General features: G+C 43.2%; 1 protein-coding gene across 1 annotated transcript; it reads right to left on the reverse strand.

Moving 5' to 3' along the window:
• Positions 1-19747: 19747 nt before the first annotated feature.
• On the reverse strand, positions 19748-48907 carry LOC115208021 (transcription factor SOX-4). Its single transcript, XM_029775727.1, has 4 exons — positions 48869-48907; positions 43922-44116; positions 26025-26167; positions 19748-25560 (listed from the first exon to the last, which is right to left on the reverse strand). Exon 4 carries the CDS (start codon positions 25510-25512, stop codon positions 24319-24321), a length of 1194 nt encoding a protein of 397 aa, XP_029631587.1. The 5' UTR covers positions 25513-25560; positions 26025-26167; positions 43922-44116; positions 48869-48907; the 3' UTR covers positions 19748-24318.
• Between the last annotated feature and the right edge of the window lie 23182 nt (positions 48908-72089).

Here is a 72089-nt window from a genome sequence, read left to right on the forward strand (position 1 = left end):
AGAAGGACAACCATCGCTGCAGCACTCCACCAACTAGGCCTTTATGGTAGAGTGGCCAGACGGAAGCCACTCCTCAGTAAAAGGCACATGACAGCCCGCTTGGAGTTTGCCAAAAGGCACCTAAAGACTCTCAGACCATGAGAAACAAGATTCTTGCCAAGCGTCTCGTCTGGAGGAAACCTGGCACCATCCCGACTGTGAAGCATGGTGGTGGCCGCATCATGCTGTGGGGATGTTTTTCAGCGGCAGGGACTGGGAGACTAGTCAGGATGAATGATGAACAGAGGAAAGTACAAAGAAATCCTTGATGAAAACCTGCTCCATAGCGCTCAGGACCTCAGACTGGGGCGAAGGTTCACCTTCCAACAGGACAATGACCCTATGCACACAGCCAAGACAACACAGGAGTAGCTTCGGGACAAGTCTCTGAATGTTCTTGAGTGGCCCAGGCAGAGCCCGGACTTGAAACTGATCGAACATCTCTGGAGAGACCTGAAAATAGCTGTACAGTGACCCCCCCCCCCCCATCCTGACAGAGCTTGAGAGGATCTGCAGAGAAGAATGGGAGAAACTCTCCAAATATAGGTGTGCCAAGCTTGTAGCGTCATACCCAAGAAGACTCAAGGCTGTAATCGTTGCCAAAGATGCTTCAACAAAGTACTGAGTAAAGGGTCTGAATACTTATGTAAATGTGATATTTCATCTTTTAAATCAGTTTGTTATACATTTGCTAACATTTCTAAAAACCTGTTTTTGCTTTGTCATTATAGGTTATTGTGTGTGGATTGAGAATTATATATTTTTTTTTTATCCATTTTACAATAAGGCTGTAACGTAAAAAAAATTTGGAAAAAGTGAAAGGGTCTGAATACTTTCCGAATGCACTGTACATTCCCTCCTCAGCATGAACAGAACTCTATCTTCTACCTTGTTAAGTGTGTTCCGGTGTCTTGGCCAAGCCTACAAATTGGCCACAACATAATGAGTGCTTGTTTCCTTTGAAATGGGGTCTGTTTGAATAGACTAAAATGGCAGCTTAGTATGCGACCATCCTGGCCGTGCAGTGGATGAATTGCATGGATAGAGAACAGAAGATTATAGGTTTGAATCTCACTGATGCCGTAATTAATGCCTAAGGAAATTAATTTCCATGTGTCCAATCTGTGCTTGGAGAAAAAAGTTAACCTAAAATAAGCTAGCAGTGTTATTAAAAGTATTTTTGAAACATTCAGTGAAATTTTTGTTAAGGAAGTTATTCAAAAACCTCCAAATAACCTATAAAAATCAATAAAACCGCCCATGAAAAATTTAAAGGAACCAAAGTGAAACATTCTCAGAAGCTCCCCAAACTGAAAATAAATGCTCCCAAAACAGGCGAAATGTTCACATCTATTCTAAGAATGTAAAAAAAAATCAGTTTTACCGGTCAGGAAACGCATGTGACCAATGTGACACCAAAAACATACGTTCCCACAACTTCCAAGGAACCAAATGTGCTACCTGGGATTGGCACCAGAGGGGAATCACTAAGGAGGCCAATGGATGTGATCTTGTACTGTAGGAAGCCAAGACCTATCTTCATCAGGGGTGGTTATTGCAGGTAGGCAAGGGAGAAACAGCAGAGGGAGCACCCCCCAATCCACATCAACGGGACAGTAGTGGAGGAGGTGGAAAGTTTTACGTTTCTCGGCGTACACATCACGGACAAACTGAAATGGTACACCCACGCAGACAGTGTGGTGAATAAGGTGCAACAGCACCTCTTCAACCTCAGGAGGCTGAATAAATTTGTCTTGTCACCTAAAACCCTCACAAACTTTTACAGATGCACAATTGAGAGCGTGCTGTCGGGCTGTATCACCACCTGGTATGGCAACTGCACCGCCCTCAACCGCAAGGCTCTCCAGGAGGTGGTGCGGTCTGCACATCGCATAACCGGGGGCAAACTAACTGCCCTCCAGGACACCTACAGCACCCGATGTCACGGGAATGCCAAAAAGATCATCAAGGAGAACAACCACACGAGCCATTGCCTGTTCACTCCGCTACCATCCAGAAGACGAGGTCAGTACTGGTGCATCAAAGCTGGGACCGAGAGACTGAAAAACAGATTCTATCTCAAGGCCATCAGACTGTTAAACAGCCATCACTAACACAGAGAGGCTGCTGCCTACATACAGACTCAAATCATTGGCGACTTTAATAAATGGATCGTGAGTCACTTTAAAAAATGCCAATTTAATAATGTTTACATATCTTACATTACTCATCTCATATGTATATACTGTATTTTATACATCTATTGCATCTTGCCTCTGCCGCTCGGCCATCGCTCATCCATATACACTGCTCAAAAAAATAAAGGGAACACTTAAACAACACAATGTAACTCCAAGTCAATCACACTTCTGTGAAATCAAACTGTCCACTTAGGAAGCAACACTGATTGACAATAAATTTCACATGCTGTTGTGCAAATGGAATAGACAACAGGTGGAAATTATAGGCAATTAGCAAGACACCCCCAATAAAGGAGTGGTTCTGCAGGTGGGAACCACAGACCACTTCTCAGTTCCTATGGTTCCTGGCTGATGTTTTGGTCACTTTTGAATGCTGGCGGTGCTTTCACTCTAGTGGTAGCATGAGACGGAGTGGCTCAGGTAGTGCAGCTCATCCAGGATGGCACATCAATGCGAGCTGTGGCAAGAAGGTTTGCTGTGTCTGTCAGCGTAGTGTCCAGAGCATGGAGGCGCTACCAGGAGACAGGCCAGTACATCAGGAGACATGGAGGAGGCCGTAGGAGGGCAACAACCCAGCAGCAGGACCACTACCTCCGCCTTTGTGCAAGGAGGAGCAGGAGAAGCACTGCCAGAGCCCTGCAAAATGACCTCCAGCAGGCCACAAATGTGCATGTGTCTGCTCAAACGGTCAGAAACAGACTCCATGAGGGTGGTATGAGGGCCCGACGTCCACAGGTGGGGATTGTGCTTACAGCCCAACACCGTGCAGGACGTTTGGCATTTGCCAGAGAACACCAAGATTGGCAAATTCGCCACTGGCGCCCTGTGCTCTTCACAGATGAAAGCAGGTTCACACTGAGCACGTGACAGACGTGACAGAGTCTGGAGACGCCGTGGAGAACGTTCTGCTGCCTGCAACATCCTCCAGTATGACCGGTTTGGCGGTGGGTCAGTCATGGTGTGGGGTGGCATTTCTTTGGGGGGCCGCACAGCCCTCCATGTGCTCGCCAGAGGTAGCCTGACTGCCATTAGGTACCGAGATGAGATCCTCAGACCCCTTGTGAGACCATATGCTGGTGCGGTTGGCCCTGGGTTCCTCCTAATGCAAGACAATGCTAGACCTCATGTGGCTGGAGTGTGTCAGCAGTTCCTGCAAGAGGAAGGCATTGATGCTATGGACTGGCCCGCCCGTTCCCCAGACCTGAATCCAATTGAGCACATCTGGGACATCATGTCTCGCTCCATCCACCAACGCCACGTTGCACCACAGACTGTCCAGGAGTTGGCGGATGCTTTAGTCCAGGTCTGGGAGGAGATCCCTCAGGAGACCATCCGCCACCTCATCAGGAGCATTCCCAGGCGTTGTAGGGAGGTCATACAGGCACGTGGAGGCCACACACACTACTGAGCCTCATTTTGACTTGTTTTAAGGACATTACATCAAAGTTGGATCAGCCTGTAGTGTGGTTTTCCACTTTAATTTTGAGTGTGACTCCAAATCCAGACCTCCATGGGTTGATAAATTGGATTTCCATTGATTATTTTTGTGTGATTTTGTTGTCAGCACATTCAACTATGTAAAGAAAAAAGTATTTAATAAGATTATTTCTTTCATTCAGATCTAGGATATGTTGTTTAAGTGTTCCCTTTATTTTTTTGAGCAGTATATTTATATGTACATATTCTTATTCCATCCCTTTACATTTGTGTGTATTGGGTAGTTGTTGTGAAATTGTTAGATTACTTGTTAGATGTTACTGCACTGTCGGAACTAGAAGCACAAGCATTTCGCTACACTCGCATTAACATCTTCTAACCATGTGTATGTGACCAATAAAATGTGATTTTATTTGATTTGAGAATGGACCTCCCTGGATGTAAACTTAGATGTATAATAATATAAAGACAAATCATTATTATTAATATCACTGAAATACCAAATACCACAAACCATATAGATTTAACTCTGTAAAGTACTATCATATCGCATCATTATCCGTTTCCAGAGAAACGACTGTGACTGGCTGTTCCGTGCTCAAACATTTAACATTTTCCTCGCCAGCCTTCTCCATAAATAAAACATGCCCCCATCCCTGCCTCCACGTATTCCCAGTCTACCCCAGACTACCTCCTCCTCCTCCTTGCCGCCCAACCACCCACCCATCCTCAGCCAGTGATGCACACAGATTGCAGCCTAAGCCTGGTGAGGCCGTGCAGGCAGGAACATGAAGCCTTGCGGCTCGCGTGTCTGGTTGTTATGGCAACCCCTAGTGACCTTGACCAATTCCTTCTGTCAGCCTGCACATTCTGGGGGACGGGGGCAAAGCCTAATCAAAGAGAATCAGGCTGTGATCGTAGCCCGAAGATGCAGAGAGAGGGAGGTTTATAGAGTAGCAGACAGGGGGGCTGTCCCTACAAAGAGGGAATAAGCTAGAGAGAACAGCAGACAAGGAACGAGCGAGAGCGAGAGAGAGGGATGAGAGAGAGAGACGGTAGAGTGCGTCTGATCACTGGTGACATAAGATAAGGCCTGAGGAGCGCAGACGTCTCGCTGCTGTCAGCTTCAGCTCAAGGCCGACCATAGGAGGAAACACGGCACACAGGATTAGTCCTCATTCGTTGTCATTGTCACGGCTGGAATCATTAGTTAGGAATCCATACATTCAGTTTGTATTAATTCAGAGCCATTGTTTTTGCAGTGGTTGCTGGTGCAAGCTATACATTATAATTCAGTGTTTTAGTTGTGTTTGCTGGTGTAAGCTAATAGCAATAGAAGTAGGCCTAATTGTAACCCTAATTGTTTGCATGTTCAACTCATTGGCAACTGTGAAGCAATGTTGGACTGTATGCTGACCATCAAATGAACACTAAACTAACGTCAAACCCTAAAGCAACCCTAAACCAGCTTCACAATATTGATCAAATTAAAACGTTTAAAAAAAGTTTGGCAGACATAAAATGCCACCCGGGCTATATGTACCATCTGTAAAAATCTCATTTGACAGAAACCATCGCTATGCTAACTGACTGAGGCCTAGTGAGGCATTTATTTCTCAGTAAGTGCGTCACCCCGTCTCCATTCTGCAGGGAGGTCACTGGGGTGTTGTGACAGCTCAAGATTCAGCGTGCGTTCCAAATGGCAACCACAGCGTTCAAGCTACGGGCTACTCCGCAGTCTCCACACAGCACTGGCTACTAATTCTCTGAATCTGTCGTCTAAAAGTCTATTAAAACACATCTTGCCATGAGTGAATTAGCAATAGCAAGGACTAAGTTGAGATACAGTACAGGAACTTGTAGTTCTGGTTTGGTAGATAAGAGGAGTGTTTTTGTTGGCGTATTCCAAGAGTCTAGATAAAGAGAACTCGTCTGAGGAATTGCCCAGTGCTTTGTGGGTGCATAGTTATAATCCTCCAGGATTACATCAGCAGCTACAGAAGTCCTAAAAGAAATGCTGCATTTCCATATAATAAAATACAATATTCCCTTCGTTCTAGCTTATTAACATCAGTAGATTTAATACATTGTTTCAGCGTTCCAATAGTAGCAGATAAAGCCTATCCAACGCAGCAGATGACGGATTAGGACAAACACATAGGACAAACACACATAGCAGCGAAACATGGTATTTATACACCACGGGACGCCAAAGCCATCTCGGTGCCATCAGTAGATGACGTAGCCATTTAACAGAATGACCTTAAACAATGCCACCAAGACTCTGTGAAGGTGTCATATTGCCCCGTTCGACAATTATAAAACTATCAAAAAGGTGGAAAGCACTACAGATCCTTGTCCATTATGGCAGCAGATACAGGGCCAACATAACCAGAACTGAGCAATCTGTTCCACATAAGAGAACCTATTAGGGGGCTCAATGGAGGGGCAGGGATGAAATTGCCATGGCACTGAACTGGGAGATATATTGATAGTAGATGGACAAGCTCCTAAAGCTTAAACAAAGGGAGAAGGCGATGGGAGTCAAGCTGGAAATTAATTAGTCAAGACATTTCACATTAACCTTTGACGGCGCCAGTGTAAATGCTGATGAGGGTTCACCCTCCCACCTGAACATGGGGTCGGCAAATATTATTATGGCATGATGAAATATCACACCCAGGACAGGGAATTGGGTTTAAGCGTTTATTCAACAGGATTTGTTTTCAAGTTTTAGTTACAGACCCATTGTATATACAGCTTGGATGATCCATTTCTTGGTTAGATGTAGCTTTTTGTTGTCATTATATATTTGATATTATTTTTAACATTGTTTTTATCAAAATTGGCTTCCGTTGTTATTCAAATGACCAAATGCTAACATTATTATGATGGTAACATTCTAGATACATCAGAAGGGCATAGTATAGGCTTCTCATATACTTATTTGCAGATTTGTAACATTTTTATTGCAAACGGATAGACATTTTCAACACCCTTTAGTACCAAAATGGGATAGTATTCAGCTTAATGTAGCGTTAAAATATCTTACAATGTTGCATCCCAAATGGCCCACTATTCCCTACATAGTGCCCTGGTCAAAAGTAGTGGACTGTACAGTATAGTCCCCCTTAGATTCCCTGTGCCATGCCGTGTAAAATGTTACTTTCTGCATTAATCACCATCTAGCTACTATCAGTTCCAGGATGTGATGGAGTCAGCCCAGGAGTCTGATAAGATGGAGTCAAACCCCTTTCAGCATCTTCCTCTCATTTTCTTCCTCTCATCTCCCTTCTGTGCTTGGAGCTGCTGTATGCTGTGATTACAAACCGACTCAGGGTTTTAGTGTGAATGTGTTCTCCATACACACCAGCCGTAATGATTATAATTATCACCCTTTCAGGTAGGTACCTTCCATAAAGACTTTATGAAGGTTTATTGTCAACTGGGAACATTTTGTTCATCAATAATTTATAAAGCTTTGTAATTATGGTATTGTTTCTATAAACCAATAAAGAAGTTTTGACAACTTACTTCAGTGTAGTGCGATGACATGTTTGTTTGAATATCTCTGGGATATGCTCTCTTCCTCTCCTATTGGTTGAACTATCTGTTCCAACCTTTAGAGGATGCTGTTGTCATTGGTAGAGGGAAGAGAGGCGAGCTGTGGCTGGGACAGTCTTTCCCTCTACACTTATTTTCCTCTCTCTACGCTCCCTCTCTTTTTAGTCACTTTAAATCCATTGGTTAAATCACATCCACTAGTGTGAATGATATCAGTTGCAGAGGACAGAAAGAGGGAATAAAATCCAAGGCATAGCCACATGGGTGACTATTTCATTTTACGCTCTCCCTCTCTCTCCCTCTATTTTCCTCTCTCCCTCTCCATCTGTCCCTCCCTTTCTTTCTCTCCCTTTCTTTCTTTCTCTCGCTCTCTCTCTCTCTCGCTCTGTCTTTCTCATTCGCACACACACATGCACGCACGCACGCACACGCATGCACACACAGTGAGTCCCAGTGATAACGATTACAGGGGAGAGCGAGAGCGATGGAGTGAGTGAGTGAGAGCATATTTATCCAGCTACAGCGAGCTGGTTTCCTGCCTGACACACTGAGGTGTGACTGTGAAAATGGATTACTTTGCAGATTTCAGGCCCGACCCAGTTAAGTGTGTTGCCGCGGCGATACCCACATTAAGCAGCTCACCGGCACAACCCAAATTCATCACCGCCACCACCTGAATTGATCCAATTTCCCCTTCCTTCCAAGATTTTCTCCTCCCTGCCTTAAATGTCATTCCTACTTCACTTCAGAGTTTAGTTTCAGTGCCTGGCTGGCTGGGAGGAGGAGAAGAAGAGGAGGAGAATGTGTCCCTTCATTTGTCTCTCAGGGGGTCCTCCTCCAGGATGTTATATTGAAGAGCCTTTCTGGTTTAAAAAGATGACTGAACAGGAGTAATTCAAACTAATTGGCAAATTTGAAAATACACTATATATACAAACGTTTGTGGATTAGGCTATTTCAGCCATGCCCTTTGCTAACAGGTGTATAGAATCGAGCACACAGCCATGCAATCTCCATAGACAAACATTGGCAGTAGAATGATCTTACTGAAGAATTCAGTGACTTTCAAAGTGGCACCGTCATAGGATGACACTTTTTCAACAAGTCAGTTCATCAAATTTCTGCCCTGCTAGAGCTGCCTCGGTCAACTGCAAGTGCTGTTATTGTGAAGTGGAAACGTCTGGAAGCAACAACAGCTCAGCCGTGAAGTGGTAGGCCAAACAAGCGCACAAGATCTGTTCGTTGGGAGCTTCATGAAATGGGTTTCTATGGCCGAGCAACCACACCGAAGCCTTAGATCACCATGCACAATGTTAAGTGTCGGCTGGAGTGGTGTAAAGCTCGCCGCCATTGGACTCTGGAGCAGTGGAAACGTGTTCTCTGGAGTGATGAATCACGCTTCATAATTTGGCAGTCCGACGAACTAATCTAGGTTTGGCGGATGCCAGGAGAACGCTATCTGCCTGAATGCATCGTGCCAACTGTAAAGTTTGGTGGAGGAGGAATAATGGTCTGGAGCTCTTTTTCATGGTTTGGGCTATGCCCCTTAGTTCCAGTGAAGGGAAATCTTAATGCTACAGCATACAGTTACATTTTAGACTGTGAGCCAGGCCTAATCGCCCAACATCAGTGCTCGACCTCACTAATGCTCTTGCGGCTGAATGGAAGCAAGTCCCCGTTGTAATATTCCAACATCTAGTGGCAAGCCTTCCCAGAAGAGTGGAGGCTATTATAGCAGCAAAGGGGTGGGGGGGGGGGACCAACTCAATATTAACCTCTTTGGGCTAGGTGTGCACCAACTCCATATTAATGCCCATTATTTTGTAATGAGATGTTCAAGGAGGAAGTGTCCACATACTTTGGTCATGTAGTGTACATGCTCCAAGTTGGAAATACCACCCTAGAAATGAGTGTTTGAACTCAATTGGTGGCTTAGATTTGGGCTCGAACTTCAACTCTGTCTACTTATGTTTTTCAAACTCATTTAGGCCCCAAATCCTATTTTCCTAAATCAGCTCATCTGTTATTACAATTAATTGTACTGACAAACATTAAAAAGACAATTGATAAGCGTAGCTGTATGGTCAAATGTGGGCCAATGTGGCTGTGTTTCTGCAGTAATGTGCACTAAAACCCATTCAGACTAAGCGACTCCCCTCAATGTAACTATGAAGCGGCCATTTTAACCCTCTGCCCCCATGGCCTCCACAATGTCCCCAAGTTCATGAATCAAATTAGCCACTCGCACGTGGCAGGTTTAGGGGGGTTAAAATGGGGGCTCTTGTTGTAATTCATTTCCTGCCATTACACGGTAGCAGGCCTGACCCGCTTGATTAAGTGGAGGGGGATTTCAAGGGGAACACTTTGGCACCCGCTCCTGTCTGCCTTAATTGCAGGCTTGTTAAGGTGTAGGATGTGTGTGGGGCGTGTTTTCCAGCCCCCTGTGGGCCAGCTCCGTTTGGTAGGAACCGGGACTGGACTGGCCTTTAATAAAATGCTTTCACCTTCACTGCTGGCGCAGAGGGATGTACAAAGCTGGAGGACAGCTCTATACAGTGCTGCGATGTTGAACGACTGTAGAATAGATTGAAGAACTGATTGTGTGGAGAGAAACTGTGGTGGAAGCTCACAGTGAAATCTAGTGACGTTTGGAAGACATTTCTTGAATTGCCACTGGGATTGGACGGTCTTGTTCGTGTCTTTGTGTTTCTGTGACGCGCAGTGGGAGTAGTGTGTGCATCGGTGCTCTTGAGGGTGCAGTTGTGTGTGTGTGTGTGTTTGTGTGGAGCAGATTGCCTGTGGGCTCCCTGCTGTGTGGGTTCAGCTGTTGTGTATGAAGTGTTTGGCCCAGACTGTTCTCATCAGTGAAGTGGCGAGGTGTGTGTGTGTGTGTGTGTGTTTGTGTGCCCGTCCATGTCTTTGTGTGTATCCTTTATCCTTCCCAGCATAAGGCATGACAGACAGCTGCCCAACACTAACAAATAAACAACAACAACACACAAACAATAACACTGTCCAACACTGTAACCACCACATGGGTGTTCATGAACTGAACCTGTCCACAGTGGCCTACTGCCTTAGTGAGTTTAAGACAGAAAACCAATGCAGGAACATGTGTTTACATTACAATGTCTGGCAGTGATGGTTGAAACCAGGAAATGGGGTTTGTTGTGCTCCTTTGAGCACTGGTTTAATGTGAGTATTGAGAAATAGTACGATTGTTGTCATTCTGGGCTTCATAATTACAAAACAACACATTTTCTATGGTTCATGTATCATTACATATGAAGTATGAAGTCATCACAGATTGAACGACTATGCACGTTCTTTATTTTATTGGATGAAAATGTCATGACCGGGTTTTATTTTAGCACCATAATCAGTTAACATGGCCATGTTATACAGTATAATTGAAACTCCTCACATGTATTCAGCAGGTGTGGATTTGCATGTGCTGCTACTCCATATCATATTCCCCTCACCCCTTCACAGCACAGTATGCCTTACACGTTCTGTAAGCGCAGGGCAGCTGTAGCTACCTCACACACACAGGCTCCCATCTACCACAGAGGAAATTGTGCATGAAATTGGTTCAGAAAACATGAACTGGAACGATCCCATCTTCAATTCCATTTTCCTTGCTCTGCAAAAATGCTGTCGGAAGTTTAATTACAAAGTATCAATGTAGTGGTGTTGCGATATGGGTAAATCAGGTCCAATCAGCTCAGGCCATGCATAACCACCGCTGTTTTCCTATAGGTTGACTAATGCTATGAGCCCAATCAAGATTGAAGGATTACATACAGGTCTAGGTTATGGGAAATGTCAGTTGGTCTCCCCGTATGACTGCAGTAATAGAAAGACTGTGGCTCTCTGTGTCTTTAGCACTGCTGTAATAAGATACTGTGTATTGCGGAATATGATATGTGTTATGTCACGACATATTAGCTGATCTTTTCAGTCTTGTGATGTGAATCAGGTAAGTTGCGCATACAAAATCATTCTGAAACATGGTTTATGTAACTGTTTATGTCGGAAGAGCTATGCCATGTTATTTTTTCAGACTTGACTTCTTCAGTAATCCCTGTCAAGGCGCTGCCGATACACAGGGTGTCTTGACTTCATTTATTTTTAACGACCAAGGTGCAACACCTTTAAGCGGTTATGGACAAAAACCAGGGCATTGTATTCTATTCAGATGTAAAATGGAGGTCACAGTTCATACAGATGTAGGATCTTAATTTGATCACCCTGTTGTTGCAGGAAATGTCCTGCATAGCATGTAGTGTAGTCGAGGCATGAATCACTTGTAGTGTATTTAAGGTTTAAAAAGGTGTCTAAAGTTTGTAATTTCCACTTTAAAATACTTGATTTGCCCCAACTAAAAATGTTTCAAACCCTACAAAAATGTCCATTAATTATAATCCACACAATAATTCACATTTCCTGTTGCTGCAGGATTATTTTGCTTCTGTGAGAAACTGGTCAAATTAACATCCTATATCTGTACCTTCTTCAGATTAATTTCCCTCCCAGCCAGGTCACAGTGGTTAAACGCCACTGGCTTAGGTGTCTGTCATCGTGGTCGTCACGGCTACACTGACTAAAACTAGACCGACATTATATTATAGCTCCTTAATCCCCCAGACTAAATGTACATTATGAACTATGACCTGGATTCAAGTATAAGAGGCTTATGTTCTTATGCTTATTTATTCACACTTTGGAGGCCTTGCTGCATGTTGTGTCTTCAGATTGTTATTGATTGAAATGGGAGCGTAACCCCATTGAAATTCTGCTGAGGACATTGGTAGGCTGGGGTTTCTTGAGCATGGCGCTTTTTGTCATACGTGCTGCGGCGAAGTTATTGGGGTGGCATTTCTGTGATTGATGTGGACTCGGCCTGCCATCCGTGAGGCGAATCATAATATCATAATGTGGTGGGTTTAAGCTTCCCTATGCTATAGGTTGTGTGCCTGTGGCTCTGTGCTCCTAGGCCAATATGACATATTGAACCTATAGGATGATTTGACCTTACAGGAAGGTCAGGAAAGCAGAGCATCAGTATTACAACATTACCACACTTGTTCAGATGACTTATGTGTTTTATAATAACACAACTGGCAACAAGACTTAGTAAAATCAACAAATGAGAGAAAAAATATTATAGAATTTGTATTGGAACAGACAGATTAGACTAGACCACCCAATCAAAAGACAGTCAGGGTCATCGAAAGACAGTCAGGGTCCCTCAGAGCCAATTGACACCCTCATGAGACTGAATGGTTCAGTCGTAGCGAAAATAATCTATGCTACATGTAAAGGTCAGATCTCTGTTTGTAAGATAGCTTTCATACCAGCCATTTTGATAAGACGATTATGTAACTCCAAAGTGAGGCACTGGTATGTAAAAAGCAGTAGATATGACAGATTTGTATAGACAATGTGGTGGCCTAAGCAGATTCCCTTAGCTTTCATTGGGTCTTGTCACTGGGCCGCAACAGCAGTGTTCCAACCATATACTCTTAGAAAAAAGGGTTCCAAAATGGTTCTTTGGCTGTCCCAATAGGAGAACCGTTTCTGGTTCCAGGTAGAACCCTTTTAGGTTCCATGTAAAACCCTCTGTGAAAAGGGTTCTTTCTACCTGCAACCAAAATGGGTTCTCCAAATGGTTATCCTATGGGGACAGCCAAATAACTTTTTTAGGTTCTTGATAGCACCTTTTTTTCTAAGAGTGTAGAAATAGAATCTGGTTCTGGTTCTGTGCTTCCAACCCTGCTACAGTGACATAACTGTGTTCTAACCCTTTGCTGGTGGAATTCTTCAGCACTGGTATGAATTCTCATAGAACATAACAATAGAGCAATACAGTAGGAGCTGGCAATATTCCCCACACATCTATCTCGTTATGAAAGGCCCAGTGCAGTCAAAATTCAGTTTTATACCATATTGTACTACAGCTGATGAAACGGACACTATAAAAGTGTGAAAACATTTGATCAGTATTATTTCCTGATAGTTGCTGCTTGAAAATACAGTCTACAATGGACCCAATCAGCAGGTTTGCATGGGCGGGAGTTTTGGCTTTCAATGGTGACATCACCATGTGGTAAATTGGTTAATAGACCAATAACAAAGAGAGTTCCAAACCTCTCTGCTAATAACAGCTCGTTTTCAGTTTTTCCCCTCCCCACTCACACCACTAACAGACAAGCACAATTCTTGCTTGAGAAATCGTTTTTTTTGCAAAAAAACATTTTTTTCCCCATTTGAATGGAAATCTGTTACAGTAAGGTACTTAATTGTTACCCAGAAATTATTATATATTCATATAAAAACGTCTGCATTGGGCCTTCAAGCACATGAAGGGTCAGGATAAAACAGCATGTGGTATTGTAAATCCCAATAAACATTCCCTGTGAAACCACCAAAAAACACAATCAACATGTGACCTTTTCATCCCCTGATCCCTGGAAATTGGAAACATTATCAATCGTGGATCCTATATTCCCTGCATGCAAATTCACTTTTACCGTGTTTACAATTGATTAGAAAAAGAAAAGCGTATCTAGCTACATTGCGGTGGTAATACGTGGTATAACTCATGGATGTAACAGTGATTATTTTAAAGGCTTTAATGTGTTGGGGATGTATTGAGGTTAATCTGTCTTTCCCCACTAAATCTATAGAAACCCTGCTGGTAGATCCACACAAAGTCTATACAAGACGGGAAATGATGGAAGCAGGTTATACAGCATAACCCGATTTCCACTTCCTTCTCTCTATATTGTTTTTTCTTTCTGTGAGATGAAATCCTGTGGCTTGCACTTCCTGTGATGAGCAGCATACAAGTCCATGATTTTATATAATAAGCCACTCCACAGCCTCTGAATCAGAAGGCAGAGACAGAGCATGCAGAGAGTGGCCAGAGAGAGAGAGAGCATTGCGTTTTACTACGGTCCAAAACTCCAGCATCCTTTTTAAAGGGCTTAGACTTGGCTTAAGGGGATCCAGGCCTCACATTTAACTGTAAACCCAGGGAGAAGTGGGTAAATCCACCGGCGTACACAGGATTAAAGGGGAATCCATTTGGGCCAAGCGTAAACAACATCCACAGGAGGCGTGGTGGAGGATGATGAGGCCTGCTAAAACTACTGCGGTGTCCTTCCTCTGACTTCTCCCAGACTTATGTGCAAATAAGAACTAAAATGAAGTTTTGAACTTCATTTGACAAAATGGCAGACATTGTACAAGAAAATGTACAGTAAGGAGGTCTAACACTGTATTAGTATCTGACCTCTTTGTCTTGCAATGTCATTTTTGATGAGAGAATTGACATCTAGGGCAGGCTCTGAACCCCAGGATGATTGTAATGAGACAAAGGACATCTCCATCTTGATTTGACGTGAGTTCAGAGATAAGCAGTGGCCTACAAACCCATGAGCCTTTGCAACGTGTGTATGCGTAGCTCGCTGCAGATGCATCCAGGTGGGGAGGATGTGTGTGGGTGTGTGTGCTTGTGTGCTTGTGTGTGTGTGTGTGTCTGTGTCTGTGTGTGTGAGTCATGTGTCTGAGAATGCACCCACGCTGTCTACTCATCTGCACTCATCTGCCAGAGATCTCTTCACATGAGAGTTCACATCACATGCACAGAACAGTGGGAAATGTGTATTAATGTTTTACATTGCTATACATTGGTTAAACAATACTTCTGAATGGTAATGCAGTTAATCATTTACAACCAACTTCAATTCCATATCATATATGGGGCGTATAATTGCTTATTTATCCAGCATTTTTAAAAGACTCATATGCATTTACTATCGTGTGTGTCTGTATACACTATGCATGTGTGTATGTGGGGGCGTGTAGGTGTCAGTGTGTATCATGTTTGTTTGCCTGTCTGTGTGTCTGAAGAATGTCCTCCACCACTGAAGGTCAGTGTGCAGAGAAGTGGGTCATAGCCAGAAGCAGGTTGCCAGATTGGTTGTGCCTATCCTGTTGATGCAAGACTTGTCCAGACGTGTAGGCTACCGCTACACTGCCTCCATGGAAATGCTAATGTAAACGGTGTCCCAAATGGCACCCTATTCCCTATATGGTGCACTACTTTTGACTAGGGCCCATAGCGCTCTGGTCAAAAGTAGTGCTCTATGTAGAGATAAGGGTGCCATTTGGGACGTGCCTAAGAATGATTGCTTGTCCTGGGGTCTATACGTCTGTGCTTGAGCTTACCATCATTGACATACAACTGGAAAGGTATGCAGAGTCCTACAAGGCTTCCTCAGATGTAGCCGAAGCATTGATCTCACCCATTCAAAACTATTCCAACTAATACCATGACACGTTCTGAGGATCAAATCATTTTATTCAAACAAGTCGATGACGTGATCTATATTTTTCAGTGTTCAATTGAATGTGACTTCAGCAATCACCTCAGGCAGAGGAAATGTCACCAAATGTTGTTGCCCTTTATATAACAAGTCAATGATGTGGGTAGTAAGCTACTAGCACTGCAGAGATTGCAATGCATGAGGTGTAGAAGCCATTAAAGGTTAGGCAGGACAGGTTGATGTTTATTGTCATGAATCGTACCCTGGAGGCAGAACTAAGGGATTTCCGCTAGGATGGCCAGCTGCAAAGTCAAAATTGTCTGTATTGTAAAAATTCATGAAAACAAAAATGTGGTTTTTGGTCTTAATTTAAGGTTAGGGTTAGCAATGTGGTTAAGCTTAGGGTTAAGGTTAGGGTTAGGTTTAAAATAATATTTTATGACTTTGTGGCCGTGTCAGCTGGTGACCACTCTGCAGAGCTTCCTCCAGAACAAGATCCATGACGAAAAACGCTAACCTGCGCATGGCAGACGGGACTGTTTTGGTTAGTCGTAAATTTGTGGGTGAAGTGGTGTGTTTCTGCATCTATCACTATAAAGTTGGGCTCAGGCCAGCTGAGGTTGAAGTGGTACAATAGCTTTTACGGAAATTTACAGGACTGCAATGAATGATGCTTTTATAGCATGCACAAAAATAATACAAACTAGAACATGGAAGGACACACACACACACACACACACACACACACACACACACACACACACACACACACACACACACACACACACACACACACACACACACACACACACACACACACACACACACACACACACACACACGTGTGCACGCGTGATCAGATAAGACTTATGAAAGTGTCAGTGCTCAAATGACTTTCCCAGGAAATGAGAACTGGTGCAGTTCATGACAATATAACATCTACAGACGTCTCTGTGATACATGGTGTGTATATTGCCAGCCCTTTAAATATACTGCAGTTGTCACTATTTTGAACACCTACAACTCAGGGGAACTAGGCTCAAGACAAGAGGTGTCAACTACTGACAAATGCAATGTGTTGTTGTGACTGTCATGTATGTGCATGCCATACTGAATCTAACTAGCTATATCTAATTGGAGCATGTCGAAAGAATGAACTTGAATGAATGCACATAAACAGAGTCTGCACTTTCCAATCTGCACTTATCTGGAGTGGCCTATAAGTTGTCCACTGTCTATACTGACTGAGGGGGACTGTTCCATAGACTTCTAGGCTCCAGTAGCTCTGCTTCCCAAATGGCACCATATTCCCTATGAAGTGAACTACCTTTGACCACAGCCCTATGGACCCTGGTCAAAAGTAGTGCAATACATGGGGAATAGGGTGCCATTTGGGACATACCCTTGGTCTTGCTGTGTGTCTGTATTGGCTTTCAGGACGGTCCTCTTGTGCAGCCCTGGCTGCCTGGACACTGAGCATGGTGCCAGCTGTTGGCCCGCTCCGCTCCTTACAGCCTCCGTACTGTCCCCTTCTGGCAGTGCGTGGCCTCCTTTGGCCCCCTTCACACCGTAACACAGCCTGTCTGGAGACGCTACTAGACTGGCCCAAAGGGGACAGCCAGTCCAAATCTGTCCACACCAATGTCTCCTACCTCACTCAAATCCTGTAGTCTATCTCAGCTTTCTCCAGTGGGCAAACACATGGTGACGGTTGTTTTTCATTATGTGTGTTTGTGTATGTGAGGGGATCCAGAGAATAACTAGATTTATAGGAAGCCCACTCATGTAGCCTGGTCTCCTTAAGCATCTTGTGTGTCTACCCCGTGTTTTTCCAAAAGGCCAAACATGAAACTCCACTTGTGGTCTTCCTATGGAGGGAGGAGTGAGAGTGAGAGTGAGAGAGTGAGAGTGTGAGTGTGTGAAAGTGTGAGAGTGTGACAGTGAGAGCGTGAGAGAGTGAGTGTGAGAGAGTGAGAGTGTGAGAGAGTGAGAGTGTGAGAGACTGAGAGAGAGAGGAGCTGCAGTGTTTTACTCTGAGCGCTGTTTCATCCCAGACAGAGCTCTCTTAATCTAGAAACACTTAGTCACTGGCTGTGTCCCAAATGGCAGCCTATTCCCTATATAGCGCACTTCTTTTGACCAGAGCTCTATGGGGGGAATAGGGTGCCATTTGGGACACAGCCACTGACTGACTGTGTACTGCAGTCTGAATCTCCAGCGGCACTCGCAGTCAGACCCAGGTCAGGGGAGACGAATGCTGCTTCTGCAGCCTCATCTGAGAGATCACACCATGGCACAGACAGGACCCTAATTGTCCTTCTGGTACATTGGACTGGCTGTTTTGCTGCTTAGAAGCACCACACACACACTGGACGCACGCACCCACACACAAGCGCACACACGCTAGCACACACACATACACGCGCTCTCAAAAACTCCCACAAATACACCCATGCGTTCCCTGTCGATCCTTGCCTCCTCACTCACCAGGCTATGTAGGAGGACTCTCCTTTAGTCCTCCGGAGCTCCCTAGCAATAACCATGTCTCTCTGCTTATGACTGTGTAATTGGAAGAACAGCAATTAGGTCTCGCTAATTGATCCTGGTATGGACCTGAGTGGACTGATGCAGCAGTTTACAAGGACATCATTCCTTCCCTATCAGGACTCTGTATCCCTGGGGAAGATATATAAATCAGGAGGGACAGAGCAGTACTTTTAACTTTCTCTGACCAGGGAGAAAAGTGGTGCAAAAATGCTCCTTTATTGGCAAATTCCGTCGGAGCCATTGGTATTTGGTCCCAGTGAAATATAAGCGTCTAATGAATCAGCCAGTTAAACAGCTATGTGCTTACCTAAGCTCCCCGTAACTCAATAAGCTGTTCCACAGATGAGGCTGTTTTCACCAGGCAGACACACTTTTGGAGGCATTTATCACTGTGGGCTGCTCTAAAGAGGGCTGGAAGGGTCAAAAGGTCCAGGTATTAAAACAAAATGGATGCCAGTTGCCCTGTACCCCCTTGGTGGGCCATGATGAGAGAGGTCACACGCAACCTTCATAACATCAGTAGAACCGATGTAGCACCTTACACTGGGAGTTCATTTCCATATAGTTAGCCTTGTGCATTTGTGTATTCAGGGCATGAGGGAAGTGCTATTTGTCAGACATTATGGTGTGACTCCAGGGTAAACTAGTGTATGCTGTGGAGAGTAGTAGGGGGTGGTAGTAAGTGACAAGCATCCAATCTAACGTGAGCGCTGCTACTGCCTATTATCCTTTGAGTAATCCTCTCAGGTGTTTCTCACCAAATCAGCTTATTAGAATCAGGGAATCAAAAGTATGACACACATCAAACCTTCACCCAACCAACCACATCTACTCTGTCTGCATGCTGCCCGCTCGCTCCGACAATACACTGTCTCTCACTCTCACAATGCACAAAGTGTCAGTCACCCCTGAAATGAGCTTAATTCCTAGTGCGGCCCCTATTTCAGCAGCAGTTAATACCATTTGCTGTTTTGTTTAACCCACATTTGAGTTTGGAGCTGACATGACTGTGCAGAGCACACTGCATGTCTGCTTGATTCACCACACCGCTTCGTGTGTAAGTCTCTGAAGTGACAGAAAAGAGATAAATGTCACCCCCATCAGCATAAGCAGTCAAACATGGCCTTTGGCTATAGGAGCCCGGCTGACCCAGGTTAGAATTCTGAATGGGAATCCAGAAGGGCACACATTATTTAGTCAACCAAACAACTCCCCTTCAGAAACATTTTTGTCACTCAGTTGGATTCGGGATTAATCCCTAGCTCAATAATTGTTTTCTCGTATTTTCTTCACGGTGCTGAAAAAACAGTAATGCTACAGTTTAAGTGTTAAAAAATGCTTCTGAGAATGTGTTGTGGTGGGTTTTCAGTCAGCGTGTGACACGGGTTTCAGTGTGCGCCTCACATATATCTCGTGTACACGTACTGTGGATGACATCACGAGTGCGTGTGTTCAAGTTTCTTAAGTTGACCACAAGAACATCTGCATCCTGACAAACACAGAGGGAAGCAACCGCCACGTAACGTTGTCACAGTGGAAGCCAACTGTTAAAACCCCATAAGGAAGGCAGTTTCGAATATTCCACACTCCACCGTTTGATACAGAGACAGAGACACAGACGACATCCCATGTTGACTGCAACAGTTTATTCAGTGATGGAGTGTCACTACACTGATAACTCTATCCAAAATGAAAATGGCATCTCTCAGATCTACGTACATATTTACAACAAAGTGCTTTGATTTCTATCCACATACTCACTGTCAGAACAGCTGAATGTACCACACTACAAAAAGCATACACATACATGATAAAGCAATGCTAATTATTGGTCAAACGCGATACTAAGATGAACGAGATGGTTAGCTGTTGAACCATTTTGCACACAGATTAAATGAGCTTTATCGAATTGCAATACAGCAAATGACTGATTGATAGAAATACATCATGTTTGTTATGCACCAATCCATAAAGAATAGTGCAGGAATGACAGTCTACACAGCAGAGGGGGTTTCCAATATGACAATATTAGCAATAAGTTTTGTTAGCATAGTGATGCATATTTCTAAATGACCTTTTCCACCATTTTCCCCTGGTTTTCAATACAAGTGTTGCATGGGAGGCTATACACAGTGCAGTTACTCCCATTTTAGAGACATTTACTATTTGTACATGCATACCTATTATCAATGCAATGTCAAGAATTTTTGTTCTTCTTATCGACCAATTACATTTATCAACACAGATCTTAAAATGTATGTCAATGTATATCTATATACTGATGAATAGGGGTGAGCCTTATTGATTTGATTAGACAGTTTGTTCAGACTAGTACACTCTGGAGTGTACTGCTGGATGCAATGCATTTGTAACACATGAAAATATATTTAAACACCCCCATTATCCCCTGTTTTACAATAACGTTGAGGAATCAAAGTTCAACACAAGCATATTTTCAGCTTAAACAAAATTCAGTTTGTTTCATGTCGCAGAAATAGGTTTTGTTACAATTTGCCATAACTAAGACCAAAAACGTGCTGGTGAATAGACTACAAATCATATTTGACATTGTAAACAAATCAAAATAACCCTTGCTGCGAGGATGAAAACGGAGGAAACATTCTGTATTCAGCTCAGACTATAATTCTGTAAAACCTTGTAAACAATATGTACTTGTATGTGAGGCATCATGGTCATATTTTGGCTACTTCTGTGTGCAGCAGGGCGGGTCTCCCAGTGCTGCTGTTGTGTTGTCAGGTCGGTGTGGTTTAAAGGAATGGTAAGTTAAGTCCTACTAGGACCCTGAGGTTGAGAGTGGCCCCTGTGGACCCCTATAGCCCTGGACTGGTCCTGCTGGGGGCCCCTGGTCACCATGGTGGCAGCCACATGCAAGACGCTGTAGCTGGAGACAGACAGTCAGACAGACAGTCAGACAGTCAAGCTCAGTATGGCGGGGGCTGCTATACCCCACTTGTGATGTGAGGGGGAAAGGGTGGGGTAGGGGTGGTGGTGGGGGGTGGTGGTAGGAGAGGGAGGCCGACGGCTCGATGAAATTTGCATTGTCCTTGTATTTCTGTCTCAGGGAATGCTATTCATCAAAGGCCGGCCCAGAGTAGGAGGTGCACACCAGATGGATGTTTTTACCCAGCTTAATTTCTCCACAGCTTTTTGCATTTATCACTCTTGACACTAATTTGCCGGAGCCCATCTGTGAGTTGTCTAGGCCGGTTTCTAGCTCTCTTTCTAAAATATGAAATAAATAAATAAAATGAGCCTAGAAATATTCTAATAAAAAACACAAGTATTAAATAAATAATCGGAAATGCTGGTTAGGTTTCTGTCAAGGGTGTCCCTTTCCAACCTTTTGCTTTTTTAAAAACATTTTTATGTAATTAAATAAATATTTTATTTACACTTAAATGCATCTGAATGATTGATACATACTGTACTTTCAAACATTACATCTTTGAAAAGGTATAACTCAGCAGTATCAATTTTTTTGCTGGTACATATTTTTTTCAGATGCATGATCTAATATACAGCACAATAGAATGACTAAAACTCATAGGAGCAGTTCCACAGTGAGCTGTTACCTTAGTCCTGAGTCCAGTTTTAGACTGCTGGTGTTGAATTCAGTATTGGTTCCATTACACTGTACGGTACCGTAGGTTTGTTGAGTGATAATATTATAACCAGACAGAACATGGAATATTTTGTACTGTATCATGTACATAATCAAGAGTTGAAATACCCATTCAACTGGTAAGCCAAGACATTTTTGATGAATCTGTATTTGTAATTTCCCCTGTTTCATCCCTGAATACTGATTTGTTCAGGAATGGTTTGCCTTACTTTGTCTATGTAAACCAATAGTGGTGTGTATTAACAGTACAGAATACTGGCGATCACTTTTTTAATACCAGGACACATGCAGTATGTCTAAAACCTCGATTGCAGTTCACTTTTAGATGGAGGTTGGATGTTGTTCTTTCCCTTTCAAATGGTATCCTTCCAATATTTTTAAAGGAACTCCTACTTATATGTAACAGAAAAAATGAATCAGTGTTGTTGTATGGATTCTTAAAGGCCTCTGGTCGTAGTGGAACCAACTGTTTTTTTTTCTTTTTCTTTTTCTTTAACCTTCATCTATCTTCTCCTACCATTGATATCTATGAAGGAAGCCACCTTCCAGTTCAGAAACAAGTTACCTGATTTTATTTTCGTTCGTTTTTTTGCTAATGAAGACATTGTACTGTAAAGGTTATGGTGCAGTTCTCTCATCACAAGGAACTGAAAACACTGTCGCTCATAAACAAGCAATGGTTCCTTCAGGCGTTTCCTGGGGGGAGGGACTGAGGAGGAACACAACATAAAAACCAATCCTGTTCTCGTCATGATCCCTATACCACACAGTCATTAAGACACAACCCTAAACAGTGCATCTTGGTCTGAAAACAAACTCCCAGTGTATCCCCCATGGTCCCATCACATATCCCTCGTCTCCTGCCTCTCCACGGCCTGCTCCAGAGACACACTGCAACGCGTGGGGCAGCCTCTGTTAAAGGATGCTGACTGGCTCTGACAAGGTCGGTCTGACGAGGGATTAGCATCAGTTTATATAAAATAAGAACTGCAGGAAGGGTTTTGGTGCTGCTTTCTGGCTGGCTCTTCGGCAGCTGCTGGTGGAGAGTAAGTAAATAACACTGGTCCTTTTCACCACAGTGCCAAAGCCAGGCGATGTAATTAATGAGGATAGAGGGATGAAAAGAAGAAAGGTCACATGTTGGGATGGAGAGAGAAGGGGGGGGTCCGTCTCAGTCTCTCATTCTGTCACCTCGTTCCCCCGACGGTTGTTTGAAAGAGAGATAGAAGAGGAGAGGAGAGGTGGCGTGCATCTCATCCCCAGATCAGGGCAGATGAATGAGGCAGGGGCAGAAGGACCTCTAGACAAAACGATCCCTGAGAGAGTCAATGGAGGGACAGCTGGCAGACAGATTCTCCTCCATTCACCGCTGAATCGGCCCTGATCAGGCAGCTGCAGCCAGACTGCAGACATGACATGCATTTTACTGAGCTGGTGGGTGTGTGGATGGCCGTGTCCTCATCTCCCCCTGAATACACTAACCCCCTCTCCACTCCCCCGGCTGGCAGACGCTTGCTCAATAGAGCTCAAACACACACACACACACTCACTCACTCACACATACACACTCACTCCGACCCCGGCACAAAGGCTGCTGCCTGCACGGACAGATGTACAGCTCCCTGAAAGAAAAGCTTCTCCTCACCCCAATCACCGACCCCCTGGCCCCTCTTTCACTTCCCCTCTCTCCCTTTCTGTTCCCCCTCCACTACTCAGCCCCACACTCTAACCACCATACCACCGCTACGGTCAGTCTCAACTGTCTGGAATGAATCAGGCACACACACAAGGCTTGTGTTTACGTAATACTCCATGTCTTGGAGTCTGCAGTATTAGTGAGGCGATGAAAGTGCTGTTATCTAATTACAGATTATGAAATAAATTATGGCCGGCTCCTTGGCACTTGTCTGCAGCAGATTTCTCTCTTGGCGAGAGCCTCGACTTTAACTGATGCTACTGTAAAAGCCTGATGACAAGTGCTGCAGATTCCTATTAGCTGAAACATAAGGACTATGCCTCACATGATCTCCCTTTTTACCCTTTGATATTTAGAGATCATTTGTTGATAACATGAATAAATCAGGAATGAGGCTACTTTGTGAATTTGAAAATGTGAATCTGCAGTTGTTGCCTTGATTCTGGTTGATTATGTCAGAACATTGCTGTAATGGTGCTTCGTATACAACAAATGCATGTGAAAGACATGGCAATGCTCCATGCTCCTGTTAATACTGAAAACAATAAATACTGAATAGGTTTACTGTTGAAAGCACTCGTATCCCTCTAGTAGGAACATATCTGTTCAGAGTCTGCTCTGCTGTTTGTACCTGGTCTCCTGTTCGGTGCCTGAATATTTTAACTTTGATAAAAGGCTTGGAGTGAGAAACCTTTCACTATTTGTACACCAGACCATCAGGATGTGGCATACGGGGAAAAGAAAAGCAATAGCACTTACGGACTTGATTGAGAGAACACAAAAAGGAAGTGTCCAAGCTCGGGGTGGGGAAAAATAAATAATATAAGCAAAAAAACCACAGGCTTTTATGAATGAAGCTCAGTAGATCTTGAACACCAGATCAGAGATACTGGGCACCAGCAAGTCCCCGGATATCATCTCATTCACTTCTGGGGTGCAGTAGTCAGGGAAATCGAAGTGGGATCCTGAGTTGGTGTGAAACGCAGCGTCAAAGTCTTTGTCCAGAGTGGCGCAATCCATAGGCATGCTGTCGAAGTTGGCGTTGGAGATGATATGCAAGATCTCCTCGTCCAGCTCCTCGTCGGAGGAGGCCGACGACACGAATGAGGAGGAGCTGGTGGAGGTGGGGGTGGAGGAGCGGCCGGTGGAGGAGAGGGGCGTACGGGACTCCGATGAAGAGGACACCCTGGGAGATGACTCTGGGAGGCTCTGGGGTACAGGAGACCCAGAGGAGAGGCCCACAGGGAGGGTGGAGGTGGGCTGGTGGGAGGTGGTGGTGGGCAATTTGACTCTGAGCTGGGCTGTGAGATGAGGCTGCTGCTCCCCAGGGGTCAAGGCAGCCTGCTGGTGGTGGAAGACGCCCAAGGCTGGCCTCTGCCCTCCTGGCTGGCTTGCTCCCTGACTGGCCATCTCTACATCCACTGTGTCGTCATCGCTGATGCCCTCATCGTAACCTTTGAACTTATTGCCGTGGAAGCTGGCTCTGTGTTTGGAGGAAGGCGTTCGGACCTTGAGCCCTTTGCTGGTGGCTGTGGAGGTTGCGGAAGCAGATGCGCGACCACCTGTGTGGGACTTGCCTGTCTTCAGAGGGACCTTTTCCCCGACCCGCACAGGCATGGAGCTCTTGCTCTTCTTCCGGGGCCGGTACTTGTAGTCGGGGTAGTCGGCCATGTGCTTTAGCCGAAGTCTCTCCGCTTCTTTGATGAAGGGGATCTTCTCGTAGTCGGGGAGGAGTTTCCAGCGCTTGCCTAGGCGTTTGGAGATCTCTGCGTTATGCATATCTGGCCACTGCTCCATGATCTTCCGTCTCTCGATTTGCGACCAGACCATGAATGCATTCATGGGCCGCTTGATGTGACCCGTGGGAGTCTTGCACCAGTTGGGGTCTTTGTTGGAGGGCGACGGTCCAAAAACCTCCTCCCCTTCATCTGCTCCCAGTCCTACGAAAACCTCTTGGCTCAAATCACTGTCCATAACTGCTAAGTATTTGTGTCCCCTTTGCTGTACCATGATGGAGGATGATGCTCTACTCAGAGTGACGGCTGGAGTCATCCATAATCACACAGACACTCTAAGTTGTTACGGCAACGTTTCCTCTTCCTGTACCACCAAAGGAAAAAGACAAGCCATAAGTATCACCATCAAGGGTATCGCTCAGCTGACAGCATGACTGTAAATGTCACATAAATCTACACTTGTGTTTTTCCTTTCATTTTCAATTGTTACATACAGTATGGTCAGTACAATACGTAACGCGAAGGCTGCGTTTAGACAGGAAGCCCAGTTCAGATCTTTTTTCACTAATTGGTCTTTTGACCAATCACATCAGATATTTTTCAGAGCTGATCTGATTGGTCAAAAGTGGGCTGCCTGTCTAACGCAGCCTTAGATTAAAAAAAAAAGATGCCCATAACCCATCTGCTTTTAGAGGTGCAAACTAAGACATCCTATACAAATCCAAGAGCACAAAAAACATCTCTAACATTACTCACAAGTTAATGAATAACACCACTACCATCACTGGCTGGAAATGTGACCACTAGGACAAACACTAAAACACTCACCAGAAATTCTGTAGGACTCTGCTTCAGTACCCTTGCCTCAGGACCTAGATGCTGAGTGTCTGAAAAGAAGCCGGCTCCCTCTCCATATGTAGAGAACTGGCTGGCTCTGATGATGCAGTGTTGAGCTGAACCAGGTGGGCTTGCTGTGGAGCAGAGAGGAAATTAGTGCTAGAGTTGAACGTCTGGCTGTTTCTACAGTACCAAGCTGTCCCAGGCTGGCTGCATGCAGACTCTCTTTGAGTCTCTGTCTCTGTCTCTCTGTTTGTCTCTCTCTCTCTACTCTCGTTCCTTGTCTACTCTTCTCTCTAACCTATTCCCTCTTTGTAGGGACTGGCCCCCCTGTCTGCTACTCTATAAACCTCCCAGTAGACAGCTCAACCTCCTCTGGCATAAACTCCTCCCCCTCCACCCACCACTCCGTGCAGCGGCTCAGTGTGTGTGTGTGTGTGTGTGTGTGTCTGTGTGTGTGTGTGCGCGTGCGCGTGTGCGTGTGCGTAAGAGCAGAACGTCTCCATACAGTGAAGCACAGGCACAGTGAAAGAACAGGGAAACTGAGCGAGGGAGTTGAAATGTTAAACGAGGGGGCGTTAAATGTTTAAAATGTTAAGTGCAGTTTTAAAGAAGCTTGGAGTGTATCCTGCAAGACGGTGTCTTGTCTGCATGTTTAAATCACAGTTACGTAACTGAGAAGTGCTCTGTGTTATGAATCTGTTGACCAGTAAACTGTGCGGGTTAAAGATGTGTGCACGTTGAATCGCGTCTACACACTATCAGCGTTAAAAAGGTAAAAGTTCACTGTTTAAAGTCAAGCTCTGTATATTTGCGGTTTGTTTCCCTGTCAAAATGTATAGTGACTGCAACATGTCTGCAAAATACAATAAATAAATAAATTGTATCATAAATAGATAAGTTGATAAATTGATATGCGATTCAGAAATAGATAAAGGAAGTAATTAATTGATTTATAAAGACAGACCAGACCTTTTCCACAGATACTGATGTAGGTGATATTTTCCTTCTCAGCATTTCTGAGAACCCATACATTTGATGGGCTTTCAGATAAAGCATTTCAATTCATGGGTAGCCTATAGGGGATACGAGAGAAGCCGTGATGCAGAATCTATGGATTTGAATGTCAAGTTTGAAGTGGAACGAAAAAATGAGCACGATGTCCTGGTCTGACATTAGCTATGTCATTATTGCTATCCTGGAAAAGGGTCCATTAAAATGAGCTATCATTATGTGAGTGGGCAGAACCATTAAAGTTCTGTGAGGAGTGTGTCTGGTCATTCTGACAGACAGAGCTAGTGCATCAATACACCAATTGAGAAATCCCCAAACAGTATTTAGTAGACATCCATTCCAACTATGATATATATACAGTCTTGGTGCAATACATACTGTTGGTATAATCAATGCTGGTTAGTAGTCTGACAAGTGAACTGCAACCTTGCACTTTCTTGGATGTTCCAATATTTTTGGGCTTTAATCCAAACCCCTCTCGTGTTATATATATATATATATATATATATATATATATATATATATATGCTGTGTTAAGTATACTTATTATAAAGCGGCAAAATGGAACAAATGCACAGTGGTATGTTCTAAATCGCTCTCTCTCTCTCTGTCTCTATTATTGCTTGTTCATCGTCTGCTTCCACAAGCACATTGCATTAGACTCCGGGCCAGCGCAGTGTCTGGATGTCAGACATATTCACTTTGACAAATACTACTGACGTTAGCCCTGGCACGGCCGCACACAAAATGACAACAACCCAATCAGTGGGCGACCTACTTCAGGCCCTGCCGAAATCCCAGAGCAGACACGTCTGGCGATTATTGCTGTAGTGGAGGCTGGAGGATTGGACGCCCTCTCTCTCTACCCCCCCTCACATGGGGCAGGCCTGGTGGAGCTGTCTGCCAGATAAGGGCTGGGAAAGAAGGGGTCCTGGGGGGCTTGGGGTGCATCAGGGGTGTGTGTTGGCCCCCCCTCACCATTCTACCCACAGATAGATCATTTTTCAGGGATTAGAGGTCTGCTAGAGAACTGCACAGCGAGAGATCCTCTGCTCTCATTTCAGACTAAAGAGGGTCTAACCCCCGAGGGTTAAAAAGTAGAGTAATCTTTGGTCTTTTGCTGCTTTATATAATATGTTTTTTAATGAAAAAATAAATGTCTTATCATATCACATATGGCTATTGGTCACATGCAGTGAGCATTTTGATACCCACCAACCATCATGAAACCACATTTGTAAATAGAAGTCAATATCCACTGGAAATGAATCATAAATGTATGATTATTTGTTGAAATGTGTATTTTCAAAAATATATGACCCTCTAACCTGTGTCCTCATTTTTTTGGACTCCTGAACCATTTAATGTCATTCATGTGTCCTTTTCCTTTTTTGCCAAAGTGGATGTACCTTTTAGATGCTGTTCACTCTCAGCTGTGCATTCATTTGTTGTTGGCATTGCTCTCTCAGTGGTGCAAATGTATGCTACATTTTCTTCATGAGTGGTTTAATGAACACACAGACACTGTGCATTTATGCATCAGCGTGCTTTGGCCATGCCACAAGACACATGTAACCTTTCTCTTATGAATACATTAATTTGCACCTTTTTTCACATTTCCTTTGCAAATGTTTTATTCTTAGCCACTCTTTAAATTAAAGCTTTGGTGAATAGTCAGTTTGGTTAGCTTGGCTTGCCCACTGCTTTCCATTCTCAAAAACACCCGCTGTGCTATTGGCATGTTGCCTGCATTGCCCTTGTAAACCTGGCAGCGTGAATCATATTGTAACAACACCGCTGTCAAAGGAATGTCAGGTCGTGAGCTGCTTATGTGAAGAGCCCTGATTCTTGGCCAAATCTGTTTGGGGTGAGATGGTGTTTTTCCCTTGCGAAAAGGTCAAAGAGCACTCTCTGGCTGGACGTGGAGGGGGACGAGAAGGGGGGCGGATTACCTCCAACATGTGCACAGGCAGACAGCTGAGAGGTTCAAGATTTCGGCCCTTCCCCTCCCCTCTCCCCTCATCCTCTGACCTTTGACCCCACTGTCCAACGGAGCAGAGCGAAGCAGGAGAAACGAATGTGAACCGCCCCATCTCCCAGACTCTGACCCCTGACCTCTTTAAGACAGCTCCCCTCCCCCTCTCTCTGCTCATCCTCCTGTTCATTTATCAGAATAGAAACACAACCCCTACGCTGCATCTGAGATGCTAGAGGTGAAGGAGAGAGAGGACAGCCTATATTAACACATCCTGGTCCAGTCACAAACACTTTTACTGGGCATGCAGTGCCTTGTCTCACTGCTCTCGCTCATCACGCCCAGCCACCATTACCAGCACTCAGCAGCCCATCTAATAAAGGAGGCCGCAAAAACATTTTATTGGCAAGAGATGACAATGCAGTTTATATTCATTTAGCTATATCCATTCTGTTACTGTATTATCAAATGTCTTGCGGTGGCCTCCACAATGGCTTCTGTAGCCTACGAAAGGGCAATTACATCATCTACCAACTCCATGTGAGAGGCTGGGAGGACTGCTAACGGGGAAGCTGAGGAACTCACAACAAGGAGGCCTGTAAGGATGGTCTCTCTACTATTTCAAATTAGGGATTCTTGTTTCAATGCTGTTGTTTACCTTCATTATGTATAGAATGATGTCATAGCTCTATATGTTATGTACTGTAGGCTATAGTGCTGGAAGCGTCACTTCACACAGGAACCTGCAACGCGAGGTCATTTCAACATTTACTCTCTCTCCCCCTACCTTGCGCTTGAACTGGTCCGAGCCGCTGAGTGCTCTCAGGCTCTCCTTGAATGAGGGAGGAGGATTGGACGGGTCAAGTCATTCCTCGGGGGTCAGTGTCTAAGTGGAGGCGATAAAATGAAATAAATAAAATAAAACTCTGGCCATGTGGCATGGCAGTGACAGCTGAGGTTTAAAAGGGGGGCCTCGCTCAAGAGCACTTGAGACAACAGGCTCCTCCCATCCGAAGGCCAAAGTGTTTCCCATCCACCAAACTCCTTTCTTATTCATGAGACAAACACATCGTTAAAGACAAACATTTCACCAACGCTCCCATTAGAGCCACTGAAACCATCCATATCAATGCAGGTCTCTCTTACTCTCGCTACCATAGGCAACTCCATCTCCTGAGATACTGTACGTTCATCGACTTATTAGCCATTCATACGGTTTCAATGCTATTATCCCTTTGAGTTCTCTAACCTCCAGCCCCTGGCGGGGGCGAAAGCACACACACACTCGCACGCACGCACGCACGCAGACAGAGACACACACACTTATGACTCACCTTGGTCAGTTATTTGGCTCAAATGTTGAGCTAAGAAATGGGGGTTGACACTGAGGTGACATCAATATAAATATGTATAGTTTAGGCACCTAGAGTGCATTCAGAAAGTATTCAAATCCCTTGAATGTTTCTGCATTTTGTTATGTTACAGCGTTATTCTAAAATTGATTAAATTGTTTATTTCCCTCATCAATCTACATACAATATCCCATAATGACAAAGCAAATGTTTATTTTTTTAAAAAACATTAAAAAAAAAAAATGAAACATCACATGTACATAAGTATTCAGACCCTTTACTCAGTACTTTGCTGAAGCACCTTTGGCAGCGATTATAGCCTTCTTGGGTATGATGCTACAGGCTTGGTACACCTGTATTTTGGGAGTTTCTCCCATTCTTCTCTGCAGATCCTCTCAAGCTCTGTCAGGTTGGATGGGGAGCATCGCTGCAAAGCTATTTTCAGGTCTCTCCAGAGATGTTCGATCAGGTTCCAGTCTAGGCTCTGGCTTGGCCACTCAAAGACTTGTAACCGAAGCCACTCCTGCGTTGTCTTGGCTGTGTGCTTAGGGTCATTGTCCTGTTGGAAGGGGAATCTTCGCCCCAGTCTGAGTTCATGAGCGCTCTGGAGAAGGTTTTCATCAAGGATCTCTCTGTACTTTGCTCCGTTCATCTTTCCCCACAGCATGATGCTGCCACCACCATGTTTCACCGTGGGGATGGAGCCAGGTTTCCTCCAGATATGACGCTTGGCATTCAGGCCAAAGAGTTCAGTCTTGGTTTCATCAGAACAGAGAATGTTATTTCTCATGGTCTGAGAGTCCTTCAGGTGCCTTTCGGCAAACTCCAAGAAGGCTGTCATGTGTCTTTTACTGAGGAGTGGCTTCCGGCTGGCCACTCTACCATAAAGGCCTGATTGGTGGAGTGCTGCAGAAATGGTTGTCCTTCTGGAAGGTTCTCCCATCTCCAAAGAGGAACTCTGGAGCTCTGTCAGAGTGAGCTTTGGGTTCTTTGTCCCCTCCCTGATCAAGGCCTTTCTCCCCCGATTGCTCTGTTTGGCTGGGTGGCCAGCTCTAGGAAGAGACTTGGTGGTTCCAAACTTCTTCAATTTAAGAATGATGGAGGCCACTGTGTTCTTGGGGACCTTCAATGCAGCAGAAATATTTTCGTACCCTTTACTAGATCTGTGCCTCGACTCAATCCTGTCTCGGAGCTTATGGACAATTTCTTCGACCTCGTGGCTTGATTTTTGTTTTTTGCTCTGACATTCACTGTCAACTATGAGACCTTATACAGACAGGTTTATGCCTTTCCAAATCATGTCCAATCAATTGAATTTACCACAGGTGTACTTCAATCAAGTTGTAGAAACATCTCAAGTATGATCAATGGAAACAGGATGCACCTGAGCTCAATTTCGAGTCTCATAACAAAGGATCTGAATAGTTATGCAAATAAGGTATTTCTGTTTTTTATTTGTAATAAATTTGCTAACATTTTTAAAAACCTGTTTTTGCTTTGTCATTATGGGGTATTATTTGTAGATTTATGAGAATAAAGAAACATTTACTCCATTTTAGAATAAGGCTGTGACGTAACAAAATGTGGAAAAGGGAAGGGGTCTGAATACTTTCCGAATGCACTGTATCCCTTAATAACAAATCACAGTCCTGGCTTTGTCATTGTCACTGGAGGGCAGACTGTATTGCAATGGGATTTGGGAGTGAGGGGTACGACAGTATGCTCTCACCGTGCCAAGCTTGGACTCTAGAAGGCTCACAACTCTACCAGCATTAGATTAACAAATATTAGCATTTATAACATGTTTTTTTGTATTACCTCCCACTATCTAAGTATTTAAGTAAAGGCATCTGTTTGTCATTAAAGTCAATAGAGGCTTTTGTGGGGGATATCAAACCCCTCATAGAGACACAGATCTCAGCATTACGCTTTATTTAAAGGCTGCCTGCTGATTTTGGGGGATCTATGTCCCCTTTGCTGAGGCGGAATAAACAGATAGTTAACATTTAGGCACTCTAATCTAAGCAAAAGTTAGGGATTTGTGGTGGATTATTACGCTAAATACACTCTAGTACTTTCGGTTTGTTTTTGCATGCAATGACCAAGGAACATATGGTTTGGGTGAGGCTCAGACGGCCAATAGAAGTTCATCAAAACAAAGTTCATCCTCTTAAGCGTAATAAACAACTCTGTCTGTCATTATAGAAACATGTTTTCTAGACGTTTTCTGGATATTAGCTAGAGAAGAATCAAGTAACACTCATAAGAACATTGTGTTGAATTCTCCATCTTGCACAATTTGTCACAGAGAGAATAATTCACATTGAATGGAGGAGAATTCATTTGTTGAGAGAGAAATGGTACCCTATTCCATTTTTAGCTTATTACTTTTGACCAGAACCTATTGGCCCTGTCATATCTAGTGCACTACATAGGCAATAGGGTGCCATTTCAGATGCAGCCTCTGACTCACTCTCATGTTCTCTCTCCTCAGAGGCTGCTTCATCATTATTCCCATCACTGTTCAGGTCCCTTAGGAAACTAGCTTCTAGGGGGAAATGAGGCCATCTTTTTCCCAGCCCTGTATTTATAATCTGCCCTCCCAGGTAAAGGACAACAAAGCAGCCAATTACCTCTAATCTAGCATGACTCATGGTAACTAGCATCAGGGGATGGCCAGCCCGAGGAGTCTGTCTAGTCCTGCAGATTAAAAACAGCACAGAAGCCCCACTATACTGGGCGCGCTGCATGCAGATAGAGTAGGAATAGCGTTTTTTGTGTGTGTTTTTTAAAGTAAATATTTTGAAGTATAAAGCACCTCTCATACGACCACTCACATCGATTTGTGTGAGTGAAAACCCATTGGCGAATGAGAGGGAGAAGGAGAGGGAGAACGATGAAGGTGAATGATGTGATTTGATTGACTTTGAACCCCCCCTTCTGAAATGTATGCTCCGTAAGGTCGATTGGTGTTGGAAGTTGTTGTGACGTTTTGTCTCCTCTGCCACTGAGGGGCCTGGTGTGTTTATGGCCAGAGAAGCAGTGATATCACATTGTGTTGACACTCCCACTCACTGGCACTGGATTGTTACGCCGCGCTTACAGTTTCACAAATATGTGTGCGTGTGTATACTGTACAATGTGTGTGCTCATGTGTGCCTGCATGTGTACGTGTCTACTCCCCATCCCCATCTTCACCGCCTCAGTCGGGCGGAACTCAGTTCTGCTCTGCTTTGCTTTGCAGTTCCTGTGCAAGGAGCAGGAGGAGTGGAGAGGAGCCCTGCAAGCGCCGGAGGTCACAATCCTGTACCAATTACTGTCTGCCTGCCAGGCAGCCCCAGCCCAGGGTTTAATATTCCTTCCCCTCCATTTTGATCTTGGCAGTAGGGGTATACCAGCATGATCAACCCCCCCACCCCCCCCATGGTGGGACCTGCCTCCCCTGTATCGCCCTCAGTTTTGATCTCTCTCCAAGGCTGGGCTGAGCCCCAGCTGTGCCCGGCATGCCAACAGGGAGGCCCGTGGATGGAAGCTGCTCTGCTCCCACTCGGTTCGCTCTGCCTGCCTGCCTCTTTCTTCAGCATCTGCCAGTTTAAAGGGCCTCTCCTTCACTAACGAGTTGATAGACTCCCTGTAACCTCTGGCACAGTGAATGCTAATGCACCCTGGCTCATGCTGTTGTGTTCTGGGACCTCTACCGTGTGAGGAGAGGCTGTATTGTTAGTGTTTGGCGCTGGAAGGAAGGGGGAGAGAGAGGAGTGCAGAGTGAATGTGAATTGCTAAGGCCAGGTGAGACGATTTCTGATTGGTGATAACTTTTCACTGTCATAGGCTGAAAGTGCAGGTATCTGTTAAGAGCAAGGAAATAACGAGATACCTTTATTGCATGGCATTGTACAGTAAATTGGGCATTCCCTTTATTTGTGCAAAACCTTTATTTTCACTTCAGTGATTTCTACCATTGGCCTTTAAAACCAGCCTTCTGTCCTCCTTTTCTGCCTCCAGTTATACCTACTTTACTAGTTCTCATCTGTGAAACTTACAGCCTGCCAATATACTGTCCTTAAGCGGGAGGAACGACTACTATTGCATTTCCTTTCAAGTCAGCAACTATTATGACAGCTATGACATCTAGTGAGATAAAAGCAGAATGCTTGAAAAAAGACCCCATTACCATTGTGTATCATTCACAATAACTAGGGACCCGAAAGGCCCAAACCATGATATACATACAACCAGATATGACTGGGGTCTTTCTAGGACACCTCTCCTACATACACCTCACCAGCACTCAATCACTCCTGAAGGTAAAACAGATCAGTATGTCTTCTATCTCTCACTCAGGTGCTAGAAAAGCTCTTCCTACTCTCTGTATTTCAGCGCTGCATTGGGGGAATCAGCCTTGACAGCTCCGCCAGTAAAATCACACCTTTTCCCATCAGACACCATTACATCGGAAAATGACAGACACGGGGTAAATGAGTGCCGATTTACTGCCATTTAAATGCAAGACAGAGTCTGGGAGGCTTGGCGGCGGCTGCAGACCCTTCCATCTCTGTGTGACTTTGCTACGAAGGGGCCATACATTTCCAGCAGACAGACCCCCGCAGGGACACCTCTCAGCAGCTCTGTGCTGTAGCCAGATAATGATTATTACCTCCGACTGAGAGTGATGGACATGAGGAGACAGAGAAAGAAAGAGAGAGAGACAGAGATAGACAGAGGGGGAGAGAGAGAGGAAGAGTGAGAAAGGGAGAGGTGAAAGGGAGAGGTGAAAGAGAGAGAGAGAGAGAGAGAGAGAGAGAGAGAGAGAGAGAGAGAGAGAGAGAGAGAGAGAGAGGGGAGGGGAGGGGAGGGGGGGCTAACCCCAGCTGAGTCTGTGGAGGCAGCCATGGCAGCACGTCTAGACGATGAACCTGAATAACACTTAAGGTTACTTGCGTCACCCCGGTTCTCTGATATTATGAGTGAGACATCTCACTAGTGGGATTCATCAACATCTCTAAGTAGCTCGAATAGCCAATTATACACGTCTGTCGGAGACAGACAGGTCGAGTGGCGAATGAGAGAACCCCTCCACTCATGCTTAAGAGCCACTCGCCTGCCGTCTGATCATTCTCGAGCACGCCGAATTCTTATTGCGAGTAGGGAAATATGGTGAGTGTAGGGTTGCAAAATTCCCAAACTAGGATTTCTGGAAAACCAGGGAATTTTGCAACCCTAGGTGAGATGTCTCACTCATAATATCAGAGAACCAGGGTTATGCAAGTAACCTTGAGTTCTCTTTCAATTACTCGTTTTGACACCTCACTAGTGGGATATGGCCAACTCCCGTATCGCACATGCTCTCTGAAGCCAAGCAGTCTCACATATCAACCGTCAGAGGCCCTGACACTGAGGACAGTATGTGCCAATGAAGGGGCGGTGACGTCTAGTCGGTAGATCCTCATAAAAGTATGAGGGGGTGCCCTACAAGCCGTATCGCAAATCTCCTGTAAGGAGATGCCCTTGAACAGTACCCAAGAGGTAGCCATACCTCTGGTGAAGTGAGCCCTCAGGCCTTCCAGAGACTGTAACCCCTTGCTATTATAGGCCAATATAATAGCTTCCACAATTCAATGTGATAACCGTTGACGAGAAAGGGGCCTCCCCTTGCAGGGATGCACTCAGGACACAACGAGAATCTGCACAACACGCGTACTGGACACTAACGGTGTCAATAGAAGGGAAAAGCGGCAGGTGGATTGCCACTAACCTTAGGCATAAAGGTGGGGTTGAGCAACAAGGTAACCTTGGAAAAGCCCCGGGCAAAACTTTAGGCACAAATGATGAACTGACGGTGCATGCAGCTCACTCACTCCCTTTTCGGATGTATGGGCGACCAGTAAAGCGGTTTTAAAGGAGAGATATTTCATCTCCATATTTTCCAGCGTCTCAAAAGTCTGCTGTGAAATAGCCTCAAGCATAATAGACAAATCCCATGACAGGACTAAAGACTTGGAATTGGACGTAAGCGACATGCCCCGTTCATGATACGACATAACAAGGGGTGTTTCCCCACCGTGTTCTTGACGAAGCCTATATGAAAAGGCAGAGATAGCGGCTAGATAGACCTTAACAGTGGAGAAAAACTTCCCTCTGTTCAAAAGGTCCTGCAGAAAGCATAAAACCTTGGATACAGAGCATTGGTAAGGAATGATCTGTTTTCGGTCACGGCACTGCTCAAAAAACGCACCACTTGTTTCCATACAGTGAGCGTGTAGAAGGGGCCCTAGTACTCTGGATAGTCTCAATGACTCAGAGGCAGGCTTGTCACATCCAGATTTAACCTCTCACAGGCCAGGCCCAGAGGGGAGTAACGGGAGTTGCAAAAGGCTTGTTGTACAGCAGGAGAAGGATCTCTGCTATCCAGAGCTAGCCTTGCAGTCGACGTGCTACCAAGACGAGGGACAAGCGTTCCCCCGGAAGGAATCTCCGGTCCCCTTGATAGGCATTCCCTCTGGACATTAAGTCTGCTCCCATATTCAGTAGGCCCGGGACATTAATCGTGTGTAGGGACAGTAGATGTGCTCTGCTCCCCATAATAATACTGACCGATAGTCTGTGTAAGCACATGGAGCGTGTGCCACCCAGGCGGTTGATGTACGCCACTACAGTCGTATTGTCCGTTCTGATCAAGACATAGAAAGTGTTTCAGTGAAAGAAACACTGTCATCAATTCGAGGTAATTTATGTGAGCAATGCAGAGTTGTGGGGTCCACACTCCACACGTTTATTGCTTTTTACTCATGAACCGTGCCCCAGCCCGATAGTGACGCATCTGTCACCATCACGTTCCTCGTTGTCACTACCCCTAGGGGAGTGTCATTAATGAAGATCGCGGTGCTCTTCCTGTGGCGAAGAGCTGAGAGACATGCAGAGGTCACCTTTATCTGATGATTGAGGTGACGCCGTGTACACAGACATTGGGCAAACACCCGGCACTGGAAGTCTCTCATTCTCAGTAGGCCGAGAGGTACTACATCAACTCGGTACTGGTATCCCGTGTACAGCGCCTTCAGAAAGTATTCACACACCTTGACTTTTTCCACATTTTGCTGTGTTACAGCCTGAATTAAAAATGTATTACATTGAGATTTTGTGTCACTGGCCTACACATAATACCCCATAATGTCAAAGTGGAATTATGTTTTTAGAATTTTTTACAAATGTATTAAAAATGAAAAGCTGAGTCAATGAGTATTCAACCCCTTTGTTATGGTAAGCCTAAATAAGTTCAGGAGTAAATATTTGCTTAACAAGTCACGTAATAAACTGCATGGACTCAATAATAGTGTATAACATGATTTTTGAATGACTACCTCATCTCTGTACCCCACACATACAAATATCTGTCAAGCAGTGAATTTCAAACCACAAAGACCAGGAAGGTTTTCCAATGCCTTGCAAAGAAGGGCACCTATTGGTAGATGGGTAAAAATAAAAAAAGCTGACATTGAATATCCATGGTGAAGTTATTAATTACAATTTGGATTGTGTATCAATAAACCCAGTCACTACAAAGATAGAGCCGTCCTTCCTAACTCAGTTGCCGGAGAGGAAGGAAACCGCTCCGGGATTTCACCATGAGGCCAATGGTGATTTTAAAACAGTTACAGAGAGGATGGATCAACAACATTGTAGTTACTCCACAGCACTAACCTAATATACAGAGTGCAAATAAGGAAGCCTATACAGAATACAAATATTCCAAAACATGCATCCTGTTTGCAACAAGGCACTAAAGGACACCTGCAAAATATTTGGCAAAGAAATTAACTTTATGTCCTGAATACAAAGCATTGTTTGGGGCAAATCCAACACAACCCATCACTGAGTACACCTCTTCATATTTTCAAGGATGGTGTTGACTGCGTCATGTAATGGGTATGCTTGTCATTGACAAGGACTAGGGAGTTTTTTAGGTTAAAAAGAAACGGCATAGAGCTAAGCACGGGCAAAATCCTAGAGGGAAACCTGGTTCAGTCTGCTTTCCAACAGACACTGGGAGACAAATTCACCTTTCAGCAGGACAATAACCTAAAACACAAGGCCAAATATACACTTGAGTTGCTTACCAAGACGACATTGAATGTTTTTGAGTGGCCTAGTTGAAGTTTTGACTTAAATTGTCTTGAAAATCTATAGCAACTTGAAAATGGCTGTCTAGCAATGATCAACAACCAACTTGGCAGAGCTTGAAGAACTTTTTAAATAATATTGTACAATTCGGGTGTGTAAAACTCTTAGAGACTTACCCAGAAAGACTCACAGCTGTAATTGCTGCCAAAGGTGATTCTAAAATCTATTGACTCAGGGGTATGAATACTTCTGTAAATTATATATTTCTGGATTTCATTTTCACTTTGTCAATATGGGGTATTGTGTGTAGATGGGTGAGATTGTTATTCTTTTTTTTATCCATTTTTAATTCAGGCTGTAACACAACAAAATGTGGAATAAGTCAAGGGGTATACATACTTTCTGAATGGCACTGTACAGTATATAGCCAAGTTATCGATACTCATTGTGTATTTATACCTTGTGTTATTATTTTAACATTTTTCTTCTATTTTCTTTCTCTCTGCATTGTTGGGAATGTCCCGTAAGTAAGCATGTCACTGCTAATCTACACCTGTTGTTTACGAAGCATGTGACAAATACAATTTAATTTGATTCGACTACTGAGATGGTGGACCCCATCAACCCCGGCCCTCGGAGGCACGTCTTGAACGTGATGAGCGCCCCCTGTGGAACAAGGAGTGGCACTGTCGGGAACGAAGTGGTGCAGTCTTCCGAGAGTGCTGCCTGCCAGCCTCACGCCTAGCTATTCTAGGTATTCTATTCTCTCTTTTGGCACCAAACAGCACTTTTTCTGATTGATCTTGAACCCTAGCTCGGAGAGATGGGTTACAAGGGAATTTGGGTTTCGTACTACTCGTTCCCAGTATCGGGAGCCAAGCAGTTAATCATCTATGTAGGCGGAGATTCTCAGCCCCTTGTTTCTAAGTGGTGTGAGGAAGTAAAAGGTACATATTTTCTTTAGATGTCTAGTGAAGTAAACGGAAAAGTTGTCAAAAAAATACACTACCGTTCAAAAGTTTGGGGTCACTTAGGAATGTCCTTGTTTTTGAAAGAATAGCACATTTTTTGTCCATTAAAATGACATCAAATTGATCAGGAATACAGTGTAGACATTGTTAATGTTGTAAATGACTATTGTAGCTGGAAACAGCTGATTTTTAATGGAATATCTACATATGCGTACAGAGGCCCATTACCAGCAACCATCACTCCTGTTGTGTTAGCTAATCCAAGTTTCTAATTTTAAAAGGCTAATTGATCATTAGAAAACCCTTTTGCAATTATGTTAGCACAGCTGAAAACTGTTGTTCTTTTAAAAAAAGCAATAAACCTGGCCTTCTTTAGACTAGTTGAGTATCTGGAGAATCAGCATTTGTGGGTTCATTAACAGGCTCAAAATGGCCAGAAACAAAGACCTTTCTTCCGAAACTCGTCAGTCTATTCTTGTTCTGAGAAATGACGGCTATTCCATGCAAGAAATTGCCAAGAAACTGAAGATCTGGTACAACGCTGTGTATTACTCCCTTCACAGAACAGTGCAAACTGGCTCTAACCAGAATAGAAAGAGGAGTAGGAGGCTCAGGTGCACAACTGAGCAAGAGGACAAGTACATTAGAGTGTCTAGTTTGAGAAACAGACGCCGCACAAGTCCTCAACTGGCAGCTTCATTAAATAGTACCCGCAAAACACAAGTCTCAACGTCAACAGTGAAGAGGCGACTACGGGATGCTGGCCTTCTAGGCAGAGTTGCAAAGAAAAAGCCATATCTCAGACTGGCCAATAAAAAGAAAATATTAAAATGGGCAAAATAACACAGACACTGGATAGAGGAACTCTGCCTAGAAGAATGCTTTTCTTTCAAAAACAAGGACATTTCGAAGTGACCCCAAACTTTTGAACGGTAGTGTAAATACTCAAGTAAAGTACAGATACCCACAGATGGGGCGGCAGGGTTGACTAGTGGTTAGTGCATTGGTCTAGTAACCGAAAGGTCTAGTAACCGAAAGGTTGCAAGTTCAAATCCCTGAGCTGACAAGGAACAAATCTGTCGTTCTGCCCCTGAATAGGCAATTAACCCACTGTTCCTAGGCTGTCATTGAAAATAAGAATTTGCTCTTAACTGACTTGCCTAGTAAAATAAATAAATACCCCAAATAATGACTTAAGTAGTACTTCAAAGTATTTTGACTTAGGTACTTTACACCACTGCATGTTGTGAGACGGAGTGCTTTGCTGATGCAGCTGGGGTGTCATTACAGAAGGAAGTGACTGGAGTTGTGATTTATTACCCCTCCAACAGCAAATCTAATTAATGGACACACAATGTACATGCCAGACATGGAGGTATGACATCGTTTTAAGTCTCGGCCTATCGTGAAATTAATTTGACTCACCATGACATATATATCTCCAAATTCCCGCAGTATGCCATAATCTGTGTGGCTATCTCTGGGGAACTGCATTTTAATTTCATGGGTATCATGCTCATTTGCATTGGGGAGAGTGTGAGTGAGCGGAGCGGAGGAGGGGGCTAGGTGTGAAGAAAAGGAAGATGAGAAAAAATGCCCCATGTCTAATCCTGGCTCCTTGTTCTGACTGGATGCTATTTCAACACTGATACTCAATATGCAGATTTTTATAACCCTAATGCGAAGAAATGTTTGTGTGTTATCATCGCCGCTCAGAGCCAAGAGCTTATACTGTAGATCTTTCTCTGGCAATGCATTATACTGGAACACAGTACTGTAAAAACATGTTCTCTTGTGTTGTGTCAAGACACATTAAAATGAGTTTTAACTCCTGAAAGCGTGCCTGATTTAAGCAATGATGTATTTTCTTATTAAACAATGATATATACTATGCAGGCCTACTTGAACAGCAAATGTTCTCTCTTTCATATTAATATTAGTTTTCTGAATTTCTCCCCTATAAAGCTAGGTGAATTGCAACAGCACTAGGCTGCATTCAAAACAAATCTCCCCCCTCACCCGCATTCAATTTCCCCATAAGGTGTCGGGGACTCGTGCTTGAGCCTTTTACTTTCGGTTTTGGTCCACCAGTTTCAAACAGATGTAAAAACGACATTTTGGTACAATGATTTCATACTATATTCAGTGCTTGTTTTCTCACATAAACTGAAAATGAGCGAACAGTGTAGAATTTTAGCAACCAGGATGCGATTTCTACATTGGCCGCTTGACCCGATTCCCACTAGATAACACAGCCACAAAGTCAAAACAGCTTTCCCATTTTGACAACGGATACCCTCCAGCGGGAGAAATCAATAGGCGAATATAACAGCCAATCACAAACTGGCCCATAAGTAATAGGGGTGTACTCGAACAAAACGAGTATCGTAATGGATATGGAGAATTTTCAGAATACCATTATGACACAAGTATTTTTTGTAATTGTCCATCCCTCTGCTCTCATTTCCCCAGACATACACTCATGGCTCTATTTCACTCATTCACAGTCACTCGTCTCAGGGCACAAGTCTCCCCTTCTCCAAACATCATGTATGAATCCGAATCCGTTGACTTTGCTGAGGCCATATGGTTGTTTTTGTCTGTCTACTTGACGTTGTTTAGGGGGACTACTTTGTCTGTCCGTGTAATTATTCCATTGCTGACGATGTCTGTCATTATTTCGTGATCCAAACAGATGCTTGCTTGCAGTTATTATTTCTTCTTGTCCAGGCATTTTTACCGAGAAACAGATCATTCAAAGATAAAATTACAAATGTAGTTTTATATACAGTACCAGTCAAAAGTTTGGACACACCTACTCATTCAAGGGTTTTTCTGATTTTTTTTAAACTATTTTCTACATTGTAGAATAATAGTGAAGACATCAAAACTATGAAATAACACAAATGGAATCATGTAGTAACAAAAACAGTGTTAAACAAATCAAAATATGCCAAGTGTGTGCAAAGCTGTCATCAAGGCAAAGGGTGGCTACTTTGAAGAATCTCACATATAAAATATATTTTGATTTGTTTAACACTTTTTTTGTTACTACATGATTCCATGTGTGTTATTTCATCATTTTGATGTCTTCACTATTATTCTACAATGTAGAAAATAGTCCAAATAACACTGAATTCTACATATGCACTGATTGAGTAGGTGTGTCCAAACTTTTGACTGGTACTGTATATAAATGATATATACATTTTTTATGTTGTGGCATAAGTGTTGGGAGAGAGACAAAAGTTTTGCTCCTCTCGAAAGTGAAACAATATATGGGGCAAGTGAACTAGCCTACCTTCATCTAAATCTGTCTGGAATAAATGCAAGCAGTAGTAGCCAGCCATGCATTAGGCTACTTATTAGCCTATTTCGTTGATAATTGAATAGGACTAAATAAGTAAATCATGTGCATTTTCATCTGTTGGGGTCGTTTACCTTTGAACAATGTGTGTGAATGAGTGAAGGAACATAACGATGCGCTCTGAGATGCACTCTGAGTGATATCGCAGTAATGCGCATTTGAGATATAGGCTTTACCGATATTTAAAGCCACTTCCACGTTTTCCTATCACAAGTAAACCCAATTAAGAAGTGTGAAGTGAGGCCCTAAAAATTGTCAAAGACTCCAGCCACCCTAGTCATAGACTGTTCTCTCTGCTACCGCACGGCAAGCGTTATAGGAGCGTCAAGTCTAGGTCCAAGAGGCTTCTCAACAGCTTCTACCCCCAAGCCATAAGACTGCTGAACATCTAATCAAATGGCTACCCAGACTATTTGCATTGCCACCCCCCCCCCCTTTTACACCGCAGCCACTCTCTGTTGTTATCATCTATGCATAATCACTTTAATAACTCTACCTACATGTACATATTACCTCAGTTACCTCGACTAACCGGTGTCCCCGCACATTGACCCTGTAACAGTACCCCCCTGTATATAGTCTCGCTATTGTTATTTTAATGCTTTAATTACTTGTTACTTTTATTTCTTAATCATATTTTTTTTAAACTGCATTGTTGGTTAAGGGCTTGTAAGTAAGCATTTCACTGTGAGGTCTACACCTGTTGTATTTGGCGCATGTGACTAATACAATTTGATTTGATTTGAAAACGGATATGATTACGAATACGAGTATGACGAGATCGGCACACCCTTAGTAAATAATTCTGTGAAACACTATCGTTCCACTATTACTGCAGATATATTATGGACATTTTCTGAAAATTACAATGTAAAGATAAAAATCTAATCTTATGTGTAGCACCTTTAATCTCACCAATATTCCATGTGTCTAGAGTGTCTCATTTCTTCACAGGTTAATTTAGATGAGCCACAAAAGCTCACATAGTCATTTCGCTTCCATCTCAAAACCTTGTTTGAGGAAGTGCTTGTCTTGTCTTCTCTCAAATTCTCACTCATTAATGAATTTAGCAGCATCAAGCAGCAAACCTGAGAAGATGTTTTTGTGACAAGCTAGGCAGGCCTTCCTTCCTGGGGCTCGCTGGCATCATTGGCATGTTTTGTGATGTGTCTTTGATGTAGCTCAAATGTAAACATCTGTTTGGTCTCCAGGGAGCCTGTTGTGCTGGTCTAGCTTCCCCAGGAATTATCATCCTCCTCCTCCTCAGCCTCCTTTTGTGTTTCCTGTAAAAAAAAAAAAAAACATTTATTATTCATAAGAAGTTCTTAGGAAAATTATCGAATGCGCTACTGGAAATTGAATAATGGAAAAAGTACATAACAATATATATAATATACAATAATATATGCCATTTAGCAGATGCTTTTGTCCAAAGCGACGTACAGTCATGCATGCATACATTTTACGTATGGGTGGTCCTGGGAATCGAACCCATTACCCTGGCGTTACAAGCGCCATGCTCTACCAACTGAGCTACAAAGGACCAAAATATAACTTCTGTGGGATGGGAAGATAGGCATGTGGGCGATGATATAGAAGTTAGTGGTGATAAAACTGGGAATAGGCTAGAAAGCATAAGACTCATTGTGTCACATATTTGAATGCAATATGAACACCAAAGCTCAATTAAAACCAGTAATACAAGAAAGGCATACAGTACAATATCAAGTGGTATAAGAAAAAAGAAAAGGCTGTCTTGTATTTCAAATATTTCAGTAACTCTTACTTTCACTAGTCTACAATAACCTCTACTTCATGAAGACTAATGCAATCCAAAGATACTATGCTTTTTAAGACCAAAAAAAAATGCATTCAGACAAAGGAATTATATTAGAGGCATGTCTCAAAAGAAAAGGAGGTTTCACTCGCTCAAAGTTTCCATTTTAATACCCAAGTTCAAAAGTAACTCTCTAAAGATACAAGTTGTCTTGAGGTGATTTGAGTGAGAGGAGGGCTCCCTCCTTTAAAACAAAGAAGACTCAGGAGAGTCTGAATCAAAGATGTGTCTCTCTGCCTGCCTTCAGTCATCAGAATGCTTTAAAGGCTTATTTCTTCCCCCCCCATTTGAAATTCTGCCAAACCTGGCTCATCCCTGCACCACTTCCCTCCCTCCCTGCCGCCTCCCTGAGCAGAGCAGAGCAGGACTCCAGCTGTTAGGTGCTCCACTGGCCTAATCAGCGTACCAACACACACAGGCCTGCTGCTGCTGCTGTGCTACCCCCTTTGGAGAAGATGAGGTAGAGAATAAGGTCTCTCTCTACAGTGCCTCTCCCTTTCTTTATTTCTCTCATTCTTTCTGTCTCTCACAGGCGCACGTACACACACACACACACACGTACACACACACACACACACGTACACACACACACACACACACACACACACACACACACACACACACACACATTGTGGTGCCAGGATAACAACCTCTCCCTCAACGTCAGCAAAACAAAGGAGTTGATTGTTGACTTCAGGAAGCAACGGGGACATGCTCCGATCCACATCAACGGGATTGCAGTAGAAAGAGTCAGCAGTTTTAAGTTCCTCGGTGACTTGACATGGACCAACACCACCACCACTCTTATCAAGAAGGCGCAACAAGGTCTCTACTGCCTAAGGCGGCTTAAAAGATTCAGAATGCCACCCTCTCCAGATACTACCGCTGCACCGTCGAGAGCATCCTGACCGGTTGCGTCACGGCCTGGAACGGGAATTGCTCCGTCCACGACCAGAAGGCCCTCCTTCGGGTGGTGAAGACAGCCCAGCACATCCCTAGGACCATGCTCCCACCCATCCAGGACATCTACTTAAAACGGTGCCTGAGGAAGGCCTGCAGCGTCACCCCAGCCATGAGCTGTTCACTCCCTTACCGTTGGACAGACGTTATCGGAGCATGAGGTCTGATACCAAGAGGCTCAGAGACATTTCTATCTACAAGCCATCAGACTGCTCAACACTTGAACTGGACTGACTACCTGCACTGACTCTCCACACCTTAGCACACAGACACACGCTCACACACACACACACACACACACACACTCACACACACACACACACACACGCTCACACACACACACACACACACACACACACACACACACACTATTATGAGTGAGATGTCTCACTCATAATATCAGAGAACCGGGGTGACGCAAGTAACCTTAAGTTAAGTGTTATTCAGGTTCATCGTCCAGACGTACTGCCATGGCTGCCTCCACTGATTCAGCTGGGGTTTGCCCCCCCTCCCCTCTCTCTCTCTCTGTCTCTCTCTCTCTCACACACAAACATAGAATTAGAATACTAATACTGAACAAAAATATAAACGCAACATGCAACAATTTAATTTCAAAGGTTTTACTGAGTTAAAGATCATATAAGGAAATCCGTCAATTGGGAGGGCATAGGCCCACCTACTTGGGAGCCAGGCCCACCCACTGGGGAGCAGCCCAGCCACTCAGAAAGAGTTTTTCCCCACCAAAGGGCTTTATTACAGACAGAAATACTCCTCAGTTTCATCAGCTGTCCGGGTGGCTGGTCTCAGATGATCCCGCAGGTGAAGAAGTCGGATATGGAGGTCCTGGGCTGGCGTGGTTAAACGTGGTCTGCAGTTGTGAGGCCTGTTGGACATACTGCCAAATTCTTTAAAACGAAATTGGAGGCGGCTTATTGTAGAGAAATTAAAATTAAATTATCTGGCAACAGCTATGGTGGACGTTCCTGCAGTCAGCATGCCAATTGCACACTCTCTCAAAACTTGAGACATCTGTGGCATTGTGTTGTGTGACAAAACTGCACATTTTAGAGTGGCCCAGTACAAGATGAACCTGTATAATGATCATGCTGTAAAATCAGCTTCTTGATATGCCACACCTGTCAGGTGGATGGATTATCTTAGCAAAGGAGAAATGTTCACTAACATGGATGTAAACAATTTTGTGCACAGAATTTGAGAGAAATAAACTTTTGTGCGTATGGAACATTCCTGGGATCTTTTATTTCAGTTCATGAAACATGAGACCAACACTTTGCATGTTGCGTTTATATTTTTGCTCAGTATAATTAAATAGGATCTCTATGCACACACCCCTACCATTCTTAGAACAATAGACAGGTTGACCACAGCTTCAAGAAAACCTTACCATCTCCACCCACAGCTATCATGCTGATCCTATACTCATTACTTTGACTGGTGACTGTTGTTTCTAGTCCTGACTGGAGCCAGAGCTGTCAGTGTCAGTGCTGTCCCTCTGGCTGCTGCTGTGTCAGAGGCTCTTTAAAGGCAGAGGCAGCCTGCTGTGCACGTAGCCACCTGTGAAATGCCAACGTCAGGCCCTGCCGCCACAGATAGCCCTGATAAAGTATTGATGGGAGCCCCATGTTGCGAGAGCCACTCTGATGTGAAGTTCAGGGCCAATCGGAGTGACTGCCAGCTGGGTCTTTAGCCCTCCCAAGGCCCCATGGCCACGGTACAGTGGCTGTGTCCCAAATGGCACACTATTCCCCACTATACTACATTTAACCAGAGCCCTAGTGCAATACATAGTGATACACATACTAGAGGTAATAGACATAGAGGAAGATTTGGTCACACTTCAATAAATGCATTTATAGTGCATTATTACGTGTTATAAGCAGCTATGAGCCTTTATACTGTTTTGACATCTCCTTATAGCTTATGTTATTTCATGAGATCCTTTTTTAACAGAATCAAAATGGCTAAGAATAACTCTCAGGATCATGATGAGTCACTAAGAATGATTGAATGAACAAAACTTTATTGACCCCCAGGGGGTTGCCAGCAAAGACACATACAGGGACAATACAGAGACATATGAACATATCACAGACAGCACTGCAGACTCTACCAAGGTGTCATACATGTTTACCATGCATTATGACTGCTTCTAAGGCATTATGACCGTTGGCCTTTAGTGAACAATAAATATGTCTGTATTTGCTAAAGCCTTCAAAAAATTGGACAGGGAGGGTCAGCTGAGAGGACTAACTTACAGCCAGGGGTGTAGGAGCGGCTCTGACAAGGGGGGGATGGAAAGAAGGTATAACCAAAATGCGCTTCAGCCCAGCCTAAACGAAAAAGAGAAAATCAGGTGCTCAACTGAGAGACTTGAATTCCCAAAATCTTTCCTTATCTCAGGAGGCTCTGATGAAGGAAATTCATGCCGAAATGTAAGCCAATTGTTTACTTGTCCCATCAATAAATCTATCGGATTTATACAACAACAACAGAGTGCTCCTTTTTCTTTATTCTTCCAGAATATTTCAGTTGAAGTATCCTGGGATAAGGAAGGTTTTTTGGATTGGGGGGGGGGACGGGACGGACGGACAGACACATTTCTCTACGGGAGGCCGGGGTTGGAATTTTATTTGAAAAACAGGTTTTAAATGCTTTTTAGTGACTTTTGAGAAAAGGATGCGAAACAAATCTTAACTTACTAATGGGCAAGTATAAAAGGGGTGCCATGCAGAGGAGCACTTACTCTGCTATGGTCCAATCAGTCTTAAGGCCATGGTCATTCATACTGTACTGAATAACACACACACACACACACACACACACACACACACACACACACACACACACACACAAACACACACACCACTATAAAATGAAATAGTATCATGGCTGCCTCACTCCTACATTAAGTTAACACATGCAATACACCCTCTAGACTTAAGCTGCTATCATTTCATCAGAGATGATATATGATCATTCAGATTGATTCACGCTATGCCAGATCATCAGTCTATGAACCCTATGAGCTTGGCGAGCAGTGGAGGCTGGTGAGTTGAAAAACTGAGGAGGATGGGAGACCCACGGTAAAGGTGCGAAACGCACGTAGATGACAAAGTGTGTTTCAAAAATCGTCAGACAAATTATTTTAACCTAAAGCATTTAATAAAGACATTTTTAGTACAATATTATGGGGAATGGGAATGAGAGGGCTACTTACACCATGTTGGAAAGGGATCACAGCAGTGACTGAATGAGGTACGAGGCATGAGTTGAGGTGTTCAGAAGCTTGACCAGTGCAGGAAAGGATTTGACTGGGAAGACAAAAAACAGTAACCCAACACACTACACAGTTAGACAAAAGACAAAAGAGATAAGAATGAGTTAGTCCAAACAAGGAGTAAAATCATTGATGTGTAATAATGTGATTGTGTATGTGATTGACTCTACATACAGTAATGAGAGAAAATCGATAGGGGTACTCACAGTGCTTGGAGAGGAAACATTCAATGTGCCAGTGGAAGAGCGGGCACATGAGACGTGGCTTCAGTTCATGTCAGGAGATAGTTGAGAATGGTAATGGTCATCACCTCTTAATCAGGAAACAGGAGGGGACTTAGCTATAAATACAAATAGCAGATACATTCCATCATAGCTGCGCCAACGTAGGTTTGGACAATGAGTTTCTCTATGAAGTTAAACTCAGACATCTAAAAATGCATAAAGTCAAACACAGACAGCGCATCTCACCCACTTGACACATCAAAGTAGCCCAAGAAACGTTCCTGAATAAAGCCCTGATCATCCACTGGTGAGACTGGTGGCACCACAGGTCCGGTGGGGCAATTTTTACCCCCTTTGGCCTGGAGATTTTCCTTATACTGTATGTTACCCTAACAAGGAAAACTCTGGACCCTATAAGGTATGACAGTGATTAATCAGTTGTTTTTAGGTTTTATATGGGCTATGATATGATGGGGCCAGTTTTTCCTAATCAGGTCACATGATTTTTTTTAAACTCCTGAAAAAAAACTCCTGGTCCTGGGGGGATGAAACCCATGTTAACCCGCAGCTACCTCATTCATATACATTATATTTAGACTAGATTAGGAGGGGGATTTCCTCTACCCAGACACATAGACAACAACTGATAGACAATAGAACTCAGGGCCGAGCTTGCATCATGCAGGCCTATGCAACTGTAGGCCTAATTAAACATTTACTCACATCTGTCATCACCATTATGTTGATTAATTAATTCCAGTGAATCATTTTTGATTGAAAACGTATAGGCAGCCTAGCCAGCCCAATTTTGAATATAAACCAAATTTGATCACATTCATATTTTCTCCTGACACACAAATGGACTATAAATACATAACATTACTAATTAGTTTACCTTGACCAGATGGACAGGGCGCATAGGATGTAACGTTATGCAGCAGCTCTTATTACTAGCCTACAGTTGATCAGACTGAACATTTGTCTCGTTTTCATCCCATACAGCATGTCCCATTTCTAATGCTTAAGTGTAGCCTAGGCTGCTGCTACATTTATGTCATGAGTTTTTGCTTGTGTCTGTCCGCAGTGATTATGTGTTATCATCTTTGCTAAATAAATACTGGAGGAAAGTGGAAAGCCTACATGAGCGGATTCGAAAAAATGCGCTGCGTCAAACTCTCTCTTTAATCTACATTTTAATGGTTGATGCAATGGAAGCTATGAAATCATTCGGACTTGTTTACGACATCCTAGAAAACACAGTCGAAACTTCGATATGTTCAGAAAGTAAAGCGTCATAACCGTTACGACGTAACCTGCAATTACCTCTGCAAGCTCCTTGTAGTTGCCCTTGTTGGCGGAACTTTCCCTTTCGTTGTGTCCTCTATCGCTGCTGCTTTTTCACAGAAGCTTGAATCTGATGTGGGCATTTATATGCTCCCTGCTTGTTTTTTTTGCCGTTTAGCTGAACTATCGATGTTCTTCAAGTCACTGTACCCACCTTTCGACCAAGGCCTAGGCTCAACCAATCAGGTCTTTATGATAGTGGCCAGACGGAAGCAACTCCTCAGTAAAAGGCACATGACAGCCCGCTGGAGTTTGCCGAAAGGCACCTAAAGACTTTCAGACCATGAGAAACAAGATTCTCTGTTCTGATGAAACCAAGATAGAACTCTTTTGCCTAAATGCCAATCATCTCATCTGAAGGAAAACTGGCACCAACCCAACGGTGAAGCATGGTGGTGGCAGCATCATGCTGTGGGGATGTTTTTCAGTGGCAGGGACTGGGAGACTAGTCAGAATCGAGGCAAAGATGAACAGGGCAAAGTACAAAGAAATCCTTGATGAAAACCTGCTCCATAGTGCTCAGGACCTCAGACTGGGGCAAAGGTTCACCTTCCAACAGGACAATGACCCGAAGCACACAGCCAAGACAACGCAGGAGTGGCTTCGGGACAAGTCTATGAATGTCCCTTAGAGGCCCAGCCAGAGCCCGGACTTGAACCTGAACAAACATCTCTGGAGAGACCTGAAAATAGATATGCAGCAACACTCCCCATCCAACCTGACAGAGCTTGAGAGGATCTGCAGAGAAGAATTTGAGAAACTCCCCCAAATACAGATGTGCCAAGCTTGTAGCGTCATACCCAAGAAGACTCAAGGCTGTAATTGCAGCCAAAGGTGCTTCAACAAAGTACAGAGTAAAGGGTCTGAATACTTATGTAAATATGATATTTCAGTAGTTTTTTTATGAATTTGCTAAAAAAAAAAAATATATACCGTTTTTGCTTTGTCATTATGGGGTATTGTGTGTGGATTGATGAGGGAAAAAAAACTATTTATACATTTTAGAATAAGGCTGTAATTTAACAGAATGTGGAAGAATTCAAGGCATCTGAATACATTCCGAATGCACTGTAAGTAGGCTACAACTTATATTGTAGTTTTCTGTATTATGGAGGCTTAGTTGATTGTTTATGCAAAGCTTGAAGTCTAAATTGGAGAAAAGTTGAGTTTATAAAGCTCAAACCAAGTTTATTCACCCAATGGGTCAGACAGCTGAACAGACAAAGACATCTTCACACAAACGCTGGTATTTAACCCTTCCTCCTATGCTGGGTCTCCTCCTTACACATCTGAACAGCCAATACACCTCTGTTGCTAGACAGAACTTTAGAGATATCTGTTCTTCCTCACTTCATCTGACCTCGGCCCAAATTCCTCACTCCTCCCCAACTCACAGCTGTCCTGTTGACTTGTACCAGACTTCTCCTTCCCATAGGATACCTGATGTCGTAACAATAACATGTTCTGACAGAATGTACACGTTCTACATTCCCCTCTCTCCCTCAGTGACATGAATAAGGATATTTCATATTTTCAAGTTTAGAAGTCAGAACCCATCATTAGTTAGGAGAGGATAGTGTGGTTGGCTGACTGGTGTCTGTTGGGGCTGGGTATTGTGTGTGAAGGTTAGTCAGCATGATCTATTGACACAAGGGGGATGGGTGGATATAGTACAATGTTTGAGTGTGTATTGTTGGGGACGAAGCAGTAAAATGTTGTCTAATCACTGATTAGTGTATGTCCTACAGACTAATCCTGCTGCTGCTGACCTTGACACCAGCTTTAGTAGTACAGACGGGGTTGGGGAGTAACGGATTACATTTTTGACACTTCTCTGTTTTCTCAATGACATTTAAATCAGCATTGAAAAAAGGTGCAAGTTCAATAACCTCTACGGGATCGGTGTCTCCCCGTGGGATGATTGAGCTAATGTGCGCTACTGTGATTAGCATGACGTTGTAAGGAACAAGAACATTTCCCAGGACATAGACATGTCTTATGTGGGCAGAAGGCTTAAATTATTGTTAATCTAACTGCACTGTCCAATTTACCTTAGCTATTACAGGGGAAAAAATACCATGCTATTGTTTGAGGAGTGTACAACAACAAAAAACTTTTATCATGGCAACTGGTTTGATACATTCACCTCTGAAGGTAAATAATGTACTTACATTCAGTAATCTTGCTCTGATTTGTCATCCTGAGGGTCCCAGCGATAAAATGTAGCATAGTTTTGTTTGATAAAATCAATTTTTTATATTAAAATGTAGGAACTGGGTTCTATAGTTTGAACCCCTGCTGTGTTTTACCAGATCTAATGTGTTATATTCTCCTACATTCATTTCACATTTCGACAAACTTCAAAGTGTTTCCTTTCAAATGTTATCAAGAATATGCATATCCTTGCTTCAGGTCCTGAGCTACAGGCAGTTGGATTTGGGTATGTCTTTTTAGGCAAAAATTGAAAAAAAGGGTCGAGATCATTAAGAGTTTGTTCCAACTGAGCGTATCTGACCGCAAGTCAGAGACCGCTATGATGACACACCAAATGTGTTTGATGGATTGCGGGAAAAGAGCAGCAATGGGCTTTTTTGTAGGCTACAGTCCAAGCTATGTCTTCCAATGGTGTGACTGCTGTCGGGATCCAAAGATTATCCAACTTGAATACACGCTTAGAGGTAAGGAAGAGAGCAGTGGTGTAGTCTACGGCAATACGGATATCACTTATTATTGATATCTACATAGCGCATTGATGTGAATCACACTGCTGCTCTCTCATTTAGCTATTAGCGACATACGGATTGTGGTTGTTGTGGATGGCTGTTCAGAAAACCTGTGTATTTGAACCCAATAATGGTTGAGTACAATAAGTTTAAGGTTCCTATCAATCATTGTTTTTGAAACCAGTGGACAGCAAGTGAAAAATGCGCTCTTTCAACAGCTGCATAGTGTGGATCCCAGCCTATGGAATAAAAGTGGGGATTTTATTGCTCAATGTAATTCATGCTGATAAAAAAATACATCCATAGGCCTAATGGACACATGTTCAAACTCGCACACTTTTGATAGACTTAAATGGGCAATCTGTAGTTGCTACATCCATTTTTGGACTTATAAATGATATATATTAATGTAAAGATATCATTAAATCCTATTATTATATGTTGTAGAAAGCGATGGGTTAGAAGAAGCCTACATAACCAACACATAAAGTAAAATGTAACATCCATATGGCCAGCTATGTAAACTTTAACTTTAACATCCTGCAATAGATGTCGTTCAATTGGTAACATACATTTTTGTCTTCTTATAATGTCTCTTTAGAGGAAAGTAATCTAAGTAACTGAATGTAATCAGATTACGTTACTGAGTTTGGGTATTCCAAAAGTTACATTACTGATTACAATTTTGGACAAGTAACTAGGAACTGTAACAGATTACATTTAGAAAGTAACCTACCCAACCTTGAGTACAGATCCTGTAGACCCATTGGATAAATCTTTCAGACGGGAACAAGCTCAAGCTCAACATCATCTGACTCAGAATAGGAAAAGACTGCACGGGGCTGGCAAGAGACAAAGTCCTAGGTCATGGAGCTCAAGTTCTGCCAGACCAGCTACCGTTGTCCAACACGAGCTTCATTAGCTGAAGAACATTCAGGACCCTGTCTGGAACATTCAGCCAACACAACATCCATATTCAGTTAGACTGATGTTGTAGTATAATATAGAAAGCTTAGTATGCTCTGCATTGTGCATTGTGGTATAGATATTGCTAGCTCTTGTACATACACTATATTTACAAAAGTGTGTACACCCCTTCAAATTAGTGGATTCGGCTCTTTCAGCCTCACCCGTTGCTGACAGGTGTATAAAATAGAGCACACAGACATGCAATCTCCATAGACAAACATTGTCAGTAGAATGGCTTTACTGAAGAGCTCAGTGACTTTCAACGTGATAGGATGCCACCTTTCCAACAAGTCAGTTCGTCAAATTTCTGTGGAAATGTCTAGGACAACGGCTCAGCTGTGAAGTGGTAGGCCACACAAGCTCACAGAACGGGACCGCCGAGTGCTGAAGTGTGTAATGCGTGAAAATCGTCTGTCCTCGGTTGCAACACTCACTACCGAGTTCCAAACTTCCTCTGGAAGCAACATCCGTACAAGAACTGTTCGTCGGGAGCTTCATGAAATGGGTTTCCATGGCCGAGCAGCCGCACACAAGCCTAAGATCACCATGCGCAATGCCATGCGTCGGTTAGAGTGGTGTAAAGCTCGCCACCATTGTACTCTGGAGCAGTGACTCACGCTTCACCATCTGGTAGTCTGACAGGCGAATCTGGGTTTGACGGAGGCCAGGAAAATGCTGCCTGCGCAAATGCATAGTGCCAACTGTAGTGCCTAGTTTGGTGGAGAAGGAATAATGGTCTGGAGCTGTTTTTCATGGTTCGGGCTAGGCCCCTTAGTTCCAGTGAAGGGACATCTTAATGCTACAGCATACAATGACATTCTAGACGATTCTATGCTTCCAAATTTGTGGCAACAGTTTGGGGTTGGCCCTTTCCTGTTTCAGCATAAGAATGACCCTGTGCACAGAAATGGTTTGTTGAGATCGGTGTGGAAGAACTTGACTGGCCTGCACAGAGCCCTGACCTCAACCCCATCGGACACCTTTGGGATGAATTGGAACGCCGACTGTGAGCCAGGCTTAATCGCCCAACATCAGTGCGTGTAGTGTATGTATATAATGGAGTTTGATATAAACTCAAACCCCTCCACTAAATTCGACCCTGAGGTGTCCATCATTATAGCAGGCCTACTGTTGGAAGGGGAGAGGATGCGATGGAGCGAGCGGAGTGGATGCCTGTGTTAGTAGCTACAGAGCGGATGTGGGCGAGAGGTCGGGGGCCCAGGCGTGATCAAGCTGGAACGACAAAAATCTCTGAAACTGGAAACACTTATCTCCCTTTCTAGCTTTAAGCACCATCTGTCAGAGCAGCTCCCAGATTACTGCACCTGTACATAGCCAATCTATAATTAGCCCAAACAACTACCTCTTCCCCTACTGTATTTATTTATTTTGCTCCTTTGCACCCCAGTATTTCTACTTTGCACATTCATCCACTGCAAATCTACCATTCCAGTGTTTTACTTGCTATATTGTATTTACTTCGCCACCATGGCCTATTTATTGCCTTTACCTCCCTTATCTCACCTCATTTGCTCACATTGTATATAGACTTATTTTTCTACTGTATTATTGACTATGTTTGTTTTACTCCATGTATAACTCTGTGTTGTTTTATGTGTCGAACTGCTTTGCTTTATCTTGGCCAGGTCGCAGTTGTAAATGAGAACTTGTTCTCAACTAGCCTACCTGGTTAAATAAAGGTGAAATAAATAAATAAAATAAAAAATGCTCTTTCCTGGAGAAAGTGGCTGTCCTTCAGCAGACACAAAGGCTAAGGAGAGACGAAAGGTTCAGCAGGGTCTATCTACGATCGTCAAAGTCACACATGGAGCGACTCATTGATCTGATCTTCAGAACTCTTCTTCGGGAGATTCCGACCGGGAAGAAATTCTTCATCACTGGGAGTGGGCGAGTGATGCAACGATCTCCATTTGGTCTTGATGCTGGTAGCAGGGGCTGGGAGCTGCAGAGAAAGGATACGGTGGAGGACTGAGACTCCACAGGTAACGTTAATGGTTGAACTGTGAGCTAAGTCAATTGATGTTACTTTCACTGAATCTTGACATTATATCCCTGAATGAGACACATCTAACAGGTCAGCGTTCACTTGAAATGGACGGGTACACTTGGTTTGGACATAATAGAAAAACGCATGTAAGAGCGCCTAAAGGATATGGTGGAGTTTGACTTTTTGTTAGAAACAAGATACGCGAGTCCTATAACTAACTGACAAATCAGTAGATGTCACAATGGGACTGAACATTCACTATCGGAATATTGTTTTGCTATTGTCTCCGATTATTTGCCTCCTGAGGACTCTACATCAGGATGTGATTCTCAAACTTCCTTTAGCCACTTGTTGGCTCAAATTTATACTTTTTCGGAGGTTGATGCTATTTACCTCTGTGGAGATTTAAATAGTTGTATTGCTGGTTTGGAAGACTGTATACAGGATGGTGATAATGTTGCACCCAGGTCCAAATTAAACACTGTGTTAAATAAGCATGGTGAAACCTTACTGGAATTCCTAAAGGATTCAAAATGCTGTATTCTAAATGGAAGAATATCCCCTGAGAGAGATAATTTCACATCGATCTCTACAAAAGGGAAATAAGTTGTTGATAACATCATTACCCCCCACGACTGTTTAAATACATGTTTTGAGTTTAATGTCTTTACCCCTAATGAGCTGTCGGAAATTGTGGGAGTTGACTGTATGTCTTTAATTGGGGATCGCTGTAGAATACCTGATCACTGTGTTGAGTCTGACATTTCAGGCTGGGGTTCAATCAGGATGTTTGTAATGATATGTCTGAAGGCTAGTCTAATGTGTGTATCAAGCGAAGACTCAGAAACCTACCAGATCATTTCCATTCCTCCAGTATGTGTTATAATGCTCTGCTGGAGCTTATTGATCAACTTGAAATACACCAGAAAAATCAAGATGGTGTTTACTCCTGGTATGACATTGTGTGATGTGTTATATAATGAATTGGATGACCATGTTAAGGGGAAATCTTTAAATACATCCAGAAAAAAATAATTGTACAAAAGTGGGTAAACTCTTCTGGACTAAGGAATTATATACATTATGGTCTTACACGGAACCCAAACCGGCTGCACTCGTGCGCCATCGTGCACCATCGTGCATAAATTAATTTTGTCCCCCCACACCAAACGCGATCACGACATGCAGGTTAAAATATCAAAACAAACTCTGAACCAATCACATTAATTTGGGGACATGTCGAAAAGCATTAAACATTTATGGCAATTTAGCTAGTTAGCTTGCACTTGCTTGTTAATTTGTCCTATTTAGCTAGCTTGCTGTTGCTAGCTAATTTGTCCTGGGATATAAACATTGAGTTGTTATTTTACCTGAAATGCACATGGTCCTCTACTCCGACAATTAATCCACACACAAAACGGTCAACCGAATCGTTTCTAGTCATCTCTCCTCCTTCCAGGCTTTTTATCTTTGAACTTATATGGTGATTGGCATCTAAACTTTCATAATATTACTACGACTACCGGCAACACAGTTCGTCTTTCAATCACCCACGTGGGTGTAAGCAATGAGGAGATGGCACGTGGGTACCTGCTTCTATAAACCAATGAGGAGATGGAAGAGGCAGGACTTGCAGCGCGATCTGTGTCAGAAATAAAAAGGACTTCTATTTTAGCCCTTGGCAACGCAGACACTCGTTGACGCACGCGAGCAGTGTGGGTGCAATAATTGAATAACATAGATTTCTACATTTATTTTGCAACGCTCGCGCAAGCGACGCGAGCGGTGTGGTCAGCCTGTCAGAGGAGATTGTCTGAAAAAAATCATTCTAAAAGGTAAAGGAAATAAAAAGCACAAGGATGACCAAAATAATTCATTTGAAGCTTGTCAATATAAATTTGATAAAATATTACGATCTATAAAGCATATATTTAAGTGGAGGCAGGCATTACAGTTGGAATAGTTACAGACCAACAACCACAACAGTTTTGGTGTGAGATTAACAAATTAGGTCCCAAAAAGGTTAAGCCAATTCCCATGAAAATGGAATTAGAAAATGGAGAGCTTCACCATCAACCTGACATTGTTTTGGGGAAATGGGAAAGAGATTTTGCACATTTATTTTTTAAGGTGTCAAGAGGCCTTCTATGTTTGATGGTTCGTTTTTCTAAGGAAACATGCTTTCGTAAGGTGGAGTTGGAGAAAGAAAAGAAGACGGATTCTTACACCCATAACCACTCTCTGAATGGCCGTCTTAGATTGGAGGTCAGAAAGGTGGTTGAGCGTATTAAACTAAAGAAAGCCACAGGAATTGATGACTTATCTAATTAAGTTTTGAAGTTCCAGGCTTGTTTTGAGAATGGTATCATTCCATCTGTATGGTTAAAATCGATAATCAAGCCTCTTCCAAAATCCTCCCAAAATTACCCTGAAATCGCATTGAGCTATAGAGGGATTAGTCTCATTAGCACTGTATGTAAATTGTATTCATGCATTCTAAATAACAGGATCTTCCACTATCTAGAACTGTCTGGTCAGCTTGCTGATGAGCAGAATGGCTTTAGGAAAGCCAGAGCTTGTATAGACCACATATATACTGTATCTACGGTGATTTAAGCTAGAATTCAAGAGATAAAACCAACTTTTGCCTGTTTTATTGATTTTTAGAAGACTTTCGATTGGGTGAATAGACACCTCGCTTTAAGACTAATTAAAATGGAAATTGATGGAAGATTTTATGATGCAATTAAAGCCCTGTATAGATCTCCAGTCACCTGTGTACAGGTAAATGTTCTGAGGACTGGATGGCTTCCCACTCTGTTTGGGGTCAAACAAGGTGATGTGCTTTCTCCAATATTATTTGCCCATTTTGTAAACGACTTGGCCCAGCAAATCAAATATGCTAATTTAGGAGTTAAACTAGATGACACGGCTCTGGGAATACTGCTGTGTGCAGACAATATCGATTTGTAATGTACGGTATGTTGAACACTCAATCTTTGGTGTACAAAGTGGAGAATAATGATTAACCAAGATAAAACCCAGATAATGAACTTCAGAAAAAAGCGTACAGTAAGAAGTATTTATGACTTTTATTTTGGAGCAATGCCCCTAAAGTACACTTGCTCATATAAACACATTGGTTTCCTTTTTGATGAGTATATAACCTTTGAGAAAGGTATAAAGTCCCTATCTGATTCTGCATGTAGAGGGTCCGTTGGTAGTAAATTTGAAATCTGTAAAGACCTTGGCTATAATTCATGTGTGTGTCCTATATTGAACTATGCTGCTGGAATCTGGGGTCAAAACAGCCAAAACAGCAAACGGAAGCCAAAACAGCAAACTCTATTCAAAACAGAGCCAAACTATGTTTCCTTGGAGTGCATAAGCTTGCTCCAAACGTTGCTATTCAAGGAGACATGGGATGGGAGCCCAGTGTAATAAGACATAGGGGGGAAATTATTAGGTTATGGAACTGTCTTATCAATTTGCCAGAGGACAGAATAACAAAAAAGTTTTCATTTGGGATAAAACATACAATTACCCTTGGACAAAGGAACAAAGGAACTGAATATTTAAGGAAGCTGATATACAACACATATTTGGGAACAAGTTACGATGCATTGTCAATATGATCAAACACAAGTTAACCTTTAGCGCCAAAAAAAAACGGTCATCTGATATATGGCTAAAACCAAAACTCAGAACTTATAACCAGATTAAAAACACATATGATGCAGAACCGTATGTCTCTTGTCAACTAACAAGAAGTCAAAGATCCTTGTGTGCCCAGTTGAGAACCGGTATATTGCCTCTGGCAATTGATGTAGGTCGGTTCAATGCTCTAAATGAAGAAGAATGGCTACGTACAGCCTGCGATTTAGGGGAGATTGAGAATGAACTGCACTTTTTATTTTATTGTACTTTATATGATGATTTAAGAGTAACCGTGTTTGAAAGAATGCAACAACAGAAAGCAGAACTATTCTAGAGTAGTGATGAAGAAAAAGATTTATTTTCAAAGTGTGGAAGACGCAACAAGATAAGTTGTATAACTGAAAGGTTTTAGTTTTTTGTGTTTCAATTGTATTCATTTTAGTAGGAATGCAAATGTGTATGTATAATGAATAAAATTATAAACACAACATGTAAAGTGTTGGTCCCATGTTTCATGAGCTGAAATAAAATATCCCAGAAATGTTCCATACGCACAAAAAGCTTATTTCTTTCAAATTTTGTGCACAAATTTGTTTATATCCCTGTTAGTGAACATTTCTCCTTTGCCAAGATAATCCATCCACCTGACAGGTGTGGCATATCAAGAAGCTGATTAAACAGCATGATCATTACTAGTGCTGGTAAAAATAAAAGACCACTCTAAAATGTGCAGTTTTGTCACACAACACAATGCCAAAGATGTCTCATATTTTCAGGGAGTGTGTAATTGGCATGCCGACTGCAGGAACGTCCACCAGAGCAGTTGCCAGAGAATTGAATGTTCATTTCTCTACCATAAGCCACCTCCAACGTCGTTTTAGATCATTTGGCAGTAGGTCCAACAGGCCTCATAACAGCGGACCACGTTTAACCACGCCAGCCCAGGACCTCCACATCCGGCTTCTTCACCTGCGGGATCATCTGAGACCAGCCACCCGGACAGCTGATGAAACTGAGGAGTATTTCTGTCTGTAATAAAGTCCTTTAGTGGGGAAAAACTCATTCTGAGTGGCTGGGCCTGGCTCCCAAGTGGGTGGGCCTATGCCCTCTTAGGCCCACTCATGGCTGCGCCCCAGCCCAGTCATGTGAAATTCATAGATAAAGCGTCTATTGAATTTATTTCAATTGACTGATTTCCTTATATGAACTGTAACTCAGTAAAATCGTTGAAATTGTTGCATGTTGCATTTATATTTTGTTCAGTATACGTAATATGTATGTAGGTATGTATGTATGTATGTACTGTAAGTGTGTGCATATACACTGAGTGTACAAAAGATTAAGAACACTTGCTCTTTCCATGACAGGTGAATCCAGGTGAAAGCTATGATCCCTTATTGATGTCACCTGTTAAATCAACTTCAATCAGTGTAGACGAAGGAGAGGATACAGGATAAATAATTATTTTTATGGTAGTAGGTAGTAGGTGCCAGGCACACCGGTTTGAGTGTGACAAGAACTGCAACGGTGCTGGATTTCCCGTGTGTATCAAGAATGTTCCACCACCCAAAGGACATCCAGCCAACTTGACACAACTGTGGGAAGCATGGGCCAGCCTCCCTGTGGAACGCTTTCGACGCCTTGTAGTCCATGCCCCGACGAATTGAGGCTGTTATGAGGGCAAGAGGGGGTGCATCTCAATATTAGGAAGGTGTTTTGTACACTCAGTGTATAAGTATGATCATTTTATTTGTATACAACAAATACAGTGTCTTAGAAGCCCATGTGGGAAGATGCATGACACTATAATAAATGATGCAGGGAGTTGGTGTATGATTTCAACTTTAATTTGTTGGCAAGTGAAAATGTTTCAATAAAACAGATTAGTCTGTCAATGTAGCAAATAAGTAGACATGGCTTGTATTCAAGACAACATGTATTTGCTCTGGAGACCAAGGGGAGTTTACACAGCAGTATGCAGAAACAGTTATGACAATGTATGACATAGATGGATTATATAGTACAAACGCCTATAATAAATACTAGAGTTCTACAAAGGGAATACTTGCAAATTATATGGTGAGTTTGGGGGGGTGCAGTGAGGTGTTCAGTGTCACTTTGAAACGAGAGGAGATTGCTGTTATGGACCTTTCACATCTCCGCTTGAATTGCTCGAATGGCCCCATCAACACATGCAGGCAAAGGGGATTTGGTGTCCTGTGCCTAGCTTCTCACTATGTACAACAAACCCCATCTGTAGGCCACCAAGCGGTACTATCTGTAAGAGAATGACAAAAATGCTATTAGACTTTCATGGGCAACCATTGTGTACTGTCTGTATTCCTACTGTAAAGCACGATGCAGAATATTACACATCTCACAGACACACGTTAGCTAGCTAGCTACAACATACAGGTATACAGTGGGGGAAAAAAGTATTTGATCCCCTGCTGATTTTTTACGTTTGCCCACTGACAAAGAAATGATCAGTCTATAATTTTAATGGTAGGTTTATTTGAACAGTGAGAGACAGAATAACAACAAAAACATCCAGAAAAACGCATGTCAAAAATGTTATAAATTGATTTGCATTTTAATGAGGGAAATAAGTATTTGACCCCCTCTCAATCAGAAAGATTTCTGGCTCCCAGGTGTCTTTTATACAGGTAACGAGCTGAGATTAGGAGCACACTCTTAAAAGGGAGTGCTCCTAACCGCAGCTTGTTACCTGTAAAAAAGACACCTGTCCACAGAAGCAATCAATCAATTCGATTCCAAACTCTCCACCATGGCCAAGACCAAAGAGCTCTCCAAGGATGTCAGGGACAAGATTGTAAACCTACACAAGGCTGGAATGGGCTACAAGACCATCGCCAAGCAGCTTGGTGAGAAGGTGATAACATTTGGTGCGATTATTCGCAAATGGAAGAAACACAAAAGAACTGTCAATATCCCTCGGCCTGGGGCTCCATGCAAGATCTCACCTCGTGGAGTTGCAATGATCATGAGAACGGTGAGGAATCAGCCCAGAACTACACGGGAGGATCTTGTCAATGATCTCAAGGCAGCTGGGACCATAGTCACCAAGAAAACAATTGATAACACACTACACCGTGAAGGACTGAAATCCTGCAGCGCCCGAAAGGTCCCCCTGCTCAGGAATACATATACAGGCCCGTCTGAAGTCTGCCAATGAACATCTGAATGACTCAGAGGACAACTGGTGAAAGTGTTGTGGTCAGATGAGACCAAAATGGAGCTCTTTGACATTAACTCAACTCGCTGTGTTTGGAGGAGGAGGAATGCTGCCTATGACCCCAAGAACACCATCTCCACCGTCAAACATGGAGGTGGAAACATTATGCTTTGGGGGTGTTTTTCTGCTAAGGGGACAGGACAACTTCACCGCATCAAAGGGACGATGGACGGGGCCATGTACCGTCAAATCTTGGGTGAGAACCTCCTTCCCTCAGCCAGGGCTTTGAAAATGGGTCGTGGATGGGTATTCCAGCATGACAATGACCCAAAACACACAGCCAAGGCAACAAAGGAGTGGCTCAAGAAGAAGCACATTAAGGTCCTGGAGTGGCCTAGCCAGTCTCCAGACCTTAATCCCATAGAAAATCTGTGGAGGGAGCTGAAGGTTCGAGTTGCCAAACGTCAGCCTCGAAACCTTAATGACTTGGAGAAGATCTGCAAAGAGGAGAGGGACAAAATCCCTCCTGAGATGTGTTCAAACCTGGTGGCCAACTACAAGAAACGTCTGACCTCTGTGATTGCCAACAAGGGTTTTGCCACCAAGTACTAAGTCATGTTTTGCAGAGGGGTCAAATACTTATTTTCCTCATTAAAATGCAAATAATTTTATAACATTTTTGACATGCGTTTTTCTGGATTTTTTTGTTGTTATTCTGTCTCTCACTGTTCAAATAAACCTACCATTAAAATTATAGACTGATCATTTCTTTGTAAGTGGGCAAACGTACAAAATCAGCAGGGGATCAAATACTTTTCCCCCCCACTGTAGTTACTCAAAGACTAATATGAGTAATAAAGGCAAAGTCATTCCTTTACTCTTCGTCATCGTCATCAAAACATTTCTCCAGTTTTGTTGCTAGTCCTCCTACTGAGATGCACTGAGGCTAGGTAGACTACAGAACATTTTGGGTATAGCAAACAAAGCAAGCTAGGTCAACTTGCATTGGTATTGCAAGCCCTGTAATGGCCGAATCGATCATGAAATTATACTGTACTGAACAACACAGCCTCGGGGGAAAAGAGAGCTTAGCTATATTGCTAGCTAGCTACCAACAGCAAAACAACTTACTTGTTTGTCATTTGCCCTCCTGGCCTAATTGGTCTATGCTGCCACCGCCAGTTGATCTTGGAGGTCGTCTCCAGCACACCTCTATCCCTATGTGTGTCAAAATTTCGATGGTCACGTACACATTCCATGGGGTCGGCAGTGACCCTCTCCAGTAAGAACTCAAATGAATAGGGCATTATGTTACATACTATGTTAGTGTGTATAAGAAAGTCAAAAACTGTTTAGTCGTCCAGCTCTCCTTGGAAAGAAGAATCACTAGAAGCAATAATTGTAATCATTTAGCTAGCCGCCTCAGATAGACAGTGCATGATAACATAACTCACGTGAAGCTGTAGTAACTAGTAACACCCATGTTTTGAAAAGCCTGCCTTCAAGGAAGGGAACACAATTGGACAAGGAAGTAGGATTCCTGTCAGGCTGAAGTCTTTACAAAGCCAGGGAAAATGAGTAGGAACATCGTTGAGATGAGTCCAATGGCTCTATTGAACAAGGACAACCATATCTACTTGCTGCTAACGTGATCGTGCCTTCGGCGAAACACAAGGGTCACAATAACTGCTACAAAACACGACTCCATGAATTTTTTGATAAGACAGCAGGCTCAATCAACCAACGACGTCATTGGTTGAACTTTCCCAGCGCAAATATTTTTTTAAATTAAACTAATTATGTCTGAAACACCTCTCATCCCTCCTAATTAAGTAGGGAGACTGGGAAAAACACCCCAAATAGTGTCTAGCGGTGAAGTTTCCCTTTTAAGACATCGAACACACCTTCATGACCCATAATCACTGTGCTGAAGCTAAAGACATCTAAGCTGAAAGCACTCAAATTTGCCAGCTAATTTGCAAGGGGTGATGTGCGGCCAGTTGCCAAGAACCTTACACTCCTTAATTATTATATATTTTTTTATCTTCTTGACAGGTGTCCCCCATCTCCAGGCTCCTACGCCCTTGCTAACACCCATGAATTAGTGTAGTCCTGCTACCATAGAGATAACCTACCAACTGTAAATAACTCCTACATGTGTAATGTATTGTGTAAAGGCATTTGAATGGGTCAGTCCAATAAATATGTTATTTTAATCTGTCTGGTAGAAATGTTACATTTCTCCCATTACTCTATCAGCCTTTACAGCCTTTAGATTTAACTGATTGTATTCGCTGTACGCTGTATTTATAGCTCAATATCATATAGGATATTGTTATTGTTATATAACTGTGCTATAACCTTATATACTGTAGATCCTTCATATCCAATGAGGTAACCACAGTACTAAAACAAAAAAGTTAAATATTGCTGATAGATAGTTTGACTGTCTGGGCTTTTCACACCCATTATGGCTGCACTCCTCCATCCATCCACTGATACAGCATTTACCATTGATCATATAGGCTTCGTCCAAAATGGCACCCTATTCTCTACATAGTGTGCTACTTTTGACCAGAGCCCATAGCGCTCTGATCAAAAGTGGTGCACTATATAGGGAATAGGTTCCACTTGGGTTGCATCCTGGTGTGGCAGCCATCTGGTCAAAAACATTCATAGACGACACTGACACAATCAATGGCAAACCTCAGAGTTAAAATCTGTGGACTTACTGTAGCTTTTCTATCAGGAGCTGTCTCAGAGCTGAAGTTAACAGGCTTTAGCCTTAACGGTCCACCTAGCATCAGCTCTGTCTCGCTCTCCATTTTCGATGTATGAATATTTTGTTAACATTAATATAATTGATTTTCATCGGGGGCCCTGGCAGGATGGGAGGGAATATTAGCCCCAGTGGAGGCCTGCCTCCAGAGTTAATGAGGCTGCAAATAAGACTGACTCCCACAGAAATCTCCCTTGATCTGAGAGGAAGAGTCGCTGCTGGGTTTGATTTTCCTGGGGGTGATAGAAGACGAGAGGACGGGGGGGAGTGGTGGTTTCAACGGAGCTTGGCAAAAGTTTCTATCTGTAAGGCTAGATGAGATGGTTAGTAGTTGTACGTTAGAATGTGTGTGTGTGTATGGGGCTGAGAAGTGCGTAGGAAGAGGTTTAAGGGGGTTGGGATGCTCTATGTGTTTCAGTGTACTGTAGCCTATATAGAATGTGTCTATATATAGGTGTGTGCGTGTGTGTGTGTGTGTGTGTGTGCAGTATGTGTCTGTACACAGAAGTAAATAATTGACATGGCTGTGAATCAGTGCCTCACAGCGAGCGGGAGGAAAGCTATCAGCTGCAATGATCCAGCTTAATGCCTTCTTCCTTTCCTGGACCTACTGTATAATATACTTTGGATGCGTCCCACATGGAACCCTATTCCCTATATAGTGCACTACTTTTGATTGGGGCCTGGTCAAAAGTAGTGCGCTATGTAGGAAACAGGGTTCCATTTGGGACGTGCCCTATATACGGCCCATGAAGTCAGGACAGCAATACCAAGAGCTGCATTAAACAGTTTTGCCAAAGTCTGCTTTAACAAACCAGCGTAGTAATTACTCTCCTCTTTCTCATCATTTCCCCATCTCATCCAGGCTGAAATAATATACTGTAACCCCCGTTGGGAATGTTTGGGAAGACAGCGTGCGTCTGCTGAAATTGCTGATCAGCGGGGTGCATCCACAGCCAGGCATGATATTGGACGAATGTTTGCAAGCTGATGGGGATTTTTTCTCTTTCACAGCATTTGCGTTTGCGACTGGGAACATTCCGGTCAAAGTCGTGGTCGCAGATAGAGAATGCAATAGGTGAGGTGGAGGTGAGAGCTTGGCTATTTGTTTCTGAGCTTGTCTAATCTCATTAAGGCTTGTAAGACATGCTGGAGGAGGACAAGGAGTTATATTATGTTTCTGTGGGTGAACTCACTTGTAGGCCTACACACAATTGCTTGCGTACTCGAGGGCCCTCCACTCACTCCACGCTTTGAGTGAAACTATCAGATAGCTCACTACCAACACTACAACAACAACAAACCCTCTCTGTAGTGCACCGTTACTTAACCCTGAGGCGAGAAAAGAAAACGACTGTCCACTGATGCTTTTACAATCATTTTCTGATGAGGTAAAAAAAAGTCAATGATTGATAGTAATAAATGTTTTCTGGGTTAGGGGGTAGCTTGACTGCCATGCTGCAGCTGTAAAATACCTGTTATTGACCACCATAAATAGCCATTTGCTAACAGCTATTAAGCCTTGTCAAAACCTTCAGGCCAGGCAACAAAAATAAAGGTGTCTTCTCTATTTCTTCCGTTATGGCCAGTGACGGAGTCTCTCTGTAATTACGACTGTAAATCAAACATATGACTTTTCTTGTACCCTTGTGAAGGGGAATCTGCCATAGTGGACAAATTAAATATGTTTGTCATTACTTTTTGAATGCTGTGTGTGTGTGACTTACTGTATTTCATATGAGGAATCCATATCTAGAGTGCATTGGAAGGATGTTCTTTGACAATGTGGGTTGTTTTAGAATATAGAATTCTAATTCAGCTACATTTACCTTCATGAAACAGCATGACAAAAGGAACTTGTCATAGGAACATAGGAATTTCAAATCATCCTCTAAAACGCATTACACTGGCACTAGACCACAATATGGCTGACAGGTCAAACACAAAATCTATCGATCAGTATCGACCTGACTTTGAGCAGATTGGGTACAAATCATTCCGCCTCTCGGCCACTCTGACAGCCAAAATAACATGACGTGAATGACTCCCTATTGAACAGCATACAAATGCAGTGTCACCCCTCCCACAACTCCAACCAATATGATGAGTGCTGGGGACAGCCGGGTTTTTGGGTAACCTCATTAGTAAGCTGCCACAGGGCTTTTTTTCATTGTTTGTGTGACTATGGACACAAAAAGAGGTTATTAACCATTAATTTGTGGGACACTGCTTCAGTGACAGCTATGTACTGTTTTGTGTCACACATGTCACATGTATGTGCATGCGTGTCTGGCATGAGGACACGCTACAGTGGCTAGAGTGGGCGAAGGAAGGGCTCTAAGGAGAGGACTATGTATCTGTGGAGGGTTAACGAGCTCTGAGATATTTCTCTAATTAACACATTCATCTGAAGAATAAATGCGACTCAGACATCCCTCCACAGTATGTCGAAGCGCATGGACGATGACCCAGAGCTCCAATTATCAATCAGCCGTGCCAGACTTTCCACTGAAGCAAGGGGTTCTGGGAAAGGTTTTGATAAGTTGTATTTAACCTTTGAGATTGGACGACGTCATTAACTGACACACACAGATATTTCTTCCTTGTTTTGGTTGAATGAATTCTTATAGCCGCGATTAGAAGAGATCCCACTTATGACACAAATATCAGCTCATCAAATTCAGTCTGCTTGTATTTCTCTCCCTGCCCAACCCTAACGAGTCAGTGTGTAGTGTTATATACTGTAACAGTGCATTCAAAGGATATACAGTGCATTTGGAAAGTATTCACACCCCTTCCCTTTTTCCACATTTTGTTAGGTTACAGCCTCATTCTAAAATGGATTAAATACATTTTTTCTCCTCCTCAATCTACACACAATACCCCATAATGACAAAGTGAAAAACAGTTCTTTAGAAATGTTTGCACATTTATATTTACTTATTTACATAAGTATTCAGGCCCTTTGCTATGAGACTCGAAATTGAGCTCAGGTGCATCCTGTTTCCATTGATCATCCTTGAGATGTTCCTCCACTTGATTGGAGTCCACCTGTGGTAAATTCAATTGATTGGACATGATTTGGAAAGGCAGACACCTGTTTATATAAGGTCCCACAGTTGACAGTGCATGTCAGAGATGGGAGGACCATCCAGAAGAACAACCATCTCTGCAGCACTCCACCAATCAGGCCTTTATGGTAGAGCGGCCAGACGGAAGCCACTCTTCAGTAAAAGGCACATGACAGCCCGCTTGGAGTTTGTCAAAAGGCACCTAAAGGACTCCCAGACCATGAGAAATAAGATTCTCTGTTCTGATGAAACCAAGATTGAACCCTTTGGCCTGAATGCCAAGGGTCATGTCTGGAGGAAACCTGACACCATCTCTACGGGGAAGCATGGTGGTGGCAGCCTCATACCCTGGGGATGTTTTTCAGCGGCAGGTACTGGGAGACTAGCCAGGATCGAGGGAAAGAGAGATCCTTGATGTAAACCTGCTCCAGAGCGCTCAGGACCTCAGACTGGGGTGAAGGTTCACCTTCCAACAAGACAACGACCCTAGGCACACATTCAAGACAGCACAGGAGTGGCTTTGGGACAAGTCTCTGAATGTCCTTGAGTGGCTGAGCCAGAGCCCGGACTTGAACCCAATCTAACATCTCTGGAGAGACCTGAAAATAGCTGTGCAGCGACACTCTCCATCAAACCTGACAGAGCTTGACAGCATCTACAGAGAAGAATAGGAGAAACTCCCCAAATATAGGTGTGCCAAGCTTGTAGCATCATACCCAAGAAGCCTCGAAGCTGTAATCGCTGCCAAAGTTGTTTCAATAAAGTACTGAGATCTTTGTGGGCTATACTCGGCCTTGTCTCAGGATGGTAAGTTGGTTGTTGAAGATATCCCTCTAGTGGTGTGGGGGCTGTGCTTTGGCAAAGTGGGTGGGGTTATATCCTTCCTGTTTGGCCCTGTCCGGGGGTATCATCGGATGGTGCCACAGTGTCTCCTGACCCCTCCTGTCTCAGCCTCCAGTATTTATGCTGCAGTAGTTTATGTGTCAGGGGGCTAGGGTCAGTCTGTTATATCTGGAGTATTTCTCATGTCTTATCCGGTGTCCTGTGTGAATTTAAGTATGCTCTCTCTAATTCTTTCTTTCTTTCTCTCTCTCTCTCGGAGGACCTGAGCCCTAGGACCATGCCTCAGGACTACCTGGCATGATGACTCCTTGCTGTCCCCAGTCCACCTGGCCGTGCTGCTGCTCCAGTTTCAACTGTTCTGCCTGCGGCTATGGAACCCTGACCTGTTCACCGGACGTGCTACCTGTCCCAGACCTGCTGTTTTCAACTCTGTAGAGATACTCTCAATGATCGGCTATGAAAAGCCAACTGACATTTACTCTTGAGGTGCTGACTTGTTGCACCCTCGACAACTACTGTGATTATTATTATTTGACCATGCTGGTCATTTATGAACATTTGAACATCTTGGCCATGTTCTGTTATAATCTCCACCCGGCACAGCCAGAAGAGGACTGGCCACCCCTCATAGCCTGGTTCCTCTCTAGGTTTCTTCCTAGGTTTTGGGCTTTCTAGGGAGTTTTTCCTAGCCACCGTGCTTCTACACCTACATTGCTTGCTGTTTGGGGTTTTAGGCTGGGTTTCTGTACAGCACTTTCAGATATCAGCTGATGTAAGAAGGGCTATATACATACATTTGATTTGATTTTAAATACTTATGTAATATGATCACTTTTTTTCCATATTTGATTACAAAAAAAATCTAAACCTGTTTTTGCTTTGTCATTATGGGGCATTGTGTGTACATTGATGAGGGACATAAAAAAAAATATCCATTTTAGAATAAGGATGTAACGTTACAAAATGTGGAAAAAGTCTGAATACTTTCCGAATGCACTTTACTTATCACGGTTTACAGCTTTCGCATCTCGTCATGCAACTTAATCCTCAGGGAGGAAACTATGTAGATTGTGTTAAACCAAGCTAATGCAGGGAAAGCCCCAGTGGAGAACCCAAGTGAAGCAGTGCAGAAATCCCATTATGTCAACCTTTTCCTCTAGTCTGTCCATTTGGCACACAAATATCACTGGAAAGGTCCATCAATCCCAATCAGTGGAGCAATCTGTCAGGTCCAGCCAGTGACATTGTTTATGACTGCCTGGCGACTGATTATTCAATCTGATTCTAAATACATATTACCTTAATCCTTAAGATGGATGAGGTTTAGCCTTTTAATGCTCCTAAGAATGTAGTCCATGGCAGGATTTTGAGCCCCACAAAAGCACCCATATGTCCCCTACTCTCCACAATTCAATTTAATATTATGGACATGATCTGGCGCTAGAGATTAGCAGTTGACGGATTAGCATATTGTTTCTTTAGTGGCATGGCGCCACGTAGACAGACACACAGGCTTTAACAGACCGGGGTTCAAATCCTATTTGAAATCATTGAAAATACTACAGCTGGGCTTGATTGAGCTTGCCTGGCTTAATGGACCAATAGAAAAGTCCCAAAACTGCAAGTCCCACCAATCTGGCAGTGGCACTCCAGGCAGGTTAGAGCGCAATGCTAAAAGTATTGGAAAAATGTCAAATTCTATTTGAACCCAGGTCTGGGCTTTACAGTCCACACACTCCACTGGCGTATTACAGGGAAAACAGGTGAGTCATGATCTAGATACTGTGCTTCAGCAAGGACCCTAAACATTATGCTTGTTGCCTAGAGACTGCATTTATCCTGAAGCTAAACTCATACTGTAGTTAACCTGAGCCCATTATACATGACGTTTGACTGTGTGTGACTTTACTTACTGTAGGCATAGCAGTTACTAGAGCTTGGATTCAAACATGATGCATATTCAACCTCGACGTGAACTCTCTATCTAGCCTACTGAACCTGTACTGTATACGTTTGTCTTTAGAGAAACATTTGATTATCCAACCGTGATGTACTTTGTCAGGCCTAAATCATGAGGTGTTGGTGGTTAGTTTACCATTAACAGTTTGACATTTTAGATTTATGGTCCAAGTCTTTTCTTTCGAAAAAAAGAGGTTTAGAATGAAATGACAATAATCGGTTTGACAGATTTGACAAATGTCAAAAAATGCAGTCTGAGGCTACCTGCCTGCGTAATCATAATGAAAGACCCAACAAATGTTTACAACCAAACTCACAAAGTTGCATGTTTGAATTTTATAGGGAAGATTCATATTTATTGGTGTACAGTGATGTTAGCCTACAGTAC

Source organism: Salmo trutta, chromosome 14 (genome assembly GCF_901001165.1).
Source record: "Salmo trutta chromosome 14, fSalTru1.1, whole genome shotgun sequence".
NCBI classification, from domain to species: domain Eukaryota; kingdom Metazoa; phylum Chordata; class Actinopteri; order Salmoniformes; family Salmonidae; genus Salmo; species Salmo trutta.

What these genes read in the sequence shown, in the direction of transcription:
- LOC115208021 (XM_029775727.1), bottom strand. Translation starts at nt 25,512, where the DNA reads ATGACTCCAGCCGTCACTCTGAGTAGAGCATCATCCTCCATCATGGTA.